We start from the raw sequence: 60,561 nt of genomic DNA, 5'->3' as shown, positions 1-60,561 counted from the left end.
GAGGGTATGCAATTAAAGAGAGGAAGAAAGAAAAGAAAAAAAGAACTAAAAGGAGCTTAATCAATGAAGGCAGTTTACAAGCAGAGGGGTTTTAACAAGCTATTCCTTTATCTGTCGTTCTGTAAGACAGGCTCAAGAATTTCTGCAAGTCACCAGCCTCTGTTAATCCTATGGGATGCGGTTTCTGAATATCTTCTTAAAGCCCAAGGCTGTTTTGATTTCAGTATTTAGGAGAAATGGTGAGTAATTCAGATACTTGACTTTCTCACAGCCGCCAATATTTCAGAATTCTCACAAGATTGCTTAATCTAAGAAAATTCTAGCCTCTTAAGCATTATCTCCAGGGAAGTTGTTATAAATTCAGAGACATAACATTAGTCTTCATATAGAATTATAGGATTTTAAGATTAATTTCAGCCAGACTTTGACCACTGGCATTCTCCTTGTCCTCGTGCTTCACAAGGGAGGACTTTTTTAAACAAGAAATTAAATTCTAAGTCTACCCAGTGCCAAAAGTGCAAGAATTGATAAAATACAGTTGTGAGGATTTTTTTCTTAAGTCCATCTATTTCTCTGGGTAAAAATATTGTGAGCCTGATATTCCCTTGAGATTCCTTAAAATTAGTCCATTAAAAAATCCTAATGACATAGCTGTGAGTGAGGCACCATTATAAGATTAATTTCACTATCCAGCCGATGAGATGCTTGATTTTATTTTATTCCCTCTCTTCTTGACATGGCATATTAGAAAAGAAAATGAAATGGAATCTCAGTATAATGAGACTGAGAATGTCATTATTTTATCAACTTTATACAACATGATATCTTTTAAGAAACTTAGTGAAATTTACTGTGAGTCTGTCCTAAGAACCATAGGGTGCATATTTTCAAATAATGAAATATCTGCAGAATACTTATATTGACTTACTTTTGCCTGTGGCTATGATGCCTCTTAGCAATTCATAGGTTTTTGCCAGGAATTTTAGTCTTCCTAGTGTGATCTTCAAAGTGTGACCAGTTGTCACATCCATCCTAAGAAAAATAGCATACTTAAATTTGTCAAAGCCTAGGAAAATTTTTAGGGATGAATGTCACTGAACCCTATCTACATGGCGACAAGTGGAGTCAAGATACACTCTTCTTCTCTTCGTCTGTCTGACCAAAACAGGGAGCCAAATAATTCTCAAATCTATTCAAACCTATTTTACTGAAAGCATCTCATTTCAGCTGCTTATTTTGATCTTCAGTCTATTTGATGTTGAAAAGAGCCACCTTAGTCTTAAGGCGGCTAAGTCTTAGTCTTAGTCTTTTACACTATTCTAGACACTTGCTCAATGGAGGCAGAGAAAAACTTATAAAATAATGACCAAATAAAAAAATGCTTGTAAGATATAAAAACTTGGAGTGATCTGGTTCTTTCCTAAGGTAGTATGAGTCTGTCTGCTTTTCCAAAGTAGCCTCAGAAAAAAAATTGCTAAATGTTCAACCCAGTGTTGCCAATAAAAAAGACAAGATCATTCTTGATAAGTAGATTAGATCTATTTTTTTCCCTAGTCACAAAATGTCCACTCGGTAGAAGACCACTAAATAAAGAAAGACTTGCCCCAGAGGCAACTTAGGAATGTCCTGGTTACATGAAGTTTGTACACAAGCTTGAAAATGTTCCCCATTCAATGATTAATTGGCTATCTCAAATTGGACAAAGTAGCTCAGGCTTTGGATTTATTTAGGGTTTGACTCTTCTCTGGAAGTTTAAAAATTTTTCCAACATTCAATAAAGGCATTGTGAATTTAAAGGTTTAGTTCAACTCAAGGTTTGCTTGATTTCTGGTTTTAAAGCCCTTGTTCATTTAAAGTCATTCTGGTTTTAAAGCTAAAATGACTGCCTTAGCCACCCCTACACTTTCAATAAATGGACCTAAAACCCAAGCATTCGATACAATAATTTACAACTCTACCTCCATTTCCCAAAAGCCAAGCAGAAGTCTCTCAGAATAGGTCATCCTTATCAATAAGACTGGCTTTGAGAATAGCTACATTTATGATAAGTATATATGTGAGTAATATAATTGATCAAAATGAGACACAGATCATTTGAAAACTAAAAAGTATGCTTAGGAGAAGAGTTAAGGATATTAAGGTACAGAAGCAATATGCAATAAGACTAAATATTCATTTGAGAATGTTTCACAAAACTTTTTTCTTGTATGGAATTTTCATAGAATATCCCATAATGTTAGACAGCATCACCTTATAGGCAAGTCTTTTATCCCGTGGGTAAATCCAATTTGCCTTGTTATTAACCTCTGTTAAAATAACTTTGGAAAAGAAATACCACTGAGGCAGCTCCTTCCATATTTTCGAATAGTCACAATAGTGTTTTAATATATTGAGCTGAATTTCAACTACAGTTTCCAAGTGAAACTCAGTTTACTCCTCTCCCATGTGACTCCCTTTCCACCAATGGATGGGAATTCTCAAAGCCCCCTCCCAGGTGTCTCTGCGGAGAGCCACACATCCCTAATTAGTTCCTGCACTCGTTCATTCATTCATTAAATATTCATTGAGTATTTTATACTAGGCACTGGGGACAAAAGAAGAGGTGGGGGACATTGTTCCTGCCCTTGTGTAGCCAATGGTTTCTAAGTGGAGATAAACACATAAAAAGAAATGCACTATGTAGTATGGTATGTACTTCCACACAGGTTGGCCAGACTTTGGGAAAGCTTAAAGCAGGGACACATTATCTTGGTTTGAGGGTGGGAGGGTGACTGGAGAAACCCTCTAGGAAAGAAGACACTTGAGATGAGATTTGATGATCAAGTTGGAGTTAGCTAGGTGACTATTCAAAAAATCACAATAATCCCATTTTCCATATGCCAGGCACTGAGCTAAACCCTTATAGACAATCTCATTAATCCTTAGTAATACAGTAGAGAGTGATTTTACCCACCCCACCCCGACCCCCCCACTTTAGAGAGGAGTAAGTGGAGGCTTGGAAACGGTAAGTGCCTCAAGCAGGTTCACACGGCAAGTAGCAGAGCTCTATCGAGGAGAGAGTTCCAGACGAGAAGGCAGCACATGAGAAGGTTTTAAGAAGGGAAACAGCCTGCCCGCATGAGCCACGAAGGTGGGACTGTGCATCTGAAGCAAAACCAGTGTGTGCGGGAGTGAGGGTGGCTGATGTGCGGAGGTGGGCTGCAGCCAGCAATGCAGAATTGCTAAATTCCATATTTTGGATTTAATCCCACAGCTATGAAACCTCTTGGAAGGATCAAACACAGGACAGAAAAAAAAAAGTGTATTTACACGTGGAGGCTTTAGTTTGTTTATCTTTATTTTATTTGGGACTTGGCGTTGCCAGTTTGCATGACTTGAATACCACCCATTCCACCAATGAATATTTTACGCCTAACATCCATTATGCTAATGAAGACACCCTTTGTGGTGCTGATTTCAGTGATGATACTTGAAGTGCTAGGTAACCCCCCTCTGAAGGGTGGATCCCTAATTAGGATATTTCAAATGCTAACCAACCACCTTTGGCATGTTGATGCCTGATTAGACACTTCAGATGCTCACTCACTACTCTCAGGATGTAGATTATACCAAAATATTTTAAACTAAATCAACACAGAGACAATGTAACCCCTAGTTAGGGCTTGCTACTGAAAACAAGAGAGAAGAGTGTCCCTTTGCATACATGTGTTGGAGGTGGTGGCCCCAAAGATGAGCAGAGACACGTTCTGAGTGACGTGGCCCCAGTCATTTCCTTTTCCTGAACGGGTGTGCAGATGATGAGTTAGGAATGTGTGAGCTTCTGGACCCCTTTGTCTGGAAGTCCTTGTGACACACCCTGGCTCTACAAACATGACCATTATCCCACATGCCTTTTCCATCGCTGGGCGGTGCTGACGTGAAGTCAAGGCACAGACAGGCGGACACACCTGAGCACTGAGAGCAGGATCTGAAACAAAGGCTCTGACAGCATTGTGTCTCCACCTGGCTGGCCTTGATATACAGGCATGATGGCTGGGCTCTGCTTGGGGATAGGGGGCTTATTCTGGGCTAAACAAATAAGCCCAGGCACCCCTGCAGCCGGCCACCCAGGCAGGGCTGCCAGTGTGCCCCACTCTGTATGTAATTTCAGGAGGACATGGACCTCCCCCCTTTCCTAAAATACTGTGTATCTATGAGTCCAGCCTAAGACAGAAATAGCTTAGAGGGCAAAAATATCACAATAAAGTAAATACCTGTTCTATAATTTCATCTCATTTCAAATCAGAGTTTAGCTCAAAATAAAGACAGAATTGTCTGCCCTTCGGAATGTCCAACAGTGATAAACAACTCTGATTTCCTTATTTCTGGTAAGGTTTGGCCAAGGTTGGGTGACTATTATTCTTTTTAAAAGCAATAACAATATTTTAAAATACAAATTCTTGTTTAGAAATACAATCCTTTGTTGTTGTTGGATGCAGGCCCAGTAGGATAACTCAAGACCAGAAATGATGATAATTAAATTAATGATAATAAACACTATTTAATATTATTATTAATGATTAAATAATTCTGGGAAATGATAACTCCATTTTTTTGGTTGCCTGGAGATAATCACCAAAACCATGAAGCATAAGCCATATGTCAATGCAACTTAGCATGCAACAAACTGAGTATCGCCAAATAAGGTCTAAACACAATCTGAGCACATACACTTTCAAACAGAATGTTGGCCTTCAGCGGTAGAAAAATCCCTTCTTTGCTTGGGGTTCCATTTCTGTGGATACCCTCACTTTATCCTGGGACAATTCCAGCCTCCCTCCTCCTTCAGGAGTTACACATGGTCTTCGGAGAAGTTGGGAACTGCTGTGTTGCCCACCCCCCCACCTTCTGTTTTATTCTCACTGTGGCAACCTCCTCTGGCCTCTGTGGTCTCCTGCCAAACTACTCCAAGCATCTCTTGATCACTCTCTGCCTCCATCTCTTCCTTCCCCCCTGCCCAAACCATCACCTTGCCTGGTGAACCAACACCTTGAGCTGAAATTCAAGAGCTGGTTCTCTTAAACACAACCGTTGATTTTCTAACGTGAGCAACTTTATATAGGAAGATCCAGGGAAATGGGAAGCAGGATTTTCTTCATTTAAAAACATTTAATGATTCTCCTGAGCAACCAGGGATGAGCCAATGCTGATGGACAGGTTCTCATTTCAGCCACATGGTCTTTCAGACTAGGTTTTAAGGTCCACAGGAGTAGAGGGTATATCTTCCTCCTCTTTGGGAGCCTCCACATCATTTATTGTAAAGCTGAGCACTGAGTAGGTGGTTTATAAATTCTTATTGACACATGCAGACATGACGGCCAAGGAGATCTGCTAATGCCGTAACCTTCAAACAGCAATCCCTGTGCTTGGGAGTCAGAGGACCCCTCCTACCACAGATACGTGGCAATGATCCTTCTGGGTAGAGTGAAGAGATGGGGCCTTCTCTTCACTCTAGGGGGCCTGGGGATGTCAGACTCTTCAGTACTACAGATTTTGGACCCAAATCATCTGCCTATGAAGCCAGTGTCGCATGTCCCTGGCGCGGTGCATCTGCTTCCTTCCGCAGTCAGCCCATGAACACTTAGTGTTTGTTCTGTATCAGCCCCTGATTGGAGAAGTGGATCCAAAGATGCCCTCAGGTAATCCTTATCTGCTGAAACCAATACACACAAGCTGTGACACAATCTAACACTTGCGTTACAGACTGTGGATTTGCACAGAGGGCTTCCCAGTCCCCAAGGGGAGCAGAGGCAGCTTTCCAAGGAGAGAAAACGTTTGATGGGGCTTGGAAGCACAAGTAAGAGCAAACCAATATAGACGTGCAGGAAGAGCATGGGGGGCAGAGGGAATGGCAGGCAGAAGCGCAGAGGAGGGAGGAGCAAGCCAAGTACAGAGGAAGACACACCTCCTGTGGGCTGGAGTCTGGTTCCAGGGAAAGCCTGGGAGGGGGGAGGGGGGAGATGGTGGAGACCCTGGGGGACTGGGGAGACAGGCAGCTTCCTCTCCCCGCCCCTCCAGTCACGTCGCTATCCTGCGGCCCAGGTGGCTGGGCTGTCTCCCTCCGCGATGTGAGTCACTGCCTGTCTCCTGTGCCCAGTCGTGCGAGAGGCCTGATGAGGGCCGGTGCCGTTACCAACACGTTGCTCTGGACCAAGTGTCAACCATGAGGAACAGAAGAGGCCAGGCCTGCTGTGTCACCAGCTGTCACAAAGCTGGCTCCGGAGGGGCCATCAACCCCTGACCTCTCGCACAGACAAATTCCTGCCTCAGGAAACAGGGCTACACACTCAGGGGGGACACATGGAGGGAAAAAAACAGAAGGAAAAAAATCTGCCAGAGGCTGGCTGACCTGAGACTTCCCAGACAGGGAGTGGCTATAAAAGCCCAAGGTTTTCCTCAAACGTTCCAGAATAGTCAATTTAAAAAAAAAAAGGCTTACTTAACTTTTCTGTTCCTTCACAAAGGACCCTTGGCAGCAATTTGAGGGAACAGAAGAAAGACCCGTCTGTGCCAGAGAAGAGTGATCAGGTGTGCAGAGTGAGAAGATAAGGGGTTTCTGGAAATAGTGTTGTCTGTGAGGTTCTTTTTGCACAAAAGCAAGTCAACCAGGAGACCCTGGGGCTGCCAGTAGAGACCCTGCCTTCTGAGTGTGTAATGGTGACTTGTAATCTGCAGTTAACAGCAGGCGGTACTTGGTTTTGCTCCCAAGTGGTAGTGATTGTTATATTACTCCTCTGTCCTCCAGAGAGCTGACACATCTCTCAGAATATCACGCTTTTGCAGTCTTACTCAGCAAAAATTTATTGAGCAGCTATCATGTGCCAGACCCTATTCTCGATAGTGATACCCAAGAAGTTCTATCTTTTCAAGGCATTCCTTAAATCCCTAATTTCCCCTAAATGAATGACTCTTCCCCCAGGCTCATATGACAGTTTGCTTACTAGGACTTCACAAATGTACCAAGCTCTGCCGAGCTCAGGCTTGGATTTCAGACAGACTTGCATTCCTGTTCTGACTCTATCTCTTACTAAGGTGAACTCAGGCTAGCTGATAACCTGCCCTGAGCCTCAGTTTCCACATTTGTAAAATGGAGATGACAATGTCCTCAAAGGAGCCTAAAGACAGTGCCAGGAATACGGCAGTTACCCTGTGCTGCACGACCTGTGCTACAGTGATGACAGTGGATGATGATACAACAGCCTTACCCACTCTTGTGTACAAGCAGTATAATAAACCTGAAATCACCAGAATCACCAGAAAATAACTGTTCCGTGAGAACTTCCAGGGTCGTCTTCACACCTGACGTGCTGGAGATGCTTTAGTTGGTGATTTGAGTTTCTAATAGTAAAGAAGGTTGGCAGTGCTGTGGGAATAGATGGATGAATCACAATATTTTGAGACGTCTTCAGTGAAAGTGAAAAAAAAAAGAGCAGCTGAATAGATACGTAAAAGAGCTTCTCTGTGCCCTTTTATCAGCTATTCATAAAGGAATATAATAAAATCTCCCCCCCAAAAGATAATTTTTGGATCACCAGTATGTCTGTGGAATCTTCTGACTGTTATTCCAATTTAGACCAAATCTAGAGTTATCTTAATGGAAATACGCCCCCCCCCCTTTTTTTTTCAGCCAGTTTGTTTGCTCCCTGGAGCTCATGTCCATGCAGATAGATTCTATTACATGAGAGCAATTTAAGCACGTTTTGGAAGCGTGGACCTTTCTGACAACAGCAGGTGAAACCTGTGCCGTTCCTCAGAATAAGGCCTTGGCTGGGAAGCAAGGTGGGTGATGGCAGTAACAGCTGCGAACCAGGACCGTTTCTTTGAGATGTGGCCTCTAACATACATTACACTGTTTTTCTCCTCCCCACTCAAGCCTTGCACACAGGCAAAATCAACTTAAAATAAAGATGGAAGTTGTCACTTAAATTGAAGAGGTCACAAAAGGGCAAAGAGATGAAGTGAGAAGAAGAGCCATCATTGATACTTGGAGATTTCAATGAGGGACAATGGTGGTGACAGGATATTTTAACAGAAAAATTTCGGGAATTGGACTCCAAAGATCCAGATGTGAGTTCTGGTTCCTTCACTTGAGAGCTGGGAGATCTTGAGATAGTGACTCATCTCGCAGGACCTTTGTTCCTCATCTCCAAAATGGAGATACAAATCCATCACCTACCTGACAGGGATGCAGGGGAAACTGAGGAATATGGGAAACAAAAGCACCTGGTAAATGAAACAGCCCCCTTCACTTTAAAGCAATTGTTCTGAACCCAATTGATTTTATAAAGTATGTAATAAGAAGTGCAAAATAGATCAAAATACTAACAGATGGTCAGTATTTCATAATGTGTTTGGGGCAATAATTTTATTTGTAGTTTTAGTTGTACTTCTGTTTATATTTTGCTGTATTTGCAACCTTTTCACAATGCGCATGCATTACATTTGCAACCAGAGAAAGTTACATTAAGTAGGTAATATATGGGCAGCTTAGAAATATACACCATGTAGTGAAAGTATAAAGGAATGAGGAAAAGTAATACACATTGACGTCAGGATAAAATGACCATTGGGATAAGAAAGGAGATGGAATGGAGAAGAATGCATGGGGGCTCCGACTATATCCGTAAAGATCAAATTCTTAAACTGAATTGTGGGTACCTGAGGTTTCTTTTAATGATTTATGCCTTTCAAATATTTCATTATAATTCTAAAAACAAAGTATCAGTGCTGGATACAGAGGGTTATGTGCATGGATGCTCACTGAAGGGTTATTTGCAACAGTCAAAATATTTTCAACCGAGTGTGCAACAAAAGAAAATTGGCTAAATAAATTGTGGCACAGTAAAGAAAGCCAGATAATATTGTTAATATTCATTATTATTGTCCTATGAACCTTAAGTCACCTAATTTTACTGAGGTAGCTGCTACCTACCATTGAGAGTGGAAGATGGTAGACAACTGGCACCTAATTGAAAATGGGATTCCTCCCACTTTATTTTCTCCAGTTATTAAACCCATGATCAGTATAAGTGTATTCACTAGGTGAATGTGTATGAGGATTTTAAAATGTCCATTCACTGTTATGCATTGTCCCATAACATACAAGAATACTTAGTACTTAAAACGAGATATGAAGAAGGAAACATTTGAAAGGCCCAAGTGAGCTCATCTACTGTCATGACCTACAGGACTTAGCCTTTATTTAGCCTACTTGCCTCTTACTTTACAGATGAGAAGGTTTGATTTAGGTTAACTTTTTGTTTCCTTTCTCTTATCAGATTGTTAAACTAAGGGAACAGTTTCTCACTTATTTCATTAGCCCCTATGACAGATATCGTGTAGTCAAGGACCTTGCCAGGATTTAATATCTCTGCACATCCTATCTGAGAATTCTAAGGAATGTAGCTTTCAAGTCAATTATAAAGACAACTGGCTTTCTGCTCTGTTCTTGGGTGATTAAACTGTGATCTTGCAGCTCAATGTAAGTTTTATTTTTTCCATTTTTAAAAATCAAAAATAACATTTTGTAAATATGTATGTGGCTGATGCAGATATGGCTTTCAGCCACTAGGTGTCACAACAGTGAATCACAGAGTCATTTCAGAGCATCACCAGGGTAGGTGTTAAACAGAATGGTGAATTGGGTTTGTCCTCTGCTCCTCAAGACCCCTGCTTCTGCCCTGTTCACTTCAACAGTTTAGTGATCTCTCCTGAACTTTCAGGAAAGGACCCAGCAAAGTTTTGTGGGAATAGGAACATACAGACCACTTCACCCACGAGTATTTTCTGTCCCTCTAACTCTAGGATTTTTCCCCCTGATCAGTGAAAAGCCCTTAGTACAGTCTCTCAGTTCTTTCTTTCCTCCTCTTGTTGCTGATACTTCCTTGACTAACTTCCACCCTGTGACCTCCAGTTTCACGAGAGAACCAGATGCAGATGTGGGAACACTCCCTAACTGTCCCCACAGATCCTCTGCAGACTTGTTGTGGCAAAGCCATTAGTGCTGACACTAGGGTCCATCCACGTTTCTCTCTGGTGCCGAGATGGGGCAAAAGGAGGTACAGGGTCTTGACCTTGAGAATGATTCAGAAACTGTGTGTAAGGGACCACGGAAATAAAAAGCAGAAACAAACAAACAAATGTGACCAGGAGAATATTCTGTGAGAAATAAAATAAAGGCAAGATCTAATCAACTTTATTATATATGCTTTCCTTTTGTGCTTAAGTGTGTATGTCAGGGAAGCTGCGGGGACCATCTGCTAAATGTTTATTTCCATTATTACTTCTGAGGAGCCAGAAATCCTGTAATGGGAAGAAGGAGGAAAATAGCCTTTAAGATTGTTGGAAAATGATCAAGAAAAAGAAGAACCAGAAGCCAAGTTCAAGCTCAAGTTTTGCTTTCCTTTTTATAGCAGAAAGTTCTAGAACAGGCAAGGAATTATTACCTAGACATATTGCTGATAGCACTACTTTATGGCAGAAGGAAGGGGACACTGGGAGGAGGACAGCTTGTCATTTGTCAATACTTCTTTGAAAAGACAGAGGAAGTTGAGCGGAGACAGGAAACAAAGCTTCTACTTTCCTTGTTAGCTCTTCTGGAAAAAAGGTTTGAGAAGAGGGTGAAGTCGTCGGCCAAAATAAGGTACAAGAGCTTGTCTGTACAATTTGATTATTCATGCTTTTCTTGCCCACAATTAGTCTGGATAATCAAATACTGAGTGGCCCAGAAAGACTGAAAGACAATGAAGCATTTTTGAGTGGCCTCACATGCTCCTGAGGTTTAGTCCTGCTCGCTGACATCCAAGAAGAGCTTCATCATGGAAACATTGAACAAGAAAGGAGTTAGCATCCCTGAACAAACTTGGAAAGTTTGTGTTTACATTGGATTAAGCTTATAAGAGGAAAAATTGGGTTTTTCTGTTCCCTGAAATGTAAGAATTTGGATAGATAAAAACTTATACGGCCAGCAGCTTCAGAGTCAATAACCCCAATTCTTGTTGCCAAAAACTAATTTTAGTTGGTGAAAAGCAAAGTGAGAGTCTACTGGTTTGGCCCAAAGTTGCAAATGACAAATTGTCATTTTTTTTCCACCTAAATGAAATAGCTTCTATTTAAATGTGAATTTCTAGGATATTGAAACTAACATATGGGACTTACTTTTAAGTACAGTAACCATTTACTAAAGACCCTTGGGCATTTCAGTAAATAAACATTTTGCCTAGAATACAACACAATAGTTTGGTTTTAAAAAGTAAATCTATTTAAGGAAAGGTATAGTGAGATTTCAGTTTTATGGAACAAAATTATTTTAGGCTCATCCTTTGGAAGGGTCATATTTTTGGAGAAAGCAAAGTGTTGTGGTGCTTTATATGCACTATCTCATGTTGTCCTCACAGCCCAACCAGGCAGGTATTTTTATCCGTATGTTGTAGATGGGACGATGACGCACAGGAAGATTTAATAACTTTCTCAGGGTCTTAAGCTGGTGTTGGAACCAGGGTCAGGCTACAGGTGATCCAGGTCCAGAACTGTCTCTCTAAAGCATACGGGAAATTATAAAGATTGTAAGATGCAAGAAAACCTTTAACTTAGGGAATTAGAGCTTACTAACCACACTGGGATATGGACGTGATACTTCTAATGATTGACATACGCTTTCATCAAAAAGCCCATGATACTAGTGATCCTGAATTCCTCTTTTTTATCAGTAAGATTAATTCTGGACTTGATACAATGTACTTAAGTTTTAATGGATGATTTTGGCTTTGCAAAGATATGGCTTCTAGCATCATTCTGATTGTACCACGAGGAGATTTCTCATTTTCCCGTGAAGAAAACAGACAGATTGAATCATAATAATTAATAAACCCTTCTCCATAGCACTGTTTAAGGATGCTCCACAACCTCTTGCAGGTTTTTTTTTCTTTTAATGCTTTTACTCTCAACAACAACAACAAAAAAAGGATGCATTCAGGAACTATTAAAAAAATATAGCTTGAAACAAAAGTGTGCATTTAAAATCATACTGTCCCATTCTATTCCAGTGTCAGAAAATGGCATTCACTTCAGAAATCAACCTACTAGGATTGCAGGATTATTCCTGAATGCACAGTCTCAGAAAATAAAACTACTACTGGAAAAAAAAAAACTGTTCTGAGTTCTTTCAAAATTTAAGACAGTATTAGTAACTGTACCCATAGAAATTATATAAAGTAATATGTGAATAAAATATCCCTGAAAACTCTGCTTCTCTCTTTGGTTTGCCAAATAAACTACTGATTATTCTTAGATATCTTCACATAAGGATTGGAGAGTCTTGGGTGGAGAAGACCAAATCTGTGGTCACTGGAAAAATATATTAACCATTATAAATCAATAAATTTACATTGCAGTTTGTATAGTAACTTGTAAGTGTGATTATCAGAAGTTCAAAATCTCTAAATCTGATCAACTTTGTGTACATGAACAAAATTTATTTTCTGGACTGCTCACTCTGGTGACCATCTCCCTTTCTGAGGTCTTGGGAGAATCAAATAATATACGTGTAATCATTTTCAAAGTTACAAAGCTCCTACATGTGTTTTTTCCTCTTTGACAAGAATGACCTGCATATTTCAAAGGATATTTTAGCTTTGATTGTTTTCTCCCTAAAATTTCATTTCATTTCGGTATGACTTCGGGCCAGTAAAAATTTTATGCTCCTGACCCGATTTAAACTAATATTTTCCTTCTTTTTGCTGCCAGTTAAATATTGTTATACTCAACTCTTCTTAAGAAAAAGATGTTCTATATTTCTTCAAGTAGGCTATAACACTGAAGGAAAAAAAAGGGTACCTTTTGACCTGATGACTCTTTCTGGAAAATATACAGGATATTGTGAATAAATAAGCAATTAGAATCTTTTAGGATTAAGTTACATTACTTTAATAGAGAACAACCCTACGCAGATGTGGAATTTACAAGAAATGATGTATTTTTGGGTAATGATCCATGTTGATTTGGCAGTTGTTTAAATATTATGTCAACCAATTATATTCAAAATCTCAAACAGAGAGCTAGCCCCAGAAAAAAGGTGATATCAAGGGCAAGTAAAATTATTTTCTGAAAACTTCTACTACTTGACTTGAGCCTTATAAATTCAAAACAAATATGAATAATCTCAAGTTTCACTAAACCAGGATGTTGACTCATTTTAACCAGGTCACTTGACCCAGTAGAAATGCTATCTTCTTGCACATATTTTCTGTTAGATTAAGAAACTGTGTTGTGCTAAGATGAACAGGTTAACAGTCCTTCATCCAAAACTCCTGGGTTAGAATGTTTTGAAACTCTGAAATTCTGAGATTTTAGAAAGATAATCCCATGTGTTTGCTATATATTCAGTGTGGTAGTAGTAAATGGTTCTCTGAAAAAAGTGTGTGTGTGTGTGTGTGTGTGTGTGTGTGTATACATAAATTCATTATGACCTTTATGATTAAACAATGTATAACACAAAATTACAAATGATAATAAAATATACAATACTCTTCCCTGTAATTGCATGTAATGAATCAATTTTCACAGGCTGCTTTAATTGATTTTTGCCTCTTACATCCATAGTCAAACTATGGCTATGATTGATGAAGGAATGTGATTGTCATGAATATTGGTGATATTTTCCTTAATTCTTAAATCTTTGGAGGGGAGGCTTATTAGTTCTTCTTTCTAACTTCTTTAATTGAATAATTGCTCATTTAAGTTCATATGTATGTATATATACACAAATAGATATAGACATATAAATATATACACACACACACATGCAAATGTATTATTAAATGTATTTCAGCCCTCGCATTTCTAAGTCCCACTGAGGCTGCATCCCTACAAATTTTCTGATTTTCATTTGACTCTCAAATAGGTTGGATTGTTTCTTGATTTAAAAAAAAAAAATGGTGTAGAGGCACTACTTGAGGACCCAATAAACCTCTCCAAATTCTCCAGTCTGTATTTACCTATTCCAACATTTCTGAAGTGTGTCCTGAACATATTTACAAGTTTTCTTTCAGGTGACAAATACATTTGGGTATAAAAGGGTTAAGCAAAGCTGAAACAAGTTTCCTTAAAGCAGGACTAACATGCTACTATGTACTCCAAATCTTTAAAAAGGAGACATAGAATGTGACATTTCCTAAAGTTATTTGACTAAATATATTTGTTTGTTTGCTAAAATACTTCCGTCTCATGGAACAATTTAAAAATGTTTAACTACTCTGTACCAGTAGGTGCCAATATCACTAGTTTTACCTAAAACCATTGTTTAGTACTGTATTAGCAGGGTAGTTAATTGCAAATAAATCACTCTTAACAAGCTTAAGCTTAACATAAATTTATTAAAAGGATAATAAGTGGACCAAAGAATCTCCAGCAAACCAGAGAATCTACTTTAGAAGTTGGCACCAGAAACAATACCCAGGTCGCATCACTGAATTGCTTTTGGGGACCATTAAAGTGGCAGTAAAATCATTTAAAAAGAAAGTTATAAACTGACCAAAATGGCAGGTGAAAAGACCAGCAGCACAGAAAGACAGTGAAGGACTCAGTGTGAACAGGAGGCGATAAATGCTGCAAACCAAACCAAACCAAACAGACTGAGAACCTAGACGATCTCTAATTTTAAAGAAAATGATATACTACAACATGCAATGCAAATCTGGGGCATGTGCGGCCAAGGATGCCCAAAACAATATTTTTACATGGCTTCAAAAGAAAACCTATTGCTGGGTATATGGTTATTTTAATCTATAACTATAATGTTGCCATGAGTGCAAGCAAGCCTAGTTTAATCTGAAATAAAACTGAGTGATTTAAACATTAACCCGTGTTAATCTTTGTGCCTTAAAAGAGTACCACGGAAATTTTTTTGTTGTTGTTTAAACATTTTTTTTACCTTCTTCTGTTCAATGTGGTTCTTACTGTTTTTTACTTATTTTAGCATTTCTTATGAGGTCTGGAATATCTGCCTCAAAGTTTTTTTCTTATTCAGTATTTCTTACTTTAGCATTTCTTATGAGCTCTGGAATCCCTACCTCAAAGTTTCCATTTTGAAAAATGGCAATAAAGCATGTTTTTTTTTTTTTTTTTTTTAAAAACCCTACAAAGATACTGCTGAGTTCACTATAAAATGGTGTTGACTAATTTTAGGACTCATTCACCAAATACGAGAATTTATTTAAATCAGCTCATTGTAGATTTAAGTAATGTAAAGTTATAAACTCTCCTAATATTTTTAAATGAAATTAAACCTGCCATTAGCAACTCCACATTGTACAGGCCACTAAAATCTCAATAAAGTCCGTCTGTGAGGCTAACCTCATGAGTAGTAATGCGGAACTTCAGTGCAGTGACTCCTCGAGGCAATTGTGAAAAAGTCCTAAGAACCCAAAGAATCTAGAAAGGAAAATGGCTAAATGGACTAATGTACCTTCTGTAGGAAGCAGAGAACTTCCTGATGGAGAGCTCTGGTCTCGGTGCAGCCAGCTGATCAGAGAACTGCTCTCCCGATGCTCAGTTGGTCTCCTGTGTCTCACAGCTCCCTACTCCATGACACTGGCAACTTGCTTGGCTTCACCTTCTTTGAATCAGAGGGGCTTACTGAAACTGATTTTAAAGGAGGCTATTTGTCTTTAAAGTTTCCAAGAGATAAAAAACGAGTGATTTTAGTGGTTACAGTAGACAGAGAGGGCCCACACAAATAACTATTTCATACATAGACTTTATTCATGCTCCTGTGTGGCACAAAACCTGTATTATTTCTGTTTCCTTGAATTTGATGCTCACATGAAAACAGCTACTTTTTGAGTAGTTTGAATTGTAAAACATTTATAAATGATTTAATGGGTTCAAACAGTATTTGCCATAAATGATTGTTTTTGAAAGTGAATTGCTATTACAACCTAACAAAAACCTCAAACAAAACAATTTATTACCTTCTAAACTCTATTTTGATGAAAAACTATATTGCAATTTCCATTAATATGTAATTTTAAAATCTCATTTCTTTTTTCTCGAAATTCTTACAACTACTCTTGATTTTCAAGTTTTGGGTTTAAACTTACTTTTTTAGAAGCCAGAGAGCCAAAGTTAGCACATAATTGGTTTAACTTTTTTAATTTTTAAATTATTTCTGCTTATTAAACTTACAATTTTTTCTTGACAAGTTATAGTATGTTTCTTTTTGGAGGTAGTTCTCCAGAAAATGAAGTCCTCCCTATCAGCAAAGACAAATTATGTTAGGAATGCCATCTTGTGGTTGAGAGTGGTCCAGTGCACTAACAGGTCCTTTCAGTGATCATCTTTAAGTCAGAAATAAAACATCCAGGAAATTCACAAATGTAAATCACAGTTATAATGTACTGTTACCACAAAGGACAAATTAAATACTTGCTTCAATTGTATGTGATTTTAGTTGCCAAAAAAAAGACAATGTTCATTGAAAAGAGAGACAGTAAACAAATTATATAGGAATGGAGCCCAAATAATACAGGAAAACTGCTATAACTATAAACATGAAAACTGTTATAACTATAAACATACTTCTACTAAGACTATTCAAATACTTTTGGAAAGCGTTTCTCCTGAAATAGATAAGTAATTTTATTTCTGCATCCACTACTAACTAGTTCTGTTGATTGTTAAATCCTGGATTTAAATCTTGTGTCCTGATTTTCAAACCACATCACCTTAACTATAAACATCCAAAGTGTAGAGTGAAGGACAGAGCACTTCTCTAATCTGGTTGGCACAGGATACACACCGTTAAGTACAGTCCAGAATGGGGTTTGAGGAGAGTTAAAAACACTAGCCCTGTCTTAATAGATGCGCTTACTACATCGAAGTTAGCCATTAGAGTGGTAAATTATCTTTCTAGTCAATAGAGAACCAGTAATGGTTACAGATGTACCACGTAACGGCTATGCTTAAATATTTTAATTGCTAGGTTGAATACCAGGTATTTTGGTCCACTTAAAAATGGGGATGAGGGACTAGAAACTGATACATCTCTCATGAGTGCAAAGCACAGCACAAGGGTCTGTGCTCTGGGCTAACTTTTGTCTTCTAGATCAGGGATCCAAGGAGCATGTGCAAGCACAATGTTCAGATCTAGAGATTAGGCTGTTGAAATTCCAAAAGTTAACAGATCTACATACAGACATACATATTTACATAAAAAACAAAATGCTTCTTGCACTCCAAATCAACTTTTGTGATTTATTATTGAATGCTTATCACTGGAAAAAATTTCTTATTTTACTCAGAAACCTTTAATATGAACTGGTTTTCTACTAGTTTTTCCACGTGGCTCTTCAGGACATTCACATCTGCTGCACAGACCTGGTAGTCCACCTTCTCTTGCTGCTTTGCTGTCTCTAATAAAGCCTCATGTGGTGGAGGTAACGCATTGTATGAACTCAGTAAATAAACCTGACTGGAGGAAGTATGGTTGATTTCTTTGATCTTTAAAGCCTGCATGATGGCAGGTGCAAACTTTGAGTAATGAGCTGTAGAGGAGATGATCACCGGGCAGGTTTTGTCTTGCATCTTGTCTGCAACTACTTTCGCGACAGCAGTATGTGGGTCCAAAATATAGCCTGAGGTGTTGTAGGTGGAGTGAATGGCTGCCAGGCACTCTGCCTCGGAGCACCAGTCGGCTACAAAGTCCTGCTGAAGTTTCTCAACTAGGATCTTCTCTATCTGGAAGTGATGCTGCTCTTCCAGTTGGTTAAATAATCTTGTCATTAGTTGTCCATCCTTATTTGCCATCAAGTGTAAATGCCGTTCCAGGTTTGAAGATTTGAGAATATCTATGGCTGGCGAAAAGGTCTGTGCTAATTTTCTTTCCCTTAGATCATAATGTCCTGTTTTTATAAAATCAGTCAAAACATGGTTCTGATTAGAAGCACAAATGAATTTCCGAACAGGGATTCCCATCATTTTGGCATACACTGCCGCTAAAATGTTACCAAAGTTTCCTGTGGGAATACAGACATCGACAGGGCTTCCAAAAGAAATAAATCCTTGGCTAACGAGATCAAGGTATGCAGAGGCATGATAAACTACCTGGGGAAGCAGTCGGCCCCAGTTTATGGAATTAGCTGAACTTAAGACCGTTCCATATTCCACAGTAAGAAAGCCAGTAAAATCAGAGTCTTTAAAAATTGTTTTTATAGATGTCTGGCAAAAATCAAAATCTGACATGACACCCACTGCCCATCCATTTTCTTTCTGACTGCCAATTATTTGCGCTTTTTGAAAATCGCTCACTCCGTTCTCAGGGAAAAATGTGGCCACAGCTATTCTTTGCTGGTCATTCTTATTAAGATGACTAAAGCCATGTAAGACTGCACTCCCTGTGTCCCCTGAGGTGGCTACAAGTATCATGTAATTGCAACTTGGTGGAATACAGTGTGCAAAAAAATGAGGCAGAAGCTGTAAAGACAGATCTTTAAACGATCCCGTTGGTCCGTGAAACAACTCCAGGATGAACTGGTTGCCAGACAGGTGCCTGACGGGGGCAATTTTTGAGCAGGCAAAGTTCTCCCCATAAGCAGTTTCAATCATTTCTCCCAGCCTGGCAGCAGGTATGTCTGCGGGATGTATGCATTTTTCCAAGAGTACCTGTGCTCTTTCTATGTAAGTTGCTCCTACTAGGCTTTTCCACTCCCCACAGTTTAATTTGGGAAACTCCTTCTCGGGAACAAAGAGTCCACCATCAGAGGCTAACCCCTCAATCACAGCTTCACTAAAGAATTTTGCTGGAACCTTCTGTTCACAGTCTTTAGGCCAAATGTGTCGTGTGGAAATGAACGTTTCTGAGTCCACATCTTGGTATCTTTTAACTGCATTCAGCACTTTATCAGCTACTTCCTCCGGGGAAGCCCCGCTTTCACAAAAAACACGAGTGTCGTACCACTTCTTATAATACTGTCTTCTACATTTAAGTAAGTCTTTCATTGACGTTCCAGAATTCTGACCTACAATCCTATCTGTTTTCATTAATTTTAGGCGACTAACTATATCCATTAGAGGAACATCCAGATACACAATTATTCCATTTTCCTTCAGATGCCACATGCTAGCGTCATGCATTGGATTGGACCCAGTAAGGGAAATCACACTTCCAGATGCAGAGAAGTTTAACACAGCTTTTCCTTCCTCTTCTAAAAATTGCTCATTACCAACATCCTGCAATTTTTCAGACACACTCATATTCCAGGTTTTTTCAAGGACATCATCGTCCACATCTATGACACAACAGCCTAGTTTCTGACCTATTATTCTGCCTACTGTTGTCTTCCCAGCACCAGGCGGTCCCATCAGGATAATATTTTTGTCTCCAACAAGAGAGGATATTGAGTGCCATGACTTCCTTAATTCCGCAAGTGCAAAGGTTCTTGAAAGAAACAGCTGTGTGTGTTTATCTGTTTTAACATGTATACTAGCAAAACATTTCTGAATGACTCGTTTCAGATGCTGACATCGGTTAAGGTGGAGCATTCTCTCTTCACTTTTCTGCCCAAGCCAACCTAGAAACTGGCTTTAGCCCTTTGCAAAACAGGAAGACAAAACAACAAAGCAAAGACATCTGATTACTAATGTCAATAGAGTTCAAACCCCATTAGGATTGCATATAACCATGCCCACAGTACATAAACTGTTAAAAATGTTTCCAAATTTATGGGACATTTTAAAAAGTACTGGAACCCAAATTCTCATATACTGCATATTATTCTTTTAATAATCTTTTCAAATCTCAAGACAGTGAGTAATCAAAACAATCTGTAAGTATGAGCAACGGAAACTTTATTCAGAAAATGCCATATCATAGATGATTTTTTTAAAGATACTAAATCAAATTAGTTTTTCTTTTCCTGTAATGAAACTGTCTCATGGTTTATAACCCATGCAAATAAGGATTATTAGGAGTTGGAATGCTATTTATTTATTTACTTGCAATGTAAAAAGCAAAACAATATTCTTTACATTTGACTTCTCTTTAGTTATATGAACATGTTGATAGACTATTGCGTTACTCATGAATTTCTTAGTCAAAGAATTCACAGCAAGAAACCAGAATAAAATGATTTGCTTATAAAATGCTTAAGTAATTTTCCAAACGATGGGGCAAAGGTATGACATTTTCTTTCTTATGTGCCTATTACAGGCATACTGTTAGGAATCATTCTTACATACTTTTCATATTGAAGGATTTTTTAAAAAGCTAGTGAAAGAAATAATAATATACAAATACTTAAAAAAAATTGATAATCAGTAGCAAAGTCAAAGACTATATATCTACAACCTTATCTGCATGGGACCGTCACTTTTATTTCTGTCCTATAAACGTCATCAGTGGAGAGGCTTAACTCCAATTCCAGACTCCAGAGTGACAGCAAAAAACCTCAAGAATGTTTCCAGTGATAAGAGGACAAAATTATTCTGGCATCCAGAGAAACTCTGTAATTCCCCATACTGGTCACATCTCTGTCTTTGGAAATATATTCACCATTAAAACACAAACGTATGCCAGACAAGTCAAATTTTTATATAAAGTACAATTTAATAACTGCAGCAATGTTTATTTAAATTGACTAATTTACAGACGTGTAGTGGGGCTTTTCACATGTTCTGTGGTAGAGCCAGTATGCAACTAAGTCTTACTAAATGTTAGATGGTGTGTTTAAACGTGTTCTGAAAACTTACATTTACTACTCTAATCATCTATGCTATTCAAACTGTGTTCTTTAATAAAACACTTAGACCATTTTATGCTAACACTGAATTTAACCTATAGGCTAAATTAGAACTGTCAAGAGAAGGGATACATTTCCTTATTTGGCTTTTCAGTTTGTATGTGTTTAAATCCCACTGACTTGCAAAATGACACACAGGAACCAATCTTAGGGGGAAGAGTTTGTCAATGCTAAGGCAAAGTCAATTTTTGCAAAAAGTGGGGTCTCTAAGTGGAAAAAATTTCCAGTTAATCATAACTGCATATAATATCATAAAACTCCACACATAGACTATTATTTAAATATCCACCTGAAAATATTTAAGTACAGAAAAATAATAAACTGACCCTTTCCATGGTTCCCTAAACCTATTATTAAAAGATTACAATACTGTCTTTTTTTTCAACACGTGTATCTTATGATAGAAAAGAACTTTACTAACCAGTACTGAATTTCTGCCATCAAGCAATACACAAGACAATACAACCAAATGATAAATATAAACCTTTCCCAATGACACCTAAAATTTTAATGATTTACCTGTATGTTTAATGATCAGAGGAAGAAAGTCGGTGGACTGAAGATATGAAATGGGTGTCTGAATTATTCTTTTAAATTGTTTTATCCATCTGAATCACTACATGATTTGGACATAATAGTATCTACTGTAAAAAGTGCAGAAAGTCTGCCACACATGGGTACCTCTTGGCTATTCAAATGAGTTTATAATGAGTTCAAAGCACATAGCATAGTGGCTAGCACATAGAAATATTCACATATATTGTAATATTAATCACTGTCACTCAGTGATGGTGGACTAAAAACATAAATTCAATCAGAGTATCTAGGCACAAGGTTTTTTTTTTTAATGGTTTGGTTTGTTTATAAACTGAGAAAATAGTGATACTCATCCGTGAATCAAGAACTGTTTTGACATGTACAGTGTAATCCTTTCCCTAGAGTAAACCAAGGACCAGAGGAACTGTACACTTGAATCTTATCAGTAATTTCTTTTATTAAACTGCATTCTGGCACTGTTCTTTAACACTAGCTGTTTGAGGGCAACTGTATAAAATAGTCTGATTCACTTATTCAGGTGGCCTTTGCTTATAACATCACAAAGTGTCTTCTTTTTCAGTTCCCAACGCATAATTTTCTGATGTCTGTATTAGTAATAACTGTATATTACCTGAGCAGCTGGTTTGTTTTATGGACACTAAATCTATTATCTGATCCTTTCCACTTTATGTGAGTTGAACGCTTAACATCAACTCCATTATAAGTAGAAGACTGAAAGACAAATATTATGCATGTTAACATCACCTTATCTTTTGTAACTATAATTCTTCCTTTGTTTTATATGAATCCAAAGTAGAAAACTGACAGTTCAATGCATTAATTCTGTATCAGTATTATTTCATCATAAAAATCTTCCTGAAACTAGCAGAAAGCAGTTATTAAGTGCCATAACATGTAACAAATATTATCATTTTTAAATAAAAATAAAGAAGCTATATACTAAATTTTGTTTTGTAACATTTAGCCACAAACTAATTTTAGGGTTTCAATACCCATTGTAAGCAAATTAGGACAAGAGAAGATGGAATAATGCCCATAGCACATAACTTTTATCTGAAAACTGAATTTTTACTTAAGAGGTAATATAGTCAATTCTCATTACTCATGGTAGTTATGTTCCATAAAGTCACCATAAATGCAAATTAGTGAATAGTGAATCATTGCTCCCAGGGGAAATACAGGGTTAGGTTCCTGTGAGCTTCTGGTCACAACATTTTGCCAACCGATCAATACATAATATTTTATGTGTGTTTCCACTTAAAGACATCTTATTTAATATACATACATAGTGATTCTTTACCGCTGAACTCAGCCAACAGCACGCTAACTCAGGCCTGAATGAAACTTATCTGACATACACATTTTCTCTGTAAGGCACACAGCAGCCTTGTTGCCTTAAGAAGATAGTGGACTAGATTAAGTCATGAAGAAAGATATTCTGAGGTTTTAAAAAAAATTCTGCATTTTTACAGCAATCAAATGTTTTCCAATAAGTAATAAGAAAAAAATGCAAATATACTAGAATATAAACTAACCAGGGGAAGGTTAGAAGCTTTGCTGCTGCTGACTACTAAGTAAAAATCCTCTTAAAAAGCCTTCCAATCAGCTGACTGAAACAGCCAGGTGGAGGGGGAAAAGGACCACAGTTCAGCGCCACGTGGTAATCACAAGGATCTCACAATTAAAGCATTTTACAAGTTCACCACTCATCTGTGCCTCCATCTCAGAACCCAAGTTGACTAAGCCTTTCCTGTTGTTAGTCTTTTGCTATTAGATATTCTCTTAATGGTCTTGAGTATCTAATTCAAATGAATCTTTAAGCATCCTTTGCAATTCTTTGACTTAGAAAAATATTGTAAAGAAATTCTTTAGATAGGGTTTATTTTCCTCCCAATTGTCTTATTTATATTCCCACCTCTGCCCATTTTATTCATCTATGTAGATTAAGATAATCTTTAGCAGAAAAATATAATTTGTATGTACAACCATTTATATAAAGGGTCTTGTGCAAACTACAATCCATAGGTCAAATCTGGCCCAGCTGCTTTTGTAAATTAAGTTTCATGGGAACAACACTGCTCATTCATTCGTCATTTGTTAACTATTGTCTTTGGCTACTTTTGAGCTATAATGGGGGAGTTGAGTAGTTTCAATGAATCCATGTCGCCTGCAAAGGCCTAAAATATTTATTTTCTAGCCCTTAACAGAAAAAGTTCATGACTTCCGATTGTACACCAATCCTAATTCCTTGTGGACATACTGGATATACGCATTTCCTTGAACATCATTGCCATGTTGAGGGAATTATAATAATTAGAAATATATTCTTTGTAAACATGCTTTCAAAGGCAAAAAGAATTAAAGACCAAGTATCTAAAGGAAAAAGTTTCCTTTCCAAATGATTTAATAACTTCATTAAGACTGTACACTAAATACACTACAGTGAGACTTTAAATTGTTTCATATTTTTAAAACCACAGGAAGTATGACATGAGTGAAATTACTGTATTCATTAACAGAGGAGATTCAAGGCAAGCTAAGACCAGCTGGTGCTTCCTAACTGAAGAAATCATGCTTTGTCCTTGTTGGTTTTTTAAGGAACTAATTAGCATAATCAGTCCCAAACCGTTCCTTCTAATTAGAAAATGTATAAGCTTTGGCCAATGACTATCCATTTGGCTAACGGTGTTATCGTTCTGAGTCCTTAGTTCAAATCTTAGCATATATAGAGAACAGAATTTTTCTCCAAATGTGCTAAGCAAAATACCCCAAAACATAAAATACTCAAATTGGAAAAGAAAAGGGCAAGATGGCATATACATATATTACGTTTTGAAAAATATAAAATCTGATGTGAAGAACAGCAGGAGCATCCCCAAGGTGCCATTCATGTGAAATAAAATGTTTGTTAAACGCCTGGGATAAGAATTAAAATCTCATCAACTGGATAAAAGAAACTAAATTTGCTGTTATCTAACGAAATTCACTAACAGCCCAAGATGATAAAGGCCCTACACATTCAGCACAGCCTTTTAAGTTAACTAAGCCACCATGCTGTTTTGATCCCTCCACAGAGCACCCTGGCAGTGAGACGACCAAAATCGGCCTTTTCTTCTCTTCGAGCATCCTCACTCCCTTTGGGCACAGTGGCCTCGGTAATGTTGCCACAATGCCTTTTGGAGCCTCGGGATGGCAAAGGCTTCTAACTGAGCATCTTTCAGCAGTCAAAGGGGCCTAAGTAGGTTCACGGAAGAACAAATGGTTCAAACGGAATAAAACCTCAGAAAGATTATTTTCAAAAAGGGACATCAAAAAACGGGCAAAATTCAAGGCCCCGTTTAAAAGGCTTCTTCTGGTTTCGGCTGCTTGTTTAAGAAACAAAGTCAAGACCTAAGAGCAGGGGTCCAATCACGAGGTAAACAGGCGAGAAGGGGCGAGGCGCCGGAGGAAGGGAGGCGGGAGGCCGAGGGGAGGACGGAGGGCGACAGGTGGATGGGGAGGACGGCAGGGCGCGGGCGCGCTCGCCCAGGTAGCGGCAGGGCTGAGCCCGGGACGCCTGCGGCCGCAAAGGTGAGCGAGGACAGAGCGTGGGGATCACCGCGGAGCAGCGGAAAGGGGAAGCAGCGGAGGGGAAAACGCATGCGATGGGTACAGACTGGATCTACAGTGTTTTCCCTTCTCCTCATGCAACTCACCAAGAAAATCACACTGAGAAGTCGCGGGAAAGGAAAGGAAATGGGAAGGAGCGTCCAGGAGCCGCCAGCGCCGCCTCGGGACGCAGCCCCAGACCTCTGGCGCTCACCCCCTCTGGCGCTCGCCCCCTCTGGCCCTCAGCCCAGGCCCCAGGCCTCGCTGGGCTCGCCCCGCACCCACACAGCGGCCTCTGCGCCTGCGCGAGTGCGGGCCTCCGGGTCCAAGCGCCGCGCCCACAGCCGGAGCAGCCTCGCACCCGCTACCGGACTCTCGCCTGCGCTCCACCCCCACCTGAGCCCACTCAACTGTGTAGCCTCAACCGCTCGCCCCGCCCCCAAGCGGGTTGGCGCCTGCGCACAAGGACCTTATTCTGTGACGCCTGAGCGCCAGCTTCGCTTCCCAACTGCCTCCCAGGAGTTTTTCTCTTCAGAAATAGAGCCAGGAGCAACATTTTTAAGGGAACGTCATTCTTCACCCCTTTACTCACAGGGGCACATATTGAACTTCTCAGGCGGAGAAGAGCTGCAGAGAGGGAAAGAGGAAATGTAGTTTGCGGTTCCGCCTTCCCCTACCCCGGTGCCTGGTAACTGTTTCCAGGGCAACCGTGCCGTCAACAACTCTAAGCAACCCCGAGAGTAACAGAAGGAAGGGTGTTTTATGTTATTCCCAAGAGAAGACTGCTAAGAAGAGGTCAAAGGAGAAATACGTGAGAGAACCCTCAGTTCCTTGAGAAGGCAGGAGAGTAGGGAAGAAAAGGATGGAGATACCGGCCTAGTGAGAAAAAAGCTGAATAGTTTTAAGGAGTCATTTGGTGGCCATGGAGCCACCGTGCTCTTCTGAGAGCATTTATAACCTCATACCCAGTGACTGGAAGGAGCCTCCCCAGCCTCCTAGGTATGTGGGTAAGCAGAAATTATCACTTCAAACAGGAATGGGAAATAATTGTTCCATTTCAGCATCATATGACTTTTGAAAAAAATAACATATTCTTACCTCAGTGAAGTAGCCTTGAATGACAGCTTCTTAAAGAAGAGTTTGCGAAATGTAAGTATTTGGCATCTCACAAGTCACAGGGCGGTCAGGTGCTGTGAGAGGGCCATTTTCTTGTGTTAGCCTCTTGTTTATATGGTATGTATTTATATTGTGTTTTATCTAATTGTACATGATGTGGTATACAACATAGCCTGACATTTCTTATTGTCGAAAAGAGAAAAATCACAATTTTATTATCTTGCATTAGGGTACCTGATATTCGGTTTCAGGAGTTCATTGTTTTACTTCTGACTACACTACTGATGCCTTCTAAAGAGATATTTATTTTCCCCCCAAGATTATTATCAAATATAAGTTCCTATTTGTTTCTGAGCCTTAGTTTTTTGATTGGTGAAAGAAAATAAATGGACATGTTAGTTTCTAAGGTCTTTTTTTAAATCTAATAGTGATAGAAGTAAGAGTTGATAGAGACCCAAAAAGATGTGATTGAGTTAAAAATTTTTACATAGGTGTTAGGACCTTTAAATTCCCCAAATTTCAAGACAGTAATCACAGAGTAAACATTCCAGCTGCTGTCCGGTGTAAGGACTTAAATCTATGGGGAGAAAAGGGAACTGATCATTAAAATCAAATTTCTTAAAACCAGTAATATAGAGAAAAATCTTAAAAACAGCCAAAGGAAACAAAAAAGAAACATTACATACAGAGGAAGAAAGGGTCAGCAAATATCTCATCAGAAACAGTGGAAGCCAGAAGTTCAAAAGTCCGTAATGCACAAGAAAAGGGTATGACTTGGAAATTTGGATTTACACAGTGAAATAAAAAACGCTGAACATGTTAAATATATGAGTGAATCTTTCTGAATTTCTTTAAAATATACTTGACTTTTTAAAGAGAAGATAATCACAATGAATTATGGGTTTTATAATACACATAGAGCACTAGGATAAAAATGGGGGTAAATGTAAATATTCTTTCATAAGGTTCTTATACCTTATGTGAAGGAATATAATAATACTTGAAGGGTAGGCTATGATGAGTTAAACATGTATATTGTAAACCTTAGAATGTCCACAAAATAAAACAACAACAAAAAACAAGGCAGGATAAAATAAGGAAGAACCCACAATGGTATATGTAGGAAACAAATAGCAAGATGGTAAATTTAAACACAAACATTTTTAAAATCACATTTAATGTGAATGGTCTAAACACACCAAATAAAATAAATTGTTATAAAGGATAAAAATTCTATGTTCTCTGTAAGAAAATCACCTTAGAAAGAAAGACATAAGGAAGTAAAAAGTCAAAGAATGGAAAAGCACTGTGTTGCCATTAATCAAAGGAGTGCTGGATTGGTTATATTAATATCAGACAGTATATTCTAGAATACAGAATTTTAAAAGGTATTAAGATCATTATTTTATAATGATTAAGTGAAAATTTTTAAAAAGGCATGATAGTTCTAAATGCTATGCACCTACTATTAGAGCTTCAAAATATATGAAGCAAAACCCGATAGAACTAGAAGAAGAAATAGACAAATCCAAAATTGTAGTCAGAGATTTCAAAATCTCTCTTTCAATGCTTGTTAGAACACTTGAAAATACTATCAACCAGTTTGACCTAATTGTCATGTATAGAACACTCCAGTCAACAGCAGTGTTGTACACTTGCTTTTCCAGTGTATGTAGAACACTTATCAAGAAAGACCATGATTTGTTCCATAAAACAAGTTTCAGAAAATTTTAAAGGCTTGAAATTGTACAGAAATATTTTCTCTAATCACAATAGAAATCAGAAGTCAGAGAGTTATCTGGAACACCCCCAAATATTTGGAGACCAAGCAAAACACATCTAAACAAACTCCTAAGCCAAAGAATATATCATAAAGGAATTTTAAAAGGTATTTTGAACTGAATAAAAATGAAAGCGTAGCATATCAGTATTTGTAGGCTACAGCTATAAAGCTGTACCTGGAGGGAATTGTATAGTGTGTGTGTGTGTGTGTGTGTGTGTGTGTGTGTGTGTGTGTGTGTGTGTATAAAGGTTTAAAGTCAAATATCTAAACTTGCACCTTAAGAAACTAAAGAAAAAGAAAAGCAAATTAAACCCCAAATAAGGGGAAATAGTAAAGATCAGTGGAGAAATCATTGAAATGGAAAGCATGTGAACATTAGAGAAAGTCAATGAAAAGCTAGTTCTTTAATAACATCAATAAAATGAATAAACCCCTAGCCAGAATTATCAGCAAAAAGAAAAAAGAAAAAGTGAGAAGACAAATTACCAACATTAGGGATGAGAGAGGTGACATCACTATAGATGCTACAGATGTTCAAAGGATAACAAGGAAATGCTATGAACACGTTTACCCTGGCACCTTTTTCTTAGGGGAAAGCTTCTACCTAATTTGCCTAAGCCTAATGGACAGGGTTCAGATAATACAGATAATTATGCTTTACAGCTATTTCCAAATGAATATAGACATATACAAACTAGAAATGTATATTCCTTATTAAACTTTAAATAATTTTTACTGGAAACATATATGCTGCAACTTTTCTTTTTAATTTTAGGTATGTATCAGTTTTTAAGGCAGCTGTAAAAGAGGACATGCAAAAATTTAAAACTGCAGTGAAAACTATGGGACCAGCAAAACTTGAAATACCTTCCCCAAAGGATTTCCTGAAGAAACATTCAAAGGAAAAAACTCTACCACCCAGTAAGTTTTATTACCCTTTTTAATATTAAAAGTGTTAACAAGTAATTTAACTAAAATTATTTTGTCTGTGAATATTTAATGTTCACAGTGATAGCAATTTTGCCTTGTATTAAACAGAATTTGAGAGGCCAGGAAAAAGTAGAAGTCAAGAATGTGGTAGATGCACCCAGTGTTCACAGCAGCATTATTTATAATTGCCAAGATATGGAAGCAACCTAGTGTCCATCGACAGATGATTGGATAAAGAAGATGTGGTATATGTATGTAATGGAATACTATTCATCCATAAAAAGAATGAAATTTTGCCATTTGCAACAATATGGATGGACTTGGAGAGTATTATGCTAAGGAAAATAAGTCAGAAAGAAAAAAGTAAATACTATATGATATCACATATATGTGGAATCTAAAAAATACTACAAACTTGTGAATAGAACCAAAAAGAAACAGACTCACAGATAAAGAGAACAAACTATGGTTACCAGTGGGGAAAGGGAAGAGGGGAGGGGCAATACAGGGGTAAGGGATTAAAAGGTACAAACTATTATATATAAAATAAGATACAAGGACATATTGTACAACACAGGGAATATATCCAATATTTTATAGTAACTATAAATAGAGTATAACCTTCAAAAATTGTGAATTACTATATTGTACACCTGTAACTTATATTGTACATCAACTATACTTCAACTTAAATATTGTTTTCAAAGTTTCTCAAAAAAAGAATGTAGTAGAAAAAGAGAGTGGACAATGCTAAGTTTCCCTCCAAACAGACTTTCCTTTGGATGGTACAGGAGTCTTGAACTACGTCTTGGACTATCCAATAAAGCCCCACCTCCAGGACCACATGCATGTCTCACCATCTTTGTCCCTAGCCAAATGACTTCAATAGCAAACAGCTATTATAAGAAGAGTTCTAAACCCCAATGGGCAAGATTGTTTGGCATCTAAACCCTGTCTAGTCTTTTCTCAAAGAGATGAAAATTACAACCATTACTATCAGTTGTTGAAGCAGTTACCAGGTCACTATAGGTTTGAGTATGGGCTTTAACTCTCTCAGATCTCTAAGACCATTAGGACAATAAAAGAGTTAAATGAAATGGGGGAGCCTTGATGAATGTGTTGGGGTTAAGATTTGAGTAAGGTTTTGTCAAGATAGTTGTTGCCTTCGGTTCTTAAAAATAAATTGTAACTATTTTACATTTTAGCATTTTGATAAACTATTTTGATGTCCTGTATCAAAATAGATGAGTCAGAGGCTGTGTAAAAATGGCCAGTTTGATCTGCTGCTAATGAAGAGAATGTGGTATAGAGAAAAAAATAAGATAAATTCTGGACAGTAGTTATTTTAGGAGGTGAGACGTAGTCGGGGAGGAATGAATAGGAAACTTCAACAGTATTGGTAATCCTTTATGTCTTAAGCTGCATGTTAGGTACATAGCTATTACATGGTTTTTATACCTTATAATAATAATTTTAGTGAAAAAAATTCACAAGTTCTTGGACTTTCAATACACCAAGTTTGATTTATTTACTTGGTGATTTTTATGGTAACTTTCCTCTGAAGAAGAAATTATTAGTAATATTGAAAGTACTCAGAGAAGAGTTTTAATGTTTCTTTGAACTTTTTTCAGTGGGAAAACTGAACATTATAAGAAAATATTTTCACAATAGCTAATAAAAACACATTAGTTAGCTAATATATGATTTGAGGTGTTTATTTTCTTCCCATAGATTTTTATATTGTTCTTCAGCATATTAATTGACTGCTACACTTAACTTTTTGCATTTATGATTACTGATTTTTACCTTAAATAGTTGAATATATTCTTAATACAACTCTAATATACTAGTGGTAAAATTGCTGGATGTTATAAATAGTACTGAGTAGCAATGTGTATGTATAGTTTAATATTAACAAGGGAATGTTATGTTCAGCAGAAAAAAAGTTTGATCGAAATGAGCCCAGAAAGCCTCCTGTGCCTTTGAGGACTGACCATCCAGTCATGGGAATACAGTGTGAAAAAAATTTTATAAATACAAATGCAGCCGATGTCATTATGGCAGTGGCTAAAAAGCCTAAACCAGTTTATGTTGACAGAAGAACTGGAGACAAGCATGACCTTGAAACTTCAGGACTGGTTCCGAAGTACATCAATAAAAAGGTAGTCTTGTGATATATTAATGAGACCTGAGATTCCAGTAATTTAAATATGCTATTCATAATGATTCTCTATGTGATCATTAATAGTGCTCTCACTGACAGACTGGTGGTTATTGGTGGGCAGAGTGGGAGGGGAAGGGGCATCACAGGAGTAGGGGATTAAAAGGTACAAATTACTATGGTTAAAATAAATAAGCTATAAGGATATATTATACAGCACAGGGAATATAGCCAATAATTTATAGTAACTTTAAATGGAGTGTAATCCATAAAAATTTTGAACCACAATGTTGTATACCTACAACTAATATACTGTTGTAAACCAACTGTACCTCAATAAAAAAAATTGTGCTCTCACTGGACAATCCTATTATCTAAATTGACACTTCTTATTTCTCTGTAGCCTGTGTTTGGTCTAAATCTAGTGTGATGAAATTACAGAAAATTTGGAATGAATAACAACATGTGGTTCAGTAGAGGAAAGCTCTGATTGCTTCCCTTAATTTCCATTGTTAATATATTTAACAATTTTAACAAACATTCACTAAAAGATACTCATTTTTGGGGAGGTGGAAATGTCATAAGAAGCCCAGTCATTACTGTAAATCCAGAAGAAATGACCTTTCAGAAGAGCCTAATATTTAGCCATCAGTTTGCAGTATCTTGGTATCAGAATGAGAGAAGAGAAGAGGAAAACAACTTTAGAACCATCCATCCTATCAGTGTAGTGTGAATAATTCACAGTACTTTTTTGACCTGAATATATTAATTTGTGTTTGGTTTAAAGTAAAGCAGACCTTGAAAGTACTGTACAATAGTCTTTTCAGGACCTTCATTTCTATCTGAAAAAGTGCTTATCAGATAGGAATATAATTTCACTTTTGAAAATTGTAGAAGCTTGGGTTTGTTTCAGTAGAGAACTTTAAAATTTAAAAAGCTAACCAGAAGAGATGGGCAGGGTACAGCTCAGTGGTAGAGCATACATCTAGCATGCACAAGGTTCTAGGTTCAGTCCCCAGTGCCATCATTATAATAAATAAGTAAATAAACCTAATTACTTCCCCCCACCAAAAAAAAAAAAATCAACTTAAAAAGAAAGCTTACCAAAAAACCTCACATAAAGCTTATTTTACTTTGCATGCTTCTAGAGCACAAAATTGCTGGAAACATACAGCAAAAGACAAGTGCAAAACCCTAAAGAATAATAATTCATGATATAACATATGTCAAAAAGGAAAGGAAGGAAAGAAGGAAGAAAGGAAGAGAAAAAGGAATTGCAGCAGTGATGTAGGAGAGGCGTGTGTTGAGGTGGTCCAGTGATCTGCCGTGATAAGTCCAGTGCCTGTTCAGAATCAAAACAGGAACCTCAGAGCTGTTGTCAGGGAGCACTGCTTATTCCCTGAGAAACCCTCCTCACTCAGTTGGCTGAGACACCTTGGAAGTCCTTAGTAGGATCCAGGAGTCGGCAGCACGTGCCAACAGAGACTTCAGGCTTCTCTGGAAACTTCATCTCTCTGTGGCCCCCGGAGGCTGGTCATAGTCCTTGACCCATAGAGTGTGGAAAAGCAGAAATTTCACTCTTCTGGCTCTTTAAAGCCACTCACAGTCCATCCTTTCTCCACTATTGTGTAAAAGCGCTCCTCTTTTGATGGTCATGCCACCAACAGCCGCACACTGTGCCCCTCCTTCTGGCGGCCTTCTGCCTAATCTCTCTGCTTCAATACAATTTCTGCATTGAACAGAAAATTAAGAGTCTCCATCCTGGAGACTGGAAAATATTAGGTTAGTCCTCCTGGGCTTGTTCACCGAGCCATGCAATTCTTTGCTCCTAGTGTATGTACTCCAGCTGGCTAAGCCATTAGGGCTCATGAAGGACTAATTCAGCTTACTTGCCACTTATTAGAGTTAAGATTTAAAACCTATTATTGGTAAGTGAGATAGTAAGTCCTTGTAAGGGCAATGCCACTTTTTAAAAAGTGGGTGAACCTCATGTTTTAGCTCCAAATAAAATATTACATGTCCATTTGTGCCACGAGGACAGTTTGTGTAAGCAAACTGAAGCCTGGATGTTTGCCTGAGTATTATAGCAGTAACAGTGAGGCAGCATTTCTGATTCTAACTCCACCACTTACTTAACTCTGTGATCTTGAACAAGTTATTGGATTTACCACAGCACTGTAGTGAGCATTAAGTGATGTAAAATATATTAAGCAGTTGATGCAATACCTGGCACCTAATAAATGTTTGATAAAGAGTGGCTCTTATAATATATGCAATTATTAATGATATGATTAATTCTTCAGTGATCCCGCACATGCAAATATTTCAGATCACTGCACCTTTTACCCATTTGTGAGATAGTTTTTTCTCCTAAACAGAGTATGCCAAACATAGTTTAATCTTTTGTGATGACGCAAAATCAGCATTATGAACATCAGTGATTGTACTGAGCTGAAATGAGGTGTTGCCCTCACTGTTTCCTGAAACTGCTTGTACTGATTACCCTTGAACTAACTTACCAGAATACTGAGCTCTTAAGAGTTTATTTGTGTAGTGCTTTGCAACTTTCCAGAACACATTTATAACTAGGATTTCTACCCCTGGTTCAGTCAGGATTAAGTTAGGTTATGCTATGGTTAACAAGACCCAAGGAGGGCAAAGGTTACTTCCGTCCACATCGGGTAATTCAGGCCACATGACTACATCTTACTCAAAGGGGAGCGGGAAAGCATTGTCCTGCCAAGTGCCTAGAAGGAGAAGAACCAGAATATTTGTAAACAGTTCTAATGCCTACCATCTCAACAGCTGCTTCTTCAGAGAGGTCTTCCTTGGCATCGTTTACCTAAAATAGCTCTCCTTTCTTCTTACTGGATTTTGCTTTGGCACGTGCGCGTGCGCACACACACACACACACACACACACACACATAAGTTAATACTTTATTTTTGCTGAGTTCCTCTCACCATAGAATGCACATTCTGTGAGGACAGAAACTTTGCCTTGCTTCTTCCTTAGTGTAGCTAGCACCAAGTACATTCTCAAATAATTTTTTGAAGGATGAACAGGGAGCAGTCTTCTTTCTCTATAGTGGTGTCAACACGTTCACTAGCTTGAAAGAATCACAGCTGATTGCTTCAGCATCAGTCCTTGTAAGCAGCCCAGGAGCCTAAAAATGTATTTTGCATTTCCAAAAACTGCCTTAGGGGCCCAAGTCAGTTTTTTACTTAAAGCAGATGTGCTTAGTATCTTTCACTTCGTTTTTGCAACACATTGGAAGTATTTACCTTCTTCTTTTTTTTAAACAAGAGCATGCAAAACAGACCTCAAGATACTCAAGATAGTTCAAGGTAAAAGCTGAAGCACCTTGAAGAAATAAAGAAAAGCCAAGTCTTAAGGGTAAAGTAAGGGCCCAGTCATCAGGCAAGAACAGGCACTGGGAAGAAGAGGGAAAACAATAGCAGTGGCCACAATAGCAGTGCAGGCAGTTTTAAATGACCAGAATCCACTAGCTCCCAATAGGGAAAAAAAAATCACTGACTTATTTCAATTTGCAGTGTTCTGAACAAAGGCTTTACGTCTGTAATATGTCTTTTTCTCCTGATCATCAGTTGGTATGTACACATGTGTAAGATTACTTTCAGGTTGTTGGATTTTTTTTTTATCTTTTCCTTTTAAGGATTATGGTGTCACGCCTGAATATATATGTAAGCGAAATAAGGAAGCGAAGAAAGCCCAGGAGGAGTATGATAACTATATCCAAGAAAACCTTAGGAAAGGAGCGATTAAAAGGGTATCTGATGAAGAAAGGGAGGCAGTTCTGCAAGTAAGTGTTCTGTAATGTACATTCACGTGTGAGTCTTTAGAACATCTCAAAAGCAAGGTCCACCATCAATGATTATTAAGGCCAGCACTTTGATTTTGAAATCAGAACACTCTCTTTTGATTACAGTGGCAGCTAAACACAGCAAAGCTGGCTCTTTGGGGAGAGCAAAAAATTGTAACATAGAGATTATTGAATAATGATTTGTTTCCAACTGAGTGAGCTGCTGTTTTTTCCTGAAGTAGTATTGTAAGCAAGCTCACATTCTCCTGCAACACACATGCATTAATAAAGCAAAAGAGCATTATTTTCATTCTCATGTCCCTGAATTTAAAAAAAAAAATCCATAAAATAGAGGTTTTTTTCACTAGGTGGAGCTCTAGAATAATTGGAACTGTCCCTAGACCAACTTTATTTTTCTTTCCTCTAAGCCAAATGTCCAGAGTTCAAAATAACCAGGTGCTAGGTTTTACATGTTTTCTTTATTTTGAATAAAATAGACTTAAAGACACTTACATTGGAGTTTTTAATGCGAGACTTAATTTGAAGCATTTCAGACATCAGGGAATGTGATCAGGGTTGCTCCATCATCATTAGAGGGCTTTTATTAATCAGCTGCTTACGCTCTTCTGTAGTCATGCTCTTTCTTATAGAGGTAAAGATAGCACTTTAGTCTTTGTTTTGTTAGTTTGAAAGATTTCTACAAAGCTTTATCTAGTGACCTTTTAAAAACAGGAAAAAAAAGTCTTACTGCATAATTTCTACTGAAAAATGGATTCATATGCTGTTTTAAATTCTTAATGTTTTATCAATGTCAACACAGTCATCAGTAGACATTTATTAAATGCCTGTTCTGCAGAGTATCATGCTGAGCCCCAAGGGGCATAAGATAAAATTTCTGGTATGGATAATGTTGTAATTTAATTGATGAGAGATGCTGTGTATATGTGTACATATAGAGGTAGGAGTCTGTGTGAGTACAGATCATATGTTTTACCAGGTTGCAAGGCATGAACATTCACTGCAGGATGTAGGTAGGTCTTTAGCTGGGCCTTAAGCTGCAGAGTAAGAGGGTTTCCCAGACAGCAGGAGTGGCCTGAGGGCAAGGATTGTGTCTCTTTGTTGTTATCAGTCTCCCCAGTGCCTAACCCAGTGCCTGGTATAAACACAGGTGTTTCATAATGGTATGCTGGAAAGAAGAAAGGAAGACAGGCAGGCAAGAAGGCTGGCAGATGTGCAGGTGGGACAGTATGTCCCTTGCAGGAAGAGCACTGCTCTTTGGTTCCCTGTCTTCCTCTCTCCCTCCCCCTCTCTCATTTGGATTCTGCCATTCTTAAAATAGACATGCTTTTGTGAAAGCCAGGTTTTTATATCTAAAATAATGCTGAAAAATAAAGAGAGGAAGAACTTCCCCCAGAAGAAAAAGGCTCTTCCACCCTGCACCTTCTTGGCTGAGGTGAGTAAGCAGGTCTCAGCTTCCTAACATGGTCACTTACAGAGTTCCTTTGCATCCACGTTGATGGACAATAGCTAACCCTCCCTTGGATGCCTTGTTAGCCAGGTCATGTAGCTGCCATGGTAACAGAGCCACTAGCTATGCTCCTGACAAGCCCTGAACCCTGCTCCCCTCCCTGGTTAAGAGCTGCATATAGTTATATGACAGCATGGTTACATGTCCCCGAGGAGGACACATTCTGCTCATTCTTCATGAAATAACAATCTCATTATTATGGAAAGGATCTTTTGGTCTAATGATGCCAAACTTCTCATTTCATAGATGAGGATATAAAATGCAACCGTATTAAGTGGGCTTATTTGTTCCTTCATCCGTCCATTCATCTACTGAACATCTTCTATGTTCTGGGCATTGTACCCAACCTGGGAGATACTACTGTGAGCAAAGCAAATGTGGTCCTTACTGTCAGTGAACTTGCAGTTTGGTTTACCTTTGCTCTGGTCACAAAATTATCAGGTAGCTGAAGAGGGACTAAAACTCACATCAACCAATTCCCAGGCCAGTGTTTTCCCACCGCATTATACACACGTGCATAGGAGGTGACAGACGGAAGCTCTGTCTGCTATGGATCCAGCAGGAAGTGGAAGGCAACCTGGGCTGGGATTCTGAAGAGAATTTATGGAGGAACTATTTACAGAAGTGAAGCTGGGCTAAGGGAACCAACAAGGAACACTGAGGCACCAGGACTAGGGGCGGTGGGAATCACCACCACCCTAGGCTGAAGGGCAGAGGAAGAAACAGCATTACCAGAGCCGGGTGAGAGCTGGAGCCTGGAAGAGGGGCCCTGATAGGCATTGTAGTCACAAACGGAAGAGCTGACCATGTCCAGGTCATGTCAAGTGAGGGGGAAAGAAAGGCCCCAAGCTCGCTGTCTCTTCTCCCACCAGTGCCTTCCTTGGCTGAACTCAGGGAGAGGCTGGAGGGCAAAAGTGCTGAGGGAGGAGCAGCCCACAGGAATTAACACCCCATCCCACCACACCCCAGTCATAGGGCAGGACAAGAAGGTGCAGAATGGATGGGGTGGGGTGGAGACAGAAGGAGCCTGAAACTGAAGGCACTTCTTACTTATTTTATGACTGCTTCTCCCTGTGTGAAACTTTTCCAAAATTAGCAGTATTATTTCGGTGCCAAACTAAAAGAGAGAAAAATTAAGAAATAAAAATATGGGAAAATCTCTATTGCTGCAGTGGATAAAACATTTTTTAAGATGAAATTACCAAAAAAAAAACCCTCTTAAAAACAGAAAAGAGGCTATTTCAATATAATATGAAATATGAATCGCATTTAGTTCCCATCCCTAGCTGTTGACTTTGATCCAAATATTACTGTACACACTGGAAGATAAAGCAAAGTATTCTTTAAAAAGAAATACTGCAAAATGTGTAGCTGCTATGACCACAAGTAATAGGGAAATATCACCCAATGAGCTGTGAAAAACCTTTGATATTTCAAAGTGTCTAAATAACATAGATTTCTTTTCTGCAATAGGCACTCCTATGGAGCGCTGTGGAAACATATACCCCATTTCATAATGAAAAGCTATGGAAAAATAGAATTCTTTTGAGGATTTCTTTTTGGAATACTTCTCATACAATATCAAGAACTGTGTTAATTCATTCCCCTCTTTTTAAAATTTAAAAGATGCTTTCCCTTCTGTCTTTTCCCCTTTCCCAAATCCTAATCTCACTTAGGAAGAGTTCAACATTTGTGACCTTTTCTCTCAACCTGTTTTCCTATAAAGTGTGCCCAATTTTGTCATCTTTTTTACCTGAGCATGGAAATAAATCACTGAAGCTATCTTGTCCCCAAAAAGTTTCTACGAGACTAAATTTGTACTAGGGCTCATTATGAAGATATTATATAGGACACTTCTAATATGCTCATAAATCTAAATCTGTGGCCATGATTTTCAAGGAACATATTTTCTTTCTTTCTCTTTTTTTTAATCAGTAGTTTTAAATGATTCCACTCCTGTACTCTGGCTAGGACTTCCAATATTATGTTAATGAAAGTGGTGAGAGTGGACATCTTTGGTTGTGATCTTAGAGGAAAAGCTTTCATCTTTTCATTGTTGAGTATGATAGTAGCTGTGGGCTTGTCATATATGTTTGGTCTTTTATTATGTTGAGGTATGTTCCCTCTATATGCACTTTGTTGAGAGTTCTGATTATAAATGGAGGTTGAATTTTGTCATGCTTTTTCTGCATCAGTTGAGGTGATCATATGGTTTTTATCCTTTATTTTATTAATGTGGTGTATCACATTGACTGATTTGCAGATACTTGAACCAGCCTTGCATTCCTGGAATAAGTCCCTCTTGATTATGGTGCAGATATACCTCGATTTATTGCACTTCATTTTATTGTGCTTCCAGATATTGAGGTTTTTACATATGGAAGATTTGTGGCAATCCTGCACAACCAGATGATGGTTAACATATTTTAGCAATGAAATATTTTTATTAAGGTATTTATTTTATTAGACATAATGGTATTATTGTACATTTAATAGACTACAGTATAGGGTAAATATAACTTACGTAGCAGTGGGAAACTAAAAATTCATGTGACTGACTTTATTAGGATATTCAGTTTATTGCAGTGATCTGGAACCAAACCTGAAATATCTCCAAAGTATGCCTGTGTATGGTCCTTTTAATGTACTGTTGAATTCAGTTTGCTAATAATTTGTTGAGGATTTTTGCATCTATGTTCCAGAGATAATTGGCTTGTGATTTTCTTTTCTTGTGGCATCCTTGTCCAGTTTTGATATAGGATAATGCTGTCCTTGTAAAATGAGTATGAAAGAGTTCCCTTCTTTTCTATTTTTGGAAGAGTTTAAGAAAGATTGGTAATAATTCTTTGGATGTTTGGTAGGATTCACTGTCTGGTCCTGGACTTGGGAGGTTTTTGATTACTGCTTCAATCTCTTAACTCATTATTGGACTGTTTATGTTTTCTCATTTTTCATGATTGTCTTGGTAGGTGTATGTTTCTAGGAATTTACTCATTTCTTCTAAGTTGTCCGATGTGTTGGCATGTAATTGTTCATAGTGGTCTTCATTATTCTTTGTATTTCTGTGGTATCCTTTATAATATCTCCTCTTTCATTTCTGATTTTATTTGAGTCCTCTCTTTTTTTCTTTGTGAATCTAGCTAGAGCTTTATTAATTTTGTTTATCCTTTCAAAGAACCAGCTATTATTTTATTCATCTGTTCTATTGTCTTTTTAGTTTCTATTTCATTTATTTATGCTCTAATCTTTGTTATTTCCTTCTTTCTACTAACTTTGGGCTTTGTTTGTTCTTTTCTTTCTGGTCCTAGAGGTTTAAAGTTAGGTTGTTTGAGATTTTTCTTGTTTCTTGAGGTAGGCATTTATCCACTGTGAACTTCCATTTTAGAACTGTTTTTGCTGCATTTCATAAATTTTGGTATGTTATATTTCCATGTTGTTATACTTCCATTTTTGTGAGATTCAAGGTATTTTTTAAATTTCTCTTTTTATTTCTTCTTTGACTCATTGTTTGTTTAGTAGCATATTGTTTAATCTTCACATATTTGTGAATCTTCTAATTTTCTTCAAATAATTGATTTCTAGTTTCAAACTATTGTGGTCAGAAAAGATATTTGATATGATTTCAGTCCTCTATAATGTATTAAGTCTTGAATTGTGACCTTATCTATGATCTGTCCTGTAGAATGTTCCATGTATACTTAAGAAGAATGTGTATTTGCTGCTTTTGGATGGAAAGTTTTGTATAAATCTATGAAGTCCATATGATTTAACCTATCATTTAAAATCAGTGTTTCCTTACTGATTTTCTGACTATACTATTTATCCATTGATATTAAGTGGGGTATTAAAGGCCCCTGCTATTATTGTATTGCTGTCTATTTCTTCTATAAAATCTGTTAATATTTACTTTGTATATTCAGGTGCTTCTATGTTGGGTACATAAATGTTTACAAATGTTATATCCTCTTGTTGTATTGACTCCTTTATCATTATGTAATGCCTGTTGTCTCTTATTACAGTCTTTGTTTTAAGGTCAACTTTCTCTTATATAAGTATAGCTACTCCAGCTTTCATTTGGTTTGCATTTGTGTGGGAGCTCTTTTCCATCTGTGTGTCAGGGATCATAATTTCAAGACAATGTTTTAAATTCTATGTTCAGTTTTACTTTTAATTTTTGTGTAAATAAAATGATTTGAGGATCTATAGTGAATAATAGAAAGCATTACTTAATAAAATTTCATTGCATGAGTTCAATTAGTTTAAGACCATTTTGTCAGTGGGGCCTCTAGTGCCATTGTGATAAGAAATGATAACTATGCAGAGATGGAAATAACCTTTATTGCTCCTAAGAGATCCTAAGTTTGAATTTGTTGGTTTCTGAGAACATAAAACATTAATTACATTATTGAATTAGCATATGTGTTAAATGTAATGACATTTCAATCATTTCTAAAATAAACTAATAGAAAGTACAGATTCCTTAACTATATGGAGGAAGAGTTCTTTCTAAGATTGCAAACACATAAAAGGTCATCTTTTGTTAAATTGAATTTTGGCATTTTGTGCAACTTCATTTAGGCAGATATAAGAAAAGATGGCCATGTAAGTCAGAATCAAGTGTTGTGATATGATTTCTCTATTGAAGAATGAGGATTTTTTTTGTCTAAATAAAAAAAAAAACCTAAAAACTCTTATAAGAAATAATTTGCTGTTCATAAATTTTTTTGGGCTTGGGGATATCAATTCTAAGTTGTTTTTACCAAAGCATTTGCTATGAGCTTAGTTTCATACTCCTCATAACTCCGTATATGCATATTTGATGGTAAAAACAAGTGCAGTAACATTAAAAACAAAGAAAATAAACACCCCCAATGGGAATTGAGCACACAGTCAAGGACAGGGTTTGGCCTCTGTACAGTATTTTTTGTTACTGTGGCCAAGAATTTGATAAACACTTATCATTTTTTAGTTATCTTTGTCAGTTTTCTCTACCTGTTTACATTTTTCCTCACCAGCACAGTTTTCTTTGCGATTCACTCTACTCCTGCCTTTTACTTTGGGATGTAACACCTCCTTTACCATTTACAGGGGCTGAAAAAGAAATGGGAAGAGGTGCACAAAGAATTCCAGTCCCTCTCGGTCTTCATCGACTCCATATCAAAGAAGATCCACAAGCAGAAGCTGGAAGAAGAAATGAAGCAACTGGAACATGACATTGGTGTCTTTGAAAAGCACAAAATCATTTATATTGCTAATAAGTAATAGTGGATTTTTTAAAAACATAGTCATTTCAACGTAGAAAAAACACAGAAAAAAATGAAACCATAAGTTTCCAAAGCGGAAAATGCTATGGGGAGTATGAAAATAGTCTTTACTGAAATGGCTTAGGCAAAGTTTAAAGAATAAATGGATTATTTACTAACAGAGAAAAAAAATTTTTTTTTACCAGTGTCTGGGTTTCCATGTGTAACCCAGTTAAAGTTTGATGTTAGGTATTCCAGCTCTATAGCATAATTAATTGTTACTGTGTACTTATTTCAGATAAACACTAATTTCTAGGCCCTGAAAAAGTCAATACTCAGAAATTCACATTTCTTTCTACACTGAATAATACAATAAACATAACATTCAAAACTAACATTTTGAATGAGAAATAGTGCTGTAAGCTTTTTTACTACTTCTGAAGTGTTTTCTGCATATTGTCTCAGAGAGCTACAAATCACGTATATTCTCTGGTGGCCTGTGTCATTTTCAGCTATTTACACCTATAAATATTTTCAATATCCATAATGTTATATAGGCTGAGAGGCTTACATTTGGAAGAAGAAAAATTAAGAAGCTAACATAAAGTCAAGGAGACAGCTTAGCAAATGCATTCATTGAGGATAAAGAGAAGAGCTTCTTTCCTGACATCAAGCTTTTAAAAACTTGGCTACTCTCGGTGCCTTATTCCATAATTTATTATATGTATTTCACTAAAATAGGATCTTACTTTTCCTTTTTGGTTTTCTCTATTTTGTGAATTCTGATGTTTCTATTTTTAATGTTACATAATTTCTTAAGCAGTAAGTTTATGCAAGTAGAGCTGTCTTCAACCCAAAATAAATAAACCTATAAGTATCCAAGAAGGAAAAGATTCTCTTGTGAAATTTTTAGAGAAACTTGGTAAAATATATGAAACTATAAAATATCAGAGCAATACTGTATATAAGAAATTCTCACTTATCCAGAATGGTTGGTTGCTACTGAGGGAAGATGAAGAGCTGTAACAAGAAACCCCAAAATGTCTGTTTACTAAAGCACACTAGAAACTCAGTTCTGGCTCCCATAGCAGGACTGTGCTGTGAAGAGACCCACAGGATCCCTATTCCACTCAGTCACTCAGGGCCCCAGACTCCAGGGTTGGGTAAGCTCCCTTCTCTGCAGAGTTGAGGGGTGGCATGGCCAGGCCTAGACAGGTGCACATCATTTCCACTTGCATTTTCTAAGTAACACTAGTTGCTTTAACAAACTACCTCCAAATTTTAGTTGTCTGATTAAAAAAAAGATAAATTTCCCATCTATATTACATGCACTGTGAATGAGGGTGGGAGTGTACGCTCTTCCATGCTGTCACTCAGGGACTTCGTCTCCTTCTATCCAGTGGCTCTGCTGGTACAGCCAGCCTCCTCTGCCACAATTAAGGATAAATGTTTAAGTTAGTGTTTTCTTTCTAAGATAATTCCCACACATACTAAGTTTTAAATAATTCAAAATCAGTAGCAATGCAAAAAATATTCTAATTGCTTCAGCCTTACAGCGGTTATGTTTTGGAGTCATGAACGAGAATTGCCTTAAATGTTAAAATGATAACTTTGTGTTTTTAACAGATGGTTTTTCTCTTGCTTTCTGTAAATGTCTACTAAAGAGTATAGACTTTTCTTCATGGCCCACAATGCTGTAGTAGATAGACTTACTGTCTTTCTCACTCACAGGCTTCCTAGGGAAACTTTCCATCCATTCTTCCTGGGAAGGTTCTCCCTACCCTGGGATCCCAACCTTGAAAACCTCCAGTGCAGCGTACCCCCCATACACACACACACACACACACACACACACACACACACACACACACACACACACACACACTGGATCATCCTACCAGTAAGAGGAGGCACAGACACTTGACTCAGGTGACTGATCAGATGTTCTGTCTTGACAGGATGAATTAAAAGACACAGAGATTTTTAAGTGTATAGTTCAGTGGTATTAAATACATTTATAATGTTGAATGACCATCACCATCATCCATCTCCATAACTATTTTCATCTTGTAAAACTGAAACTCTATACCCATTATACAACTCCCCATTTTCCCCTCCCCCCAGCCCTTGGGAACCACTATTCTACTTTGTTTCTAAGGTTTTGACAACTATAAATACCACATATAAGTGGAATCATGCAGTATATATCTTTTTTGACTGGCTTATGTCACTTAGCATCATGTCCTCAAGGTTTATTCATGTTGTAGCACTTCGCAGAATTTCCTTCCTTTTTAAGGCTGAGTAATACTCCATTGTATGTATATACCACATTTTGCTTATCCATTCTTCTGTTCGTGGTCACTTGGATTGCTTCCATGTCTTAGCTGCCATGAATAATGCTACTATAAATATAGGTGGTACAAATATCTCTTCAAGACCCTGCTTTTGATTCTTTTGGGTATATAGGCAAAAGTAGATTTGCTAGGCCATGTGGTAATTCTATTTTTAAGGTTTTGAGGAAGTATCATTCTCTCTAACACAGCAGCTATATTATTTTACATCCCCATCAATGATGTAGAAGACGCCCAATTTCTCCACACCCTTGTCAACACTCGTTTCTGTTTTTTGATAGTAGCATGTAATAATAGGTGTGAGGTGATACCTCGTTTTAGTTTTGATTTGCATTTCCCTACTGATTAGTGATGCTAAGTATCTTTTCTTGTGCTTATTAGTCATTTGTGTATCTTCTGTGGAGAAATGTCTAGTCAAGTCCTTTGTCAATTTTTTAATTGTGGTGTTTGGTTTTTGTTGTTGTTGAGTTTTAGGAGTTTTCTATATATTTATATTAATCCCTTATCAGATATAGGATTTGCAAATATTTTACTCTATGAGTTGCCTTTTTATTTACTGATATTGTCTTTCAATGTACAAAACTTTTCAGTTTTCATGAAGTTCAGTGTGTCTAGTTTTCCTTTTGTTATCTGTGCCATTGGTGTCATATCCAAAAAAATCAATGCCAAGTCCAATGTTGTAAAGGTTTTGTCCTGTTTTTTCCTAAGAGTTTTATTGTTTCATGTCTTACATTTAGGTCTTTGATCCATTTTGATGATTGTATGTGATGTTAGGTAGGGGTCCAACTTCATTCTTTCGTATGCGGATATCCAGTTTTCCCAGCACCATTTGTTAAAAAGACTGTCCTTTCCCCATTGAGTGGTCTCGGAATTCTTGTCTAAAATAATTTGACCATACATGTGAGGGCTTATTTCTGGGCTGTCTATTCTATTCCATTGGTCAGCATGTCTGTTTTATGCCAGTACCACACTGTTTTTATTACTTTCACTTGGTAGTAAGTTTTAAAATCAGAACGTGTTGAATCCTCCAATTTTGTTCTTCTTTGTCAAGATCATTTTGGCTATTCAGAGTCCCTTGAGATCATGTGAATTTAGCATGGGTTCTATTTCTGCAGAAAAGGTCATTGGGATTTTGATAGTGATTGCATTGAATCTGTAGATTGGTTTAAGTGATATTGACATTTTGACTATGTTAAGTCTTCCAATTCATGAATGTGGGCTGTGTTTCCATCTATTTTTGTCTTTCATTCCTTTCAGCAATGTTTTGTAATTTTCACTATACAAGTCTTTAACTTCCTTGGTTAAGTTTATTTTTATGTATATTTGATGCTATTTTAAAGGGAATTGTTTTTGTAATTTCCTTTTTAGATTGTTCATAGCTTATTGAAATACAATTGATTTTTGTGTGTTGACCTTATATCTTTGTTACTTTACTGAGTTCATTTATTAATTCTTAACAGATTTTTATGTATGAAATCTTTAGAGTTTCCTACATGGAATAGTGAATAATCTGCAGATATTTTTACTTTTTCATTTCTGATTTGGATGCCTTTATGTCTTTTTCTTGCCTAATTACTCTGACTCGAACTTTTAGTACTGTGTTGAAGAGAAGTGGTAAAAGCAAGCACCCCTGCCTCTTTCCTGATCTTAGGGGAAAAGCTTTTGATCTTTCACCATGATGTTCACTGTAGGTTTTTAATATATAGCTGTTATTATGTTAAGTTCCTTCTATTCCTAGTTTTTGTTTTTGTGTGCATGTGTGTGTGTTTCTATCATGAAAAGCTGTTGTGAACATTACTTTTTAACCTAAGAGATATCTCTCAAATGATCAGTGCATTCTCTCCTAGATATCAAGCTATGTGGGAAGAAAAATGGTAATCAAAAGAATATCTTGGCTAGAAAAGAGTAAAAAAAAAAAAAAGTAATTTAGATTATGAAAATCTCTTCAGCTAACATAACTCATTCATTGTCATTCAGCAAATTCTAACCGTCTACCACATGCCAGAAACTGTTCTGGTTGCTGGGCAGAAGAGAGAACAAAGTAACTATGTTGGAAAACAAATAATCACACAAATGCATTTTTAATTAGAAATTGAAATCAGTGATTTGAAAGAAAAAGGGGGGGGGGACTATTTTGCAGGGGAATATCAAGGGAGTCCTAAATCATATTTTATAGTTAGGAGGATGCATTTCTGAGGATCTGACATTTAAAAATAGACTAAAGAATGAGTGATGGGGAAGAGAAATATTGTGGAGGGAAAAAGAATCCAACCAGAGAGAATAAAATGTGTAAAGGATCTGGGGCAGGAAACCCTCAGCCCATAAGAGGAAGGCAGCCTCTGGGGCTGGAGTGTACTTAGAAAAGGGAGGAAGTGCAAGGTGAAGATGCAGAGGGAAGCAGGGGCCGCTGATGTGCTTTAAGCAAAGAGGTGGCACGATGCAAAAATATTTTTAAATGATCACTTCCTACATGGATTGAGGTGGAAGAATGAGTGAATGCGGGGAGACCATTTAGGAGACTATCATAGTCCTCCAGGTAAAGATAGTGGCATAGACCAAGACTGTGGTAGTGAAGACAAAGAGGAGCTGTTGGCTTCCAGAAATACTTAAGAAGTAAAAATGTAACTTGGTGGTGGGTTGAAAGGGGAAGAAGAGAGAGGTTTCAAGGACGAAAACACATTTCTGATTTGAGCAGCTGGGCAGTGGAGTTGCCATTTTCTGAATTGGAAAAATCTGAAGGAGGAGCAGACTGGAGGAGGTTATGATGAAGAGATGAAGAATATAACTTTTAACATGTATATATGATAATCTTGGGACATCTAGTTGGAAATTCAGATAGATATTTTGAGTCAGAAAAGTGATCTGAAGTAGAGTGATAAATCTCAAAATTCAACAGTGTGAATGAGATCACCTTGGGACAAAGTATTGAGTGAAAAGACGAATGACCTCTCAGCAACTTCTGCATTTACAAGTCAGATGGGAGAGCTGGAAAGAGCAAGGAGATGAGAGACTGAGTGGTCCAAGAGGTCAGAAGAAAACCAGGAAGCCAAGAAAATTCAAGAAAGGAGCACCTATTCCCTAAGATAGAAATTTCACAATGGAAATGAATTTCTCAACACCCTGGTCAAGCCTTCCTCTCCCCTGCTCTGAGCAGGATACAGGTCAACTGTCCCTGTTTTATATTTGCAGTCCAAAGTCTTCAAATTGAAATCTTTTCATCTCTCTAGATATGTTAATCTCATTGGTCGATATCACAAAATTAGCATGTGACTTAGCTTAACGTGCCCATTAATACAGTCCGTGTGAACACAATTTGACGTACAAAGTGAAGGAAACTTTTCAACAGCTCAAGGACATGTTTCAGCAGTTAAGGAAGCCAATGCTGGTTAATATTATAATGCACTCTTAAGAGGGCAATCTAATTTCACAGAAGGTGATTTATTCATAAACACTGGTTGCTCCAAGTTGGAGACTAACACATATTAAGGACTAAAAGAGCAAGGTAATTTTTCTGGAGGGTTGGTTTCTTCCTGCTGAGATGTGCTATGGTGAAAAAAACAGCCGGTCTGACTGTGACAGTTAGTTATGTGACCTTTGGGAAATCATTTATTGTCCCTCAACTGTAGTTCCATCAGCAAAACAGACTGAACTGGATTCTGTCCCACCCTCCTTCCAGTTTGAATGGTCCCTCACCATGAAACTGTATGACTATTTTCAACTTAGTTTAAGCAAAAGTTTGGTCTCTAGGCTGAGCAGAATGCAGAACGCTGTCAGAGGATCCAGAGCCAATGATGCATCAGCTCTCATCAGCCCAACCCACCACCTGACATACTGGAAAAACATTAAGAAAAGCAAAAACCATCACTCATTTTCAGATCTTTTTAGATAAGAAGAGATGTACATGGGGGTGGGGAGGATGGTTACAGTAAAGGGTAAAGTAAAGGTAGATACACACTCTGTAGACAGAGTGCAGGCCTTCTTGGAAGGCAAGAGAGAGAGCAACCACGAGGTGCAGTGTTGCTAGTTTTTATATGCTAACGAGTGAGAGGATTATTCCAACTACTTTTGGGATCCCCAGGAATTGGGCCACCGCCCTTTCTTTGACCTTTCATGCTTAACTTCAGAACTGTCATGGCATATGTGGGTGTGTCATTCACCATGCTAGTACTTTACAATGTGTATAATGTACCTCATGGTCCATTGGAGGTCAGATCTCCCACCACCTTGGGCCTCAGGGTCTATTGGAAATTGACTCTTCACCATCTTGGTGCTGATCGCTGTGTCATTCTTTTAATGGCTATGTCCTGCAGACTTTCTTAATAACAGTCATGTGAGGTTTTCAATCACAGGGGGTTCCTCACTCTAAGGATTTTAAGTAGAAGGTCTCTCTAGAAAACTAGGGCTGAAAGGAAGAAGGAAGGACTGGAGAACAGGAGAGAGGGAAAGAGGGATGGCAGGAGGGAGGGGAGGAGAAGAGTGTAGGAAGGAATGGGGTCTATCCTTATAGCTAGAAAGAGTGGTTCCAAGTACAGAAGAACATTCTCTATGACTATGCCAGAGCCACTATGCTTTCAGACAATACCTGTGACCCCCACAAAAAAAAATTCATAATAAAAAAATACTAAGGTCATTGTTTCTTCGCACATAATGTACTTGATGATAAAGAACTGAAATTAGCAACAGACTCAGTTAATACTACTATTCCTGAAGACTTAAAATATTGTTTCACAGGATTGGTGTAAAAAGGCCATGCATTTATTAATTTTTTTAAAACTGCACATGTAGGTCTGGCCTTTAGATACAGACTTTTTATTTGAAAAGATGCTGCCTCTTTAGGAAATGAGACTGGATGGGATACACACACACACACACACACACACACACACACACACACACACACACTTTGTTTTACACCTGCCTTACGCACTCAGATGAATGTTATCTATGAAGCAAGGATATACACTCATCTAAATGATGCTGTTGATGTGGAAAATATCTGCAGAATTCTTTTGGAATAAGAAGTATTCAAACCACCCCTGAACCTCTACCACCAAGTACTTCTTTCATGAGGAATCCAATGTTATCAATTATTATGTACCTTTTCAGAAATATTTTATAAAAGCAAAGGAATATATGCATGTATATACATGGATAAATATATGAATGGAAATATACATATATATGGATATGCATATATATGTGTATATATATGGATGAGCTATATATATTACACAAAACACACCTAATTGTATATATTACATATACGTATATATTTCTCTCTTTTAAAACTCAGAATAAGAGCACACAGTAACACTTGCCTTTTTCAGTTAGTTATATCTAGAGCTTATTTTTTATCAATACGTAATGTTCTTCATTCCTTTTTGTAGATGTCTGGTATTAAATTTTATAGATGTATATAATATATTTTACTCTGTTGATGGACATTTAAGCTATTTCATTTAAGTCTTTTTCAATATTTGCTATTAAAAGCAATGCTACAGTAACTGACCTTGAACATACATCATTTTACACATTTGGTTATATTTGTAGAAACTCATTCCCAGGAGTGAAATAACTAGGTCAAAAGGTATGCGTGCTTGTAAATTTGTTAGAAACTACTTTTAATTTTGCTCTTTGTGTGTGTGTGTGTGAGTAGGTGATGTATATACATGGTCCAAAATTCAAAATTCATAACTACCCCTAGGTGAGTAAGGAGAAGTCAGTCTCCCTCACACCCGTTTCCTACAGCCACTGAACCCCCTTTTCCAGAAGCAACCCTTGGACCAGCCTCTAGAGTACCTTCCAAATCATACTCTATGCATATGTGTATTTATGAGATAAAAGTGATGATCCAGGGGGAGGGTATAGCTCAAGTTGTAGAGTGAATGCTTAGCATGCACAAGGTCCTGGGTTCAGCCCCAGTACTGCCATTAAAAATAAATAAAACTAATTACTTCCCCCAGCCAAGAAAACAATGTTTTTTAAAGAAATATTTTGTTTTAAAGATACATGTATCTATAGGAGTATCTATACTCCAGTTTCACAGATAAATGTTTTTTCTGTCAAGTTGAGGGGGATCAGAAGACTCTTGCCAAGAGAGGGCTGTACAGTCAGTGTGAGCACTCAGGTAAAAACAGCTTTATTGTCCCACTTTCCATTACCAGCCACACACCATCAGTGCTGTGGGTTCCATCAAGAAAGCAGTGCTTTTACTGACTTTTGCTACACCTGCATGTACATTCTAGATGGACAAGAGCCGTGGACATGGGACCTTGCCCCGTCCTCGGCCATCCCATGTTGAATTCAGGATTCACTGCAGCCATCTGAGATCTGTTTTCATCTTCCTAGTGGTGGGGCCTGCGTTCAGTCTACTGATTCCTTTGTTTTCCTGTGTTTCTTGAGAAACACAGGAAACCTGCACATTGATTCACTTTAGATTGCAGGCCACATTCACAGAACCTCCCATAACACAACCCTAGCCACTCCCATCTTTCTGTGCAAGCTGTTCGCCACGGTCTGAGTTCTTCTCTTTCACAGGACTTTGTTAAAAGCAGCAAGGAGCAGTCAAACCACAACAATGGTCTAAATTTTTACAAACAGTCTGCCTTGAGAGCATGGCCAAGTTGTATGATTTCTCTTCTGTGACAGTACAAGAGACAGTTTTACCAAATATTAGGATCCTGTTCCAGCGATGTAGCTCTTGTATCATCTAAGTGGACATAGTAACCAGAGTTTGCTTTTATGTGCTCAGGGTCTTCTGTTCCCCAGTAGGGTCCAAAGTTTCTTTTTTCAATAAGAAAAACAACAAAACAGAAGGACCCAGCAGCTGTCTACTTTCTCTCTCCTGGCCCTTCTGAGGCCAACACAGAGGACGAACCTTAATCTTGTGCAATTCCCACACATATGAGCTGGGCTTTCTTGGAGTCACAGGGGTTTCTTTTATCTTTATTGGCTTTGAGGAGACAGATTTTCCTCTGGATAGGCTCCCTGGCTCTCCACAGCCAGCAGGCGAGGCTTCAGGCCCAGAGCACCCTGGAGGCCACATGTGGTTTCATCTGGACAAACACTTTAAAACAAATTCCCTGGCATTTCTTCAGAATTATTGAGATGACAGGCAGCTGCCACCCACGTAGTAAGATGGTGTCAGCTCTAACACGAAGGCCTTATAGGGTAGGCTTGGTATAAACAGTGAGCCTGGTGAGTCAGGCTTCAAATTATAACATTATCTTAGAATTTGGACCACCATCTTGCTGTATCACTAAAGTGCTGTAGTTCTTATGTAATGCATCCAAAACTCGTCCAAAATTCCTTCGAAAATCACTTTGACACACCCTTTGGGGATTCAAAATACAGTAGTAAAGCTTAAAAGACTCTGTTTCTTCTAAGAGTATTTTATAACATAAAAAATAAAATAATGTGCCACGGTGCCAAGTTTTCAAAATTTCTAGTCATTTTAGTATTAGTCAAACAAGTTGATGACAATTGTCCCTTAAAAATTAAATAAACAGAAATTTTTCAGAAAGCAAAAACATAAGTGAAGGGCCTCGCAGAGACTATCCTTTTTGCAAAAAAAAATGCTTTATTCTAGCACAATTTAGTTGTATGTTTCTAGTGTTATCTCATAAGTTTAAGTACGTTTTAATTATCTGGCATTGGTTTGTCATATGGCTCTTTGGGTATTTTTTAGGACTCATACTTTTCATGTAAGTGGAATTTAATTATAGTGAGTGTTCAGATTAATATTTTGTTATTACAAATCCCTTTGAATATACACATGGAGGCTGGTTGTCTTAAAATAGATTTTTAAAAACTATTTTAAATTGTTAGATTCTTTCAAGTCACATCAGAATTCACATGTTGTAGGTAGTTTATTCAAATTCAAGAGAAAGCTAATTCTAAAATTATTATATTTGCTAACCAGTATTTTTCTGGGGGTTTTATTCACCCCCTCTTCCACCTTATATACTGAACGTTCTTAAGATCATATTTTGCTTATTCATTCTTCTCCCATGCCTGTATCTCATTAAATCTCAGATGTCATCATAGTGAGATGTATCGCTAAGAAAGAGAAAAACCCCAACGATTAAACTGTCACAACGCTTTCTTATCACTCAGGAGTTTTATTTTATACTTGATGAAAGAGCTCTTCTCAACTTAAGATGCAGATTTTTTTCCCCCAATTTGCATGTGACATAAGAAGATTAAGGTTAGGGTAATCCTAAAATATGTTTACACTCAGAACTGGACTCATCTCTATCTCTCCTATGCGGAATTGTCAGTGTTCATCCTTACCATCTTCCGTGCAGTCAGGAGTGTTGACAACACATTTCATACAAGAGGACTCCAATATTGTCTCTGAGATTTTATTCCTGGCTACTGAAGTTCTGATGATATTGGTCTTTCCTCTAATGACAACTCCATCCTTCAACTAATATCAATCTTTGCCACTCTGCTCTGTTCCCATGCCTTTCTGTGTACACAAAAGTAGTATCACCATTTGTAAGTGTCAGCTAAACTCAACATGTGTAGAACCATCAATGGGCAAAACTCAGTTGAAGTGACAATGACCAAATTTGCTCAGATGTGTATAATGAGAGATCACCACTGCCACTTGGTTGATAGTAACCATGAGATACCATGAACTCTAAGGCAGCCTCATTTCAGAGATGCTCAAATGTGAAAAATACGCATCTTAAAACAGACGAAATATATTAGTAGCCCTTCTATTAAAACATCCCACCACTTCCTTGATGTTACCCTTCTTTTAAAACCTGGCTCAAATCCAGCTCACGGTGGAAACGTCTGTGATCATCACATCACTTAACACATCACATTGCTCACAGAACCCTGCGTATCCACTTACGCAGTGGTGTTTCATATTTGCTCTCTTTTTTGGAATAAATTCTTAGGAACCAGGCTGTAAGAATCCTCTTTGATATTGCTCAGCATGGCTTTCTACTGAGAGCTGGGGTGATGCCCTCCTGGGAAATTACAGCAAAATTTTAAAAAAGCAGTGGGTATCAAAGCACCCCCTTTGATGGTCAGTTTAGCAAACTTACAGTTTGATCATCAGATGTGCAGACATTTTCCCTTCTATTATAGCTCTTCTCCGCCTGTAACACCTGCCTACTAAATCCACAATCTGTTGGATTTGCCTCCCAACCAATGCTTGATTTGTGTAGCTTAGATATTTGTGTGGAAATTTACTTCCATGATTATTCTTCCATCTAATGGGGAAAAAGTTTTGTTCCTATGGTAACTGTTGTAGAGCAGGGCATACTTACTATACTTCTAAAATATGCAGCTCATCCTTAGGGGAATACACATCATCTTGAAAGGATTTTTCCCCCTTCAATAAACATTGATTTCTTTTCCCCGCTTTCACCTGATTTCAGAATAAAAATAAAACTTTGTTTGTAAGAATTGCTAAGGAAGAGCTTGAGGAAATGAGAAATGTGGATGGGTCTGGCCCCTGCAGCTGTCATGGGAAAACAACACAGCTCTCAGTGGTTTCTGGGAACACATGCTCAATCTCTGTATGGCTGTATTTCTCCCAGACTATTTCTATTTTCCATGCATCATCATGTTTGCTGTGTTTGGGATGTTGCTATGCAAAATGATATAAAAGAGTCTTTTTTTTTTTTTTCTAAGGCAATCAAGCTTAGAAAATGCAAGTTTAGGATGAGGTAAAAGTTTCTCAAACAATTTTTGAATTCCTTAGGGAATGATCCAAGAAAGCTCGTGATAAGAAAGGGTAAACGTTGATAATGGCCTAAAATGTCATTCCACATGATGAAATTAATCAGTTCCAGGGTTTTTGTAACTACTACTATCACTTAAGCCACAGTTTTGAAAGAGTTCTTATTTGTATTTTGCAAACAGCAGACTCTCCATCTTTTTCTTCAAATTCTTTAGCCTCTATGATTTTTTCCCTTTAAAAATTATATGCTACAATCTCATTAAAGCAAAGAAACAAATACATCAGAACTATAATTTTTTGTATTCATTAGAAAAGTCAGCATTATGGTCTCCTTTTCATTTTTAGTTTTCTTCTTGTGTGTGTGTGGAGTTTTCTCCAGAGCTTACTTACAGAAAGAGATCTGTGGATGTGGTAGTCCTGTGATGGGTGAATGTTCATAATACCTTAAACACATAACCCCCATCCTCAGCAAACATGACTTATGGACTCTGCCACAATGAAGGTAGCAGTCCCTATGTGCAGGTCAACCCTGAGTAAGACACAGGATTCCTAGGTGATGTTATGGGCTTCCAAACATCCTGCCTGCCCTCGTCACATGTGACAGTGTCTGCAGTTTCACTCTCATGTCTTATCGAGCACTTCTGAATTAGATCAGCCAAATGGTAGAAAGACCCCCAACTGAAGGAGTCAGAAGACACATGAGGGAGAAGGGCAGCGCAGTGAACTGAAAAAGCCATGGATGTGCAGTTCTACCATTCAAGGTAGGTCGAGATAAGGCATCTCAGGGGTAGCTGGGACAGCAAAGGATATTATGAAGGATATTAGCTGCTAGATGAGCACGGGGTTGTCAGCATCTACTGTGTAAGGAGGTTGGTGGAGGACGGAGAAGGCTTTGCTTCTTTCTAAGTTTGCCGTGTTGGCTCTGCAAGACGTCAACTTTGCACTGCCTCAGACCTCACGGGCAGGTTCAGCTTAGGCTTTGTTTCCCTTGTTCATCAGCCCTGGATCAGGATGACTGTTGTCAGAGAGAAAGGAAACAGAGTTCTTCTTCCTCCTGGGCCTGGGAGAACCCTGCTCCCTGTATCCAGATCAGAAGCAGAAGGAATGGGAGCCCAAGATCTTAGTAGTATATGGGTTTAAAAAATCTACCAGGTAGCAATATTTTCCACTCTTTGGGTGTCCCAGTGATGGTGTAGCTGATGGCCAGATATACCAGAAGCTTGGTCTCTGGTTAAAGTCTTTTTTAAAAATTGTGTTACTTGACTGCATTTTCTTATATCTTTAGGCTACAACTGATTTCTTTTAGTCTCTTGAGTGTGAAGGCATTATTTGGTCAGCTGATACATACAGATAGATATAATTATATCATATATAATTACACATATAACACATGGGTGCATATATAGATATAGATATTTTGCACACATGTATATAAATAGGTGTCATTACTTTCCAAATAAGGGCATAAAAGAGGGTCAGGATCACAGTGAGACAGCTGACAAGTGTCTCATAATTTTTTTGTTCAAAGATCTAAATGGATAATTAAGCAAAGAGTGAGAGAAAATGAGAAATACTAGGTCTTAACTAAAAGAAGGAAAAGACATAGAATTCATGATCTTTCGTGCCCTACCTCCCCAGTGAGTATTCAGCCCATTTGGAAGGTTATTCTCATTTGTAAGATCCAAAGCCTTTCATCATTTCTGGGCACGCCATCCCTCAAAGGCAGACCAGGTGGTACCAGCTGCACATGATGGAAGAAATCACACGGTTTCATTGTGTAGAGTAATGACAGAGGAATGGGCAGTCCAGACCATCTGGATCCATCTCTACCACTTTTGCGAGTATGTGTGTGTGCACATGCGTATGCGCACACACACAGCAGAAAAAGAAGACAGAAGCTCCAAATCTGTGGAGGAAGAGATTGAGCCTGGTATTCGCAGAATCTAAAATCTTCTGGTTCTGTTATGGGGAGCAAAGCAGCGAGTCTTGTTCATAGTAGAGAGCACATCTGTTTATTAAATTAGGCCAAAAAAGCTAAATTATTGCATGACTTTTAAAAGCCACACATAGCCAATAGATTGAGAAACAGAGATATTGCCACATTTTCTTCTCCAAAATAGTAATAATAGCAAACATATAGCAGTTACCAGAGTCTCTATCGTTCTAAGTGCTTAACTCAAATAAATCCACTTAATGCTCATAATAACCTTACGATTGTGGTTAAGTATGATTTTCCTCCTCTTCTAGCCATAGGGAAACTGAGGCACAGAGCGGTTTAGGTAATTGTCCAACATCTCACCGTTACTGATTGGCAATGGAAGTGTTGATAGAGGAGAGTGTGGATGCCCACAAACAGACGCATGCACTCGGGCACCTGAACAGTAAATGGTGTGCAGCTCACAAAGACTTCACTTAATCTCCAAGCATCTTTCTGGTCCCATAGTCCATCCAGGTTAATGCCTATGTAAGGTGGGGTGGCACGTTCTACAGAGGGAAATTACATAATGGAAAAGGTACCCAGGAACTAGGCTGGCAGCAGGGGCTGCTCAGTCGATGCCACAAAGTCTCAGAAGAAGGTGTCCAGAAAAAGTCCCAAGGCACTGGGAGAAAAGGAAGAAGGAAACAGGGTAGGGGGACGGTTACTCTCTATGAGAAAGTTGGCACCACCTTCAAAGTTAATGAGAAAGTTGCACATACCACACGCAGTGGGGTCCCTCCTTTACTAGCCACTTAAGCATTAAGGATTTTGCACGTTTCCTTTTTCTTCTCTAATTACCAAGGTGGCATAGGTGCCAATATGCAAATTGCCTAAGAGTCATGTTCAAGTTTCTTATGCCGTTTTCTGGACATACACTGGAGATTCCAATTGATACTTCCTGTGGAGTGTGTTTGACACTTAGTGTTCCGGAGGAAGGCTGTGAATCTGAATGTATTCTGGACAAACTACTCTTACAGACATCCTCTGTAAAGTCAGTATCTGAATACCATCGCCAATACCATTCAAAAACAAATGTTACTCATTTTCTCTGCCAGTGATCTCTCTTATTCTGAAGTTTTGATGTCCAGACTCATTGTAAACATTTTATCTGAAGGTTCAGATCCCTGGGAGTTCTGTAGTTTTCCATGTTACACAACCCCCACTCAGTACAAGAAGTGAGACTAGGTTTCAGGTGGTTGTGCACCTGTAGAATTACTTTCATGACTCTGTTTTTCATAAATTCATGTGTCAAGTCCTTAAATGTAGCAAATCTGTAGACCTGTGACTTGACAACAGCTGTGTAGCTCATTAGTGAATGAGGAAGGAGATGCAACCCCTGTTGTTCCAGAAGAAAACCCAAAAGATACCGGTAAGGCAGAATCAGAGCTTTCCAGTAATTAGAGCTTCTCAAAAATGAGATGGGGTGCCTGCAAAGGGCAGAGTAACCATCAGCAAAAGCACGGTGACTAGTAGGTCGAGAGTCCTCACTGGACCAGACGACCTCTAGTATTCCTCCTGCCCCAGTGCTAAGACTTTGGTGATTATTTTCATGGAGAACCTGATTTTTTATACTCATAGACATTTAAGCATTTGGCAATTTTACAAAACAATTTTAAGTAGTAAGAAATTGGAAGAGCTCTCAGTTAATTTTATGAAGCACACAGTCTTAGTTTTCTGAAAAACCCTGGATATATGTTGGCAAGCCCTCTGCACTGCTGGGACTCTGAATTTGGGGCTGAGCAAGTAAGTAAGGGCTGTGGCTTCTGAGGGCCTGGGTGTGAGCGAAGGACAGATACAGCAGAGAGGAAGGAAGGGGAGCGAGGGAAAGTAGAATAATGCAAGTAGCATACATCCCAATATGAATATAATCATCACAACAATCACTCCAGAGAATCATGGCTGTTCTCATTTTTCACATGGAGGAACTGAATCTCAAGGTCATGAGTCCCAAGGTCACATAGTAAGTGGTAGAGGCAGGGCACAGACTGCAGTGCTGTGACTTCGCATGGGTGGCTCTGTATTAAAGACAGGTCTAAGAAGAGAAGCTCACTTCCGAATCCTGCCATATGCCTCATGAATTTAAAATACCATACATTGGGCAGTCTTCAGTTGTCACTCAGCCTCCCCTTACACTCACTTTTTTTTTTAATATGAGTTGGAAATAATATTAATGAAAGCTAGAAGTCTATTAATATTATAAACTCAAATTCCTATTTTGAAGGACTAAGAGAAAATGGAAAATGATTGAGTCCATAACAAAAAAAAAAAGGGGAGAAACCAAGTTTTGGTTTTGCTTTTTGACCTGAACTTTGATATGTGTTTCTCTATGTTTGAAACATAAACAATGTTTTCTTTATTTTGGTTACATTTCTCTATTCTAGAAAGCATGAAAGAAAGAACACCCTCCCATAAGCTTTTCTCACATTACTCCACAGAGAGAGGGCTATAGACGAACTGGCTATTGACCTGCTGGCTATCAGCCAAACCTTTTCCTTTATCTCTTCAAAATACAGCAGAAACAGTTGAGGCCATCATAAGAGCTATTACTCTAGGACAGTAATTCCTAACTGGAAATGATTTTTGTCCCTTCCTCCCCTCCAAGGGGACATTTGACACTTTCTAGAGATGTTTTTATTACCACAGTTGGGAGTGGTACTGGCTTCTAGTAGGTAAAAGTCAAGGATGCTGCTAAACATTCAAAATGTACAGAACAGCCCAAACAACAAAAGACTTAATTGGCTTGAAATGTCAGTATTTCTTAGGTTGAGAAGCCTCAGGCTAAGATCAGGTAGAATGTACAGAATTTGTATACCTGGACACCCCCACTAGCAAAACCTTCAAAACCTTGGGAGTCTCAGCACAGTGGAGTTGTCTAGAGCTTTGGACAGCTGGAAAGGGAACATCTACCCTGAATTCTCCATTAATTTTCACAAGTTCATAGACTGGGATTAGATAATTATTTCCACTGTCTTCTTTCTCTATTTTTCTCATTATGCAAAGGCAAGCTGGATTTTGAGAATTTTTCCTTGTCTACTATTTTACATCATTTTTCATGGTTTGATTTTTAAGGCCAGAGTTTCCCTTTATTTTATTTTTTTATAAGAATAAAATGTGGAAGATTTGGGGGGAAAAACTTTTAAAAGTCTCTCTTTCTAAGAATAAGAAAAATGATTGGAAACTTATGTTTCAGGTTTTCCAAATTAACACAAAATTGTTTCTGAACAGCTACCTAAATGACAACTACAACATCCATTCTCAGTATTTATCATTTTTAAAAGTCTGCTGTTTTAAAAAATTCAATCCTGTTTATTAGACAACTGGACTGAATCTAAGAAGTATGCCAAAAGCAAGAACTCAGAAACACAAACTAGTTTTAAGACTTAAAAAAAGAAATGTAGAAAAAAAAAATGAAGAAAGGCCACAGGTACCAAAAAATCATAGTATAAAAAGTAATAGGACTTACAAATGAATGTATGTGTATGCATGACTGGGACATTGTGCTGAACACCAGATATTGACACATTGTAATTGACTGTACCTCAATTTAATAAAAAGTAATAGGACTTGACTATGAAGGTGAAAAGGTAATGACTACAAGGTCCAGGTGTGACATTTATGATTTTTGAGACAACGTGTCTATAAAACTTAAGCTTTGGCAAAATCCACAGACCCACAGAGAAGCCTGAGTCATCTCTCATTCCTTTATTTTCTGTAAAAGGTAACCTGGGTCTATAGTCTGTGACTTATTGTGCTGAACATGCTGAAAAATCTGAGAATAAAAAGCCAATGACATCAATCCTAGAGTGAGAAAAATTATTTCTTGGTTACACATTTGGCCTTACCATCCCAACTAGATTTTTCTGGTCTCCTATTCCTTTAAATGATCTTAAAGATGTGTTGAAAATTTCTCACGTGTGCGACTTTTAGGTTTGGTATGAACCAAAGAGAATCTAAAGGTTATTTCTCAAGCCAAGAGACAAGTTTCAATAATGACAAAGTTGGCCTGGGCTTCAAGGTCAAATGGATCATGATAGCTTTGCTGAGCTAGGAAATAGTGTAGAATATGAGATAAAGTGACTGCTAAAGCAAGGAAACCACAGACTTCAGTAACAAAATATCATCTAAAATGGCCTGTAGAAATAGAACATGGCTTCACCCAAATACTAACACAGCGCCCACTTCTGCCCTGAGGGACAACTTTTCACTAAAAGACTTTCCCCAGTCGCTCCTTACAGAGACACTTAGAAAAATATTGTGGTTTTTTAATTTGATCCATTTATACTTGTTCCTTAGGTGTAAGTTATAAATATTGGGATTATAAATGTATTTATGTTTGATGGAATCTTATTTGAAGTGTTTTCATTAATTTTGAAGTTAGCTTTTATTGTTATCCTTCAGATTCCAAACATGGAGAGCATTAAATCAGCCTCATTTTTTTCTTTCTAATGTACAATAAAAAATCATAAAGGAATAAGTAAAAACTAGACCTCTTAAGTAATTCAGAATCCATCACTATTTTTACTGATTATACAGAGGCTTTCCTTTTGTTTTACATACATGACATATACATAAAGTTTATATGTATATAAATGTAAAGTTGGTAACACAGCAAATGTAATTTGATGGAAAATGTTAGCTTATTTACATGAAGAAACTTTTGGAGATTGTAGGCTTATTTAAAACTTTTCAACTGATCTGTTTATTAATGCAGAAATTCTAATTGACTAGGAATTCCATTTAAAATTTTTTTTTAATAATAGATAAATTGTACTGTGTATTGCTTAAGGGCTTGATACTCTGAACACATTATTTTATTTAAGTCTCAGGGTAACCCTAAGAAGTAGGAACTAATATATCTTCATTGAACAGATGCAGAAAATAAGGCAGAAATGTTAAAAAAAAAAAAAAAAACTTGCCCAAGGTCAGGTGGCGGGTGGTGGAGTCTAATTTTAAAGCTGAGTCTGCCTGACT

The 60,561-nt window shown here is 37.8% G+C and overlaps 2 protein-coding genes across 5 annotated transcripts; one reads left to right on the top strand and one right to left on the bottom strand.

Annotated features, from left to right (window-relative positions):
- Window positions 1–15,777: 15,777 nt before the first annotated feature.
- On the bottom strand, window positions 15,778–25,374 carry THNSL1 (threonine synthase like 1). The gene is made up of 2 exons (XM_010981961.3): window positions 25,085–25,374; window positions 15,778–19,623 (listed from the first exon to the last, which is right to left on the bottom strand). The coding sequence occupies exon 2, from the start codon at window positions 19,573–19,575 to the stop codon at window positions 17,329–17,331; it is 2,247 nt and encodes a 748-aa protein (XP_010980263.2). The 5' UTR covers window positions 19,576–19,623; window positions 25,085–25,374; the 3' UTR covers window positions 15,778–17,328.
- A 184-nt stretch (window positions 25,375–25,558) lies between these two features.
- On the top strand, window positions 25,559–45,187 carry ENKUR (enkurin, TRPC channel interacting protein). 4 transcript variants are annotated; one of them, XM_010981959.3, is made up of 5 exons: window positions 25,559–25,976; window positions 28,652–28,797; window positions 30,742–30,968; window positions 34,644–34,790; window positions 41,407–43,062. In XM_010981959.3, the coding sequence occupies exons 1-5, from the start codon at window positions 25,900–25,902 to the stop codon at window positions 41,578–41,580; spliced, it is 771 nt and encodes a 256-aa protein (XP_010980261.1). In that variant the 5' UTR covers window positions 25,559–25,899; the 3' UTR covers window positions 41,581–43,062. The 4 variants fall into 4 exon arrangements, with proteins under 4 accessions (XP_010980261.1, XP_010980262.1, XP_031300533.1 ...); XM_010981960.3 differs by having other exon boundaries at window positions 25,874–25,976; window positions 30,745–30,968; window positions 41,407–45,187; XM_031444673.2 differs by having other exon boundaries at window positions 25,899–25,984; window positions 41,407–45,186.
- Window positions 45,188–60,561: the final 15,374 nt, after the last annotated feature.

This window comes from Camelus dromedarius, chromosome 26 (assembly GCF_036321535.1).
Source record: "Camelus dromedarius isolate mCamDro1 chromosome 26, mCamDro1.pat, whole genome shotgun sequence".
Taxonomy (NCBI): domain Eukaryota; kingdom Metazoa; phylum Chordata; class Mammalia; order Artiodactyla; family Camelidae; genus Camelus; species Camelus dromedarius.
Note: the sequence above shows the minus strand (reverse complement) of the source record. Positions and strands in the feature narration are given on the sequence as shown.

Bases quoted from the DNA above. Each gene is read 5' to 3' on its own strand.
- ENKUR (XM_010981959.3), top strand. From the start codon at position 25,900: ATGGAGCCACCGTGCTCTTCTGAGAGCATTTATAACCTCATACCCAGT. The intron at 28,798-30,741 runs GTAAGTTTTATT...TGTTATGTTCAG, and splicing joins GGAAAAAACTCTACCACCCA to CAGAAAAAAAGTTTGATCGA. The intron at 30,969-34,643 runs GTAGTCTTGTGA...TTTCCTTTTAAG, and splicing joins CGAAGTACATCAATAAAAAG to GATTATGGTGTCACGCCTGA.
- THNSL1 (XM_010981961.3), bottom strand. From the start codon at position 19,575: ATGCTCCACCTTAACCGATGTCAGCATCTGAAACGAGTCATTCAGAAA.